Source organism: Bos grunniens, chromosome 3 (assembly GCF_055505025.1).
Source record: "Bos grunniens cultivar Pamir isolate PY7600 chromosome 3, Bosgru_T2T1.0, whole genome shotgun sequence".
NCBI classification, from domain to species: Eukaryota; Metazoa; Chordata; class Mammalia; order Artiodactyla; family Bovidae; genus Bos; species Bos grunniens.
This window is the reverse complement of record NC_141167.1, coordinates 98641084-98711750: the sequence shown is the minus strand read 5'-3', so window position 1 is coordinate 98711750 and position 70667 is coordinate 98641084. Positions and strand designations below refer to the sequence as shown.

General features: G+C 45.4%; 1 protein-coding gene, 1 long non-coding RNA gene, 6 other non-coding genes and 1 pseudogene across 9 annotated transcripts; 5 read left to right on the top strand and 4 right to left on the bottom strand.

Moving 5' to 3' along the window:
• Positions 1-2544: 2544 nt before the first annotated feature.
• Positions 2545-2711, top strand: LOC147376219 (U1 spliceosomal RNA). The gene has a single exon (XR_015161757.1). It is a non-coding gene; the product is annotated as a U1 spliceosomal RNA (small nuclear RNA).
• Positions 2712-3336: 625 nt separating this feature from the next.
• TRNAC-GCA (transfer RNA cysteine (anticodon GCA)) lies at positions 3337-3408 on the bottom strand. The gene has a single exon. It is a non-coding gene; the product is annotated as a tRNA-Cys (tRNA).
• A 1808-nt stretch (positions 3409-5216) lies between these two features.
• TRNAN-GUU (transfer RNA asparagine (anticodon GUU)) lies at positions 5217-5290 on the top strand. Its single transcript has one exon. It is a non-coding gene; the product is annotated as a tRNA-Asn (tRNA).
• A 13016-nt stretch (positions 5291-18306) lies between these two features.
• Positions 18307-19304, bottom strand: LOC147376216 (uncharacterized). Its single transcript, XR_015160861.1, has 2 exons — positions 19088-19304; positions 18307-18628 (listed from the first exon to the last, which is right to left on the bottom strand). It is a non-coding gene; the product is annotated as an uncharacterized LOC147376216 (long non-coding RNA).
• A 1261-nt stretch (positions 19305-20565) lies between these two features.
• On the top strand, positions 20566-20637 carry TRNAQ-CUG (transfer RNA glutamine (anticodon CUG)). The gene has a single exon. It is a non-coding gene; the product is annotated as a tRNA-Gln (tRNA).
• Positions 20638-22745: 2108 nt separating this feature from the next.
• On the bottom strand, positions 22746-22819 carry TRNAN-GUU (transfer RNA asparagine (anticodon GUU)). Its single transcript has one exon. It is a non-coding gene; the product is annotated as a tRNA-Asn (tRNA).
• A 7381-nt stretch (positions 22820-30200) lies between these two features.
• LOC147376213 (U1 spliceosomal RNA) lies at positions 30201-30364 on the bottom strand. Its single transcript, XR_015161716.1, has one exon. It is a non-coding gene; the product is annotated as a U1 spliceosomal RNA (small nuclear RNA).
• A 305-nt stretch (positions 30365-30669) lies between these two features.
• LOC147376212 (uncharacterized) lies at positions 30670-43641 on the top strand (annotated as a pseudogene). Its single transcript, XR_015161414.1, has 3 exons — positions 30670-30701; positions 39351-39525; positions 42952-43641. The product of XR_015161414.1 is annotated as an uncharacterized LOC147376212 (transcript).
• A 4638-nt stretch (positions 43642-48279) lies between these two features.
• On the top strand, positions 48280-70461 carry LOC147376211 (NBPF family member NBPF4-like). Its single transcript, XM_086392200.1, has 13 exons — positions 48280-48702; positions 50652-50766; positions 51829-52043; positions 53093-53144; positions 57441-57655; positions 58864-58915; positions 59795-60009; positions 60954-61005; positions 61679-61848; positions 62858-62909; positions 63702-63868; positions 67984-68211; positions 70208-70461. Exons 1-13 carry the CDS (start codon positions 48525-48527, stop codon positions 70396-70398), a joined length of 1902 nt encoding a protein of 633 aa, XP_086248326.1. The 5' UTR covers positions 48280-48524; the 3' UTR covers positions 70399-70461.
• Positions 70462-70667: the final 206 nt, after the last annotated feature.

Below are 70667 nucleotides of genomic sequence, written 5' to 3'. Positions count from 1 at the left end.
GCACCTTCTCCATACAATGCACAAATCTTTGTGTGTGTGTGTTTCAGTTGCATTTTGACCTTAACATAATAAAGCATAATATACTGAAAATGTTGCTTTTTTCCCTTCCATCTTCAATATTAAAATGGCTACACAAAAATTATCAACTTTGATCACATTTTTAACTGCATGCTGATATGACAGTGTGTGACAGCTGTCACATAATAATCTAACAAACTAGTTTTGAATGATGTTAAAGACACTAAGTGCTACTAGAGCTACCTTATGGCAAAAACCAAATGAACCATTTGGCCAACCCAGTAGCTCTTGAATAAAGCATATTTCAGATAAAATTAGCCACAATCTATTTCTGATGGCTGCAGAGGAAATAAAGCAAAAGAGGAAAGAAGGGAGGAAGGAAGGAAGGAAGGAAAGTTCTTTCTAGAAGTTAGCTAGCTGCTGTGCCGGTGCCAGCCGGCAAAGTCGATCAGGTCCCGAGAACGTGCACAACGCGGCTGAGAAACAAAACTATAGCAAAAGAATTCTACAACAAAGATGGGGTCGAGAGGTTCAGACATGTCTCCACAAAGGGAAGCGGTCTGACCACGACTTTATTCAGCATCTTATATTTATACAGGAGAGCATGAGAAAAACAAGACAGTTAACTTTTTTCTTGGTTGACCTATATATCTTACAAAAAGTCACAAGAAATCTTGAGAGCATGGGAATGGCACCCTGTTATTATTTCTTACACCAGATAACATTTCCCTGTTCGTGAGAAGTTTGTCCAGAACTCCAGGTGTCTGCAGTAAATAATCGCCTAATCTCTGTGGTGGCGGGACAGAGAGCTATGTTTGCAAGCAAACCCTCAAGGACTGAGGCAGCTCCCAGAGCTGTGTCCTTCAGACAAAGGACCCCATTCTCAGGGTGAGCTCCCCGCACTGCTGAATTTCTTTGTGTTTAACTCCAGGATTCTCTTCCTCCAAGCTAATCACCTTCCCCCTTAAGCCAAAGTCACCCTCAAAGATCAAGTTACTCCATTCCTTTCTCTCTAGTCTGAAACCACAAGTTGGCTGTCTTCTCCCTGCTCCCCTCTCCGGGCCCTGGAGTCTAACCGAATCATATCCAGTGAGAAAACAAACCAACCAACAAGTTAACCATACTCTTCAAGCAAACATGTCATCTTTCTAGCCCTTATTTTAGTCATTAACTTCTTTTTCAGAATCTTCATTTCTTGTATTCTATATGGTGAGTGAAGGAAAAGCTTGGTCCCTGGGATATCATGAGAATGAAGTAGGAAGAACCTGCGCAGTGAATACGCACACTGAGTATCACTTTGAGATGTAACTCTGAATCTGGCTGGAGAATACTTGAGAGTCCCTTGGACAGCAAGGAAATCAAATCAGTCAATCCTAAAGGAAATCAACCCTGAATATTCATTGGAAGGACTGATGCTGAAGCTGAAGTTCCAACACTTTGGCCACCTGATGTGAAGAGCTGACTCACTGGAAAAGGCCACCATGCTGGTAAAGACTGGGGGCAGGAGGAGAAGGAGACCGCACAGGTTGCCATGGTTGGATGGCATCAATGGACATGAGTTTGAGAAAACTCTGGGAGATAGTGAAGGACTGGGAAGTCTGGCCTGTTGCAGTCAATGAGGTCGCAAAGCCTCGGACACGACTGAGCAACTGAACAACAAATACACATGACACATACATATGCTTTTACTTTATACATGGTGGTGATTTGGTCACCAAGTCGTGTCTGACTTTTGCGAGTCCATGGACTGTAGCCTGCTTGGCTCCTCCGACAATGAAATTCTCCAGGCAAGAATACTGGAGTGGGTTGCTATTTCCTTCTCCAGGGGATCTTCCTGACCCAGGAATGGAACCCAGGTCTCCTGCATTGAAGCACTGAAGGCAGATTTTTTTACCGACTGAGCTACGAGGGAAGTTTTTTTTTTTTTTTGAATACTTGTATATATATACGTGGATACACTGTTTTACAGCTTCTTTATTACTTAAAGTCTTTTTGCATCACCATAACACACAATCTCAGAATTCCTGTTCTCCGCGTGTGAACCAGGACAAAAAGTTAGAATTTGAAGAGACTGGCAAAATTCGCGGTATCTCACCTAAGTGACAAGATGTTTCTTAGCATGGGATTGGTAGGGTCCACAAGGCGGCGGAAATAATGATGTCACTTCCCCTTCATTAGCCGACCCTCCATTGGTCATATTGGCAGTGGTGGGAGGGGAGATGAGGGCCGGGCGTGGGTTGGAGGGGAGGCGTGGCCTTAGAGGTCGTGAATGGGTTTGGATTATGTAAATCTTGCAGCGAAGTGGTACAGTGCCAGGCGAGCCACTTCCCAGTTATGGAAGTTTTTCTGTGATTTTGTTGGATTTTTTAGAAGAATTGTTTGGAGGGCCTCAGAGGCATGGAAAAGAGGTGGTGAGGAGGGTAGCGGAAGGGATGTGGGGAAATGGCAAAATGAGCATGTGTACACAGTGAACGTGTCTAAGGCTGTGTGGGGGCGGGGGTGGGGAGGCAGGCGAAAGATCAACTCATACTTATCTGGCAGAGGGGATACTATAATCTTGAAAGTGGGTCTCCCAGAGCAAGGCATATCCTTTGCACTTTGGGATTGTTGACCTCTATGATTTCCTCAAATGTGGGAAACCACACTGTAGTAACTTGTGGTAGTAGGGGGCAGCATGTGCGTTCTGCTTCCGTAACTAGTGATAAAAATGCAGTTTGTGACATGATGGTAAAAACTTACTTGGCCTCTCTATTTTCCCAATTATTAACTGGTTCTTTTTCTATTTTTGGCATTCTTTGACAGTGCCAGGCCTCTGTCAGTTCAGATCAGTCGCTCAGTTGTACCGGATTCTTTGAATTAGGCCTTATCCTGCTCAATTTATCCTTTTACATACCTTCTATCAGTTCAGTTAAGTCGCTCAGTTGTGTCTGAATCTTTGCGACCCGGTGGACTGCAGCACCGTCTGCAGGATGGCTTTCCTGTCCATCACCAATTTCTGGAGCTTGCTCAAACTCATGCCCATCAAGTTGGTGATGCCATCCAACCATCTCATGCTCTGTCATCCCTTTCTCCTCCTGCCTTCAATCTTTCCCAGCGTCAGGGTCTTTCCATTGAGTCAGTTCTCTGCATCAGGTGGCCAAAGCATTGGAGCATCAGCTTCAACATCGGTCCTTCCAATGAATATTCAGGACTGATTTTCTTTAGGATGGACTGGTTTGATCTCCTTGAAGTCCCAGTGAAGTTGCTCAGTTCTCCCACGTGGTAGGCAGAGGCTTTACTGTCTGAGCCACCAGGGAAGATCCAAAATCTAGGCCTTAGAGGGGGCACCCGGATTTGAACCAGGGACCTCTTGATCTGCAGTCAAATGCTCTACCACTGAGCTGTACCCCCGTACAGTCCAGTGAACTCTCAAAAGTCTTCTCCAGCACCAGAGTTCAAAAGCATCAATTCTTTGGTGCTCAGCTCTCTTTATAGTTCAAATGTCACATCCATACCTGACTACTGGAAAAACCATAGAGGGGCTTTTGACTAGATGGACCTTTGTTGGCAAAGTAATGTCTCTGCCTTTTATATGCTGTCTAGATTTGTTATAGTTTTTCTTCCAAGGATCATGCATCTTTGAATTTCATGGCTGCAGACACCATCTGAAGTGATTTTGGAGACCTAAAAATAAAGTCTGTCACAGTTTCCATTGTTTCTCCATCTATTTGCCATGAAGTGATGGGACCAAGTGCCATGAGCTTAGTTTTCTGAATGTTGAGTTTTAGGCCAAATTTTTCACTTTCATCAAGAGGCTCTTTAGTTCCTCTTTGCTATCTGCCCTAAGGGTGGTGTCATCTGCCTATCTGAAGTTATTGATATTTCTCCCAGCAATCTTGATTCCAGCTTGTGCTTCATCCAGCCTGTCATTTAGCATGATGTACTCTGCATATAAGTTAAATAAGCAGGGTGACAATCAGCCTTGATGTACTCCTTTCACAATTTGGAACAAGTCTGTTGTTTCAGGCACAGTTCTAACTGTTGCTTACTGACCTGCCTATAGATTTCTCAGGAGGGAGGTCAGGTTGTCTGGTATTCCCATCTCCTGAAGAATTTTCCACAGTTTGTTGTGATCCACACAGTCAAAGACTTTGGTATAGTCAATAAAGCAGAAGTAGATGTTTTTCTGGAACTCTCTTGCTTTTTTGATGATCCAATGGATGTTGGCAATTTGATCTCTGGTTTCTCCACTTTTCTAAATCCAGCTTGAACATCTGGAATTTCACGGTTCACATTCTGTTGAAGCCTGGCTTGGAGAATTTTGAGCCTTACTTTGCTATCATGTGAGATAAGTGCAATTGTGCAACAGACCAATCTAGAGAGCATATTAAAAAGCAGAGATACTACTTTGCCAACAAAGGTCTGTCTAGTCAAAGCTATGGCTTTTCCAGTAGTCATGTATGGATGTGACCATAAAGAAAGCTGAGTGCCGAAGAATTGATGCTTTTGAACTGTGGTGTTGGAGAAGACTCTTGAGAGTCCCTTGGGCTGCAAAAAGATCAAACCAGTCAATCCTAAAGGAAATCAGTCCTGAATATTCATCAGAAGGACTGATGCTGAAGCTGATGCTCCAATACTGTGGCCACCTGATGCGAAGAACTGACTCATTTGAAAAGAACCTGATGCTGGGAAAGATTGAAGGCGGAAGAAGGGGACGATAGAGGATGAGATGGCTGGATGACATCACCGACTCTATGGATCTGAGTTTGTGCAATCTCCGGGAGTTGGTGATGGACAGGGAAGCCTTGCATGCTACAGTCCATGGGGTCGAAAAGAGTTGGACTCGAATTGACTGTACCCTGCCATTATACAGCATTCTGTTGTTGACTCTGGTAGTTATTGGAAATTTTTCTATGTATAGGAGCGCAAAGAGTGTGGAAAGTGGAGAACGTGAGCCCAAGAGAAGCTGGAGTTGTCTTGTGTAGAAGGTCAGGAGAAGGCTTGAAGGGTCGTGGGCTCCGCGTTGTTTCGTCGGACCCCAAGCTCACTAGGGCTCGGTGTCCACAGCCTGGCGTGCCCGACAACAAGACTCAATGTCTCTGGTGCCAGCGAGGCTGGACCAAGATAGAGACATTTGAATCACTTTTCCACAGCAGTTGGAAGGGACGGGGAAATCCATTCGGATTCCAGGACATTACAATAAAACCTTGCAGCAGCTGGTCTCTGTGGTGCAATCGGTTAGCGCGTTCAGCTGTTAACTGAAAGGTTGGTGGTTCGAGCCCACCCAGGGACGGATTGGCTTGGACTCCAGCGATGTTATTAACTATTGTTTTTATGCATCTGCAGCGCCTGAAATCTCCACCTACTTCACCTCAGCATGTTCTTTCCTCCCTTCCGGTTTTTATCTGGTGTTCCTGGTCTCTCTGGACGCCTGCCCACACGAGTTCATCTGCCTTGTACATTCCAGGGCAGCTGCCAAAGGATGAAGGCACACGCACACAGGTGGGAATTGGGCGGAATCCCTTACTCAAGATGGGACATCGCAAATTAGGCTCTATGTCACCACCTGGGCTGGCACCCCACTGCCATGGGATCTCACCGACACCTCCACCCTTTCATTTGGGACTGTCACTTTCTTTTTTCTCTTTCTTTTTTTGTTTTCTTTTCTTCCCCACCACAAGTACCATCATCCAGTTTCAGAGCACTCCTTTCATCTTCATTTCCCTTCAGTTCAGCTGTAGATAATCCCCTTTCTTTCCTCTAGCCCCAATTAATGTTAATCTGCCTTCAGCCTCCATGAATGTCTTTTCGATACTTCAGATAAATCAAATAAATCAATATATAGTGCTTTCTGACAGGTTTCTTTCACTTAGTGCAATGTTTTTGAGGTTTATCCAGGCTCTGGCTTAAGTTTGCTTCTTATTACTGAGAATTTCATTGTGTAAATATACCACATTTCATGTACCAGCTGATGGGCATTTGAACTGTTTCCACTGTTTTTTTTTTTTTTTTTTGCTATTATAAATGCTGCTACAAATATTTGTATAATCTCATCTGCACCTATTTCATTTTTTTTTTCATTTCTCTTGAATAGATTTATAGAAGTGAAATTGCTGAGTTTATAGTAAGCTTGTTTGTAGTAATACTTCCTAAGGCCAACTTGACTTCACACTCCAGGATGTCTGGCTGTGGGTGAGTGAGCACACTACTGTCGTTATCTGGGTCATTAAGACATTTTTCATATAGTTCTTCTGTGAATTCTTGCCACCTTTTCTTAATCTCTTCTGCTTCTGTTAGGTTCAGGCTGTCTCTCTACTTTATTGTGCCCATCTTTGCATGAAATATTCTCTTGGTAGCTCTAATTTTCTTGAAGAGATCTCTAGTCTTTCTGATTCTATCGTTTTACTCTATTTCTTTGCACTGTTCACTTAATCATAATATTGCCTGAATTGCCTGGCCCAGTATCAATGAAGTGTAACTGTTATTATGACATTTTTAATGAAGGAATGTGATACGTATTTCTTTCTCCCACAAAATGTCAGGGCACACAGACACCAAAAATCAAATTTCTTAAATATCTTTGTTGGATCTCACATACCAGTATCATTAAGAAGGGGAGGAGGAAGATGGTGTGGGGTAAGGGGGAAGATTAACTTTTAAAAATGTTTATCTCCATTTCAAGTGGATGTGCTCTTATGCCATTCACAGATGTTTAAAACTTAAATATCAGTTTTAACTTTTTCAAAAGTCACTGTTGGTCAAAGTCAAACCAGGCTAATCAGTGTACAAATTGATTGGCAGAACATCGATTAAATATTCAATAGCCTTTATAACCACATATATGCTAATGTGTCTTCTAAAGTCACTGTTGCAGGTATCATTATCAACTCCAAAAGCCCAAAGCCATATTTCCCTGATACCTTGTGGTCACTGTCATCACCTTTAGTCAGTGTTTCCTATAAACTGAAGGTCTCTGTATTATTACATGATCTTAGAGGCAGAGATGTATGTCCAGTTGGTTTCAGTGCAGGAAGAGACCCTGTTTTTCTGTGAAACAATGGAGCTGAAGAGCACTCTATGTTCCCAATAAGCCATATCAAATTTTTTTTTCCTCAAGAATTGCTGATTATTCTATTGTGGTAACATTTTTATACAGACTATATACTACTTTGTGTGCATGATAAGTCGCTTCAGTCACGTCCAACTCTTTGTGATGCTATGGACTGTAGCCCACCAGGCTTCTCTGTCCATAGGATTCTCCAGTCAAGAATACTGGAATGGGTTGCCATATCCTTCTCCAGGGGATCTTCCTGACCCAGGGATTGAACCCACGTCTCCTGCATTGGCAGGTGGTTTCTTTACCACCAGTGCCACCTGGGACTATATACTACTTTGAGTCCTAGTAAGAGAATGGTTTCCATGATACAAGAAACTAGAAGCTAAAACATCACTCTGAAAACTAGCTTTTCCCCACTGAGCAAGTTCTCCCTAGGACTCCAGAAGTTTTTAATAAGCTTGGTGCTTAGTTGCTTACTGTATGGTATATGGGATTAAGGCTATTTTTTCACAGCACTTCAGATAAATTATTGCAATGTGACTTTAAGTCACATAAACCTAACTTTTATTAGGTTTCAATTTTTGAAGTTTAGGAAGAAGTTGGATGACAATTGCTTTTCTGATGTATTCTCGAGTTTCCTCACATAGCAGTGTCATCCCTCAGTTTGTATGGGGGGTTGTGAGGGAGGTGGAGCCCCAATGTTGAAAAGCAACCTGCACATTCCTTCCTTCACTTAGTCATGAATGCTTAGTGGAGCACTTGGTCATTGTGGCCATTTTCAACCTTGTGAAACCACCAGCCTAGCCAATCCCAGCAGAGTTATAGTGGCACACATATCAGGGGAATTTCCTATGGTTTGAACTTACAAACTGATAGGGTAGGATGTAGGTTAGAAGAAGACTGTCTTTCCCAGAGTAATCCATAAGCTTATTCACCTGTTACTTGAATCGTTGGTGGTCCGAGCCCCAAAATGATACTATCCTTGTGAGTTTTTGTTTTTTGACAGATCTCAGGTATTTTCATGTTATGTTTGTGATGCACAGTCTCTGTTAACTACTTCTCTGATCCTCAACCTCTCTCTTTCAATCAGATATGGAAAAATCTTGCTTACACTCCTAAAGGCTCACATTAATTACTAAAGGGTTTGGTGGAAAGAATTATTTTTTAGAAGGGTAAAAACAAGTTCTGGAGTTCCAAGCTCACTGACAATATAACCTTTCTGCCTGAGGCTGAGTCTCTGCAGCTGCTCATTCCTGGAAAGCTGGCGTCAATTCCCTGAAGCCAAATACCAGGGACACATCTCTCATTGAACAGCTTAGGTGTGTTTTTTTTTTTAATTCCTTGAAGCCAGAAGAACACACTTCATGGTCTAAGTAAGACAGTGGTAACAAGGCTCTATTATAAGATTTGGGCTTTGGCTGGGTGATAGGGGGAGGATGGGAGGAAGCAGGGTGTGTTCCATATTGAGGACTGTTAGCTCCAGCAACTCTATGATTGAACTAAAGAAGTAACATCATTTTGTTATGACGAGGATGTTTGGGATTTTGTAGTGCAAACATATCACAGTTGCTTGATGGATGCTGTTTCCTGCTGGGTTCATACATTGTTCAGGATTTTGAGAGTGAGGGATTGATTCATGGAAAAGATTTGATGTTGGGTTAATTTGACTTCCCTTGGCAAGACAGCCAGGCTGCTGCCAACTGGGAACTCACTCATCCTGAAGAGTGAGTCTCCATGATTGAGCTTGAACAAAATAAAAATTCGAAAACTGATACTTAAGTTTAAATGTTCATTCAGTTCAGTTCAGTCACTCAGTCATGTCCGACTCTTTGGAACCCTATAGAGTGCAGCACGCCATTCTTCCCTGTCCATCAGCAACTCCCAGAGTTTGCTCAAACTCATGTCCATTGAGTCAGCAATGCTACCCAACCATCTAATTCTCTGTCATCCCCTTCTCCTCCTGCCTTCAATCTTTCCCAGCATCAGGGTCTTTTCCTATGAGTCAGTTCTTCACATCAGGTGGCCGAAGTATTGGAGCTTCAGCTTCAGCATCAGTCCTTCCAATGAATATTCAGGACTGATTTCCTTTAGGATTGACTGGTTTGATCTCCTTGCAGTTCATGGGACTCTCAAGAGTCTTGTCTAACACCACAGTTCAAAAGCATCAATTCTTCGGCACTCAGCTTTCTTTATGGTCCAACACTCACATCCATACATGACTACTGGAAAAGCCATAGCTTTGACTAGACAGACCTTTGTTGGCAAAGTAATATCTCTGCTTTTTAATATGCTGTCTGGGTTTGTTATAGCTTTTCTTCAAGGAGCAAGTGTCTTTTAATTTCATGGCTGCAGTCACCATCTGCAGTGATTTTGGAGCCCAAGAAAATAAAGTCTGTCACTGTTTCCATTGTTTCCCCATCTATTTGCCATCAAGTGATGGGACTGGATGCCATGATCTTTGTTTTTTTTAATGTTGAGTTTTAAGTCAGCTTTTTCACTCTCCTCTTTCACTTTCATCAAGAGGTTTTTTAGTTCCTCTTCACTTTCTGCCATAAGGCCACGTGGTGTCATCTGCATATCTGAGGTTATTGATATTTTTCCTAGCAATCTTGATTCCAGCTTGTGCTTCATCCAGCCCATCATTTAGCATGATGTACTCTGCATGTAAGTTAAATAAGCAGGGTGACAATATACAGCCTTGACATACTCCTTTCCCAATTTGGAACCAGTCCTTTGTTCCATTTCCAGTTCTAACTGTTGCTTCTTGACCTGCATACAGATTTCTCAAGAGGCAGGTCAGGTGGTCTGGTATTCCCATCTCTTTCAGAATTTTCCACAGTTTGTTGTGATCCACACAAAGGCTTTAGCATAGTCCATGAAGCAGAAGTAGATAATTTTCTGGAATCTCTGGCTTTTTCTATGATCCAACAGATGTTGGCTAATTGATATCTGGTTCCTCTGCCTTTTCTAAATCCAGCTTGAACAAATGGAAGTTCTCGGTTCGCGTACTGCTGAAGCCTGGCTTGGAGAGTTTTGAGCATTACTTTACTAGCGTGTGAGATGAGTGCAATTGTGCGGTAGTTTGAGCATTCTTTGGCATTGCCTTTCTTAGGGATTGGAATGAAAACTGACCTTTTCCAGTCCTGTGGCCACTGCTGAGTTTTCCAAATTTGCTGGCATATTGAATGCAGCACTTTCACAACATCAACTTTTCAGATATGAAATAGCTCAGCTGGAATTCCATCACTTCCACTAGCTTTGTTTTTAATGATGCTTCTCAAGGCCCACTTGACTTTGCACTCCAGGATGTCTGGCTCTAGGTGAGTGATCACACTATCGTGGTTATCTAGGTCATTAAGATCTTTTTTTTGTATAGTTCTTCTGTGTATTCTTAGGACTTTAAATATTAGATTTTTTCTTCATTTGCAGTCAAAATAAAAGGAGAGGCTGTATTCAAAGGACTTAGTGACTTAGTTTGAGGAACTTAATAACACTAGCTGATCTACTGGTCTCCTCAAATTGCTTCACCAATGCTGGTAGAGGTTGTTTGGTAATATTAAAGACACATTCCTCCACACCAGAAATGCCCTTCATAGTGTCCTTCATGTTGTGTGTATTAGTGGCTCAGTCATGTCTGACTCTTTGCAATTCCATGGACTGTAACTTGCCAGGCTCCTCTGTCCATGGGATCCTCCAGGCAATAATACTGGAGTGGGTTGCCATTCCCTTCTCCAGAGGATCTTCCTTATCCAGGAATCAAACCTGGGTCTCCCACATTGCAGGCAGATTCTTTACTGACTAAGCTACCAGGGAAGTCCTCAACTGGTACTTTGCATAAACCTTGTCTGGAGAGCCCAGGAGAACAAGGATTTAAAAACAGATCTGCCACAGGAAACAGATATATGATAAATTCATGGATAAAATTATGTGCAGTTAAGTATTGTTCCCTCTTTATTCTTTTAGAGGTTGTTTGGTAACAGAGACATACCTCCACACGAGAATGCTCTTCATAGTGTCCTTCATGTTATAAGAGCTTAAAAACAGTAACATGAAGGTGAGCCCCAAATTTTTACTGTGACTCTTTTATTTTTTTGCATACAACATTAGTGTATCTTTTTTCTGAAAAGTCAGAAAATCAGGTGAGTAGAAATAAGCATCTGAATTAGTTCCCTATTACTTCCTATTAACAGGTTACAAAAACAATAGTTTTAAACCACCAGGCTCCTCTGTCCATGAAATTCTCCAGGCAAGGATACTGGAGTGGATAGAGATTCCCTTCTCTTGGGGAACTTCCCGACCCAGGGATCAAACCCTGGTCTCCTGCATTGCAGATGGATCCCTTACCATCTGAGCTACCAGTGAAGCCCAATATATTCATTATCAGAGTTTTGCTGATCAGAAGTTTGGAAAGATGTGACTGGCTTCTCTGCTCACAAAAGTGATCAGCATGTCCTCCCCACCTGAATAGGGTGATATTAACCACGTTGTGCTTCTGACCATTTCTGATGATGTGCTGCCCTCATGGTCTCATGCTCCTCTGGGATCATATTTATTGACCTGAATTCTATAACTCCTGATTTCTTTCAGCCCACCTGAAAGAAAGTAGCTTAGGATAAAGTCTAGAACTGTGGAGCCCTTGAACTGATCTCTGCCATATCTTTCTCCAAGAGGAGAATAGAATAGCAGAGGTCTTCATAAAGATATGACCCACATAAGGGCTGAGATGCTCCAGTGATTGGAGAAGAGGAGAAAACTTAAAAGACAATGGAGGCACTAAAAGCCCAGACTGGGAAAGCAAGGTCCTCTTTGTGTCCCACCTCAGGTGGGTACTCTTCTGGAAAAGAGGCATTTCCCCTGGCACAGCACCATGGACAACAAACTTGATCTAATACACTGACTTGTTCTTGTTTCTGCTAGGCTTTGGGGGTCTCCATTCTAGGGTGTTTGTTTAAAGGTAGGGCTTTTTCCTTGCATGAGAATCTTCTTGGAATTTTTATGAAATGCAGTTTCTTGGGCCTTCTCTCCAGATGTTTTTAACAAGCAGCACAATGACCGTGATGTAGGCATTCTTTAGCTGTGCAGCTAGTGCCCAGGGAATGGAACCCTATCTGCTGCATAGTATCTATCACACTTACTCATCCAAGTTTAATGCTGCCGTATCTGTTTTACATGATACATTCTTCTCTATTATACATAAGATCCATATGCTCAAAGAAGGTAATGAGATCACCATGTAAAGCAACTTGGTACACAGTGGAATGGGTATTTGCATCTTTGACGGCTGTTCCTAGGGCTGTGCTTTCATTGCGTTAGCACAGACCTAGGGTAGGATTTGATGGAAACAAGGTAGGGAGTAGAGGACATCGGCAAGAGTTAGTGATTCCTGGTAACTAGTATTGATCTATTCGACAAGTATTTACTGAATGTTGTATCTGTCAGGCTCTTGAAGAGCCACTGGGTGAACGAGGCACACAGAGCACCTGCTCTCAGGAAGATGACCTCTAGCACAAGAGCCAGAAGTCTTACAGAGAATCACATATATTTTTTAATGATGACTGTGATGTATTTAATACATCTATGTTCCTTGCTCCCATTTTGTCAGCAGGGATTGAAAACTGAGTGTATGTAAATAATCATACTCTGGAACTCTGATAAAAGAATTGTCACAGAAAAGGTATTCTAGATATTTTTAATAGTAGAAATACTGGTGTTGGATGTAATGTCCTCTGAAATTCAGCTGTAGTTGAAACTCAGCTGGACAGTGTATTTCATGCTTTGAACAGAGCAGCTTGTGTCGAAAACATGTGTGGTAGCTCCACAGTCAGTAAGTGGCTCCTGAATTTTTAAAAATTTCCTATGCTCTTTGGGAGTCAGTTTCCTCATCAGTAAGGAATTGTTGTTATTCAAATTCTCCAAAGTCCCTTCCTGTTGAGATTTCTCTGAATGCAGGAGAGACTGAGATGCATATTAAGTATGACCTGAGAACTACAGCCAAGACCAGGTCTTGTATCTTCTCTGTGTGTCTCCTGTAGGAGCCTAAGTTGAGCCCAAACACTGAAAACACATAAATGAGAGGGGAGATGGAAGAAAGGAAAGCAACAGGTTGGAAGAATGAGAATAACACAAAGAAGGGTATGGAAATGGTGGAGCAGTTGGATGCCAGGAGAGATGAAAAGAAGTACAAGTTGAGTTGAGAAAAATCAAGGGAAAGTGAACAATGTACACAGCATTATCCAAGTCCTCAAGGAGAATCCTGAGCTGAGCAGGGAGGACCGGGAGAGTAACTTCCTCCACAGTGAACTTGTGCACCTAGCGAGGAGATCCACAGATGGATCAGGATTCACTTACACTACTAGGAAGCACCGATTGCAAGAGAAGGAGGCATAGACCTTGAGGCTCTGTCCTGAACCCTGCTGCTTACACCTGGAACTGCCCCCACACTGGATGCCCAGGTAAGTGTGAGCTTAAATGGATAAAGAATATTTGGAAAAGGGCTGGAGATGCCCATTCTTTTCTTAACCAGTTCTTCCCTGAGGTATGGAGGGGCCAGGATAAGGAGACCCTTCCATCTGAAGCATGCTGCTGCTGCTGCTAAGTCACTTCAGTCGTGTCCGACTCTGTGTGACCCCATAGACGGCAGCCTACCAGGCTCCCCCATCCCTGGGATTCTCCAGGCAAGAACATGGAGTGGGTTGCCATTTCCTTCTCCAGTGCATGAAAGTGAAAAGTGAAAGTGAAGTTAGTCACGTCCGACTCTTCGAAACCCCTTGGACTGTAGCCCACCAGGCTCCTCCGCCCATGGGATTTTCCAGGTAAGAGTACTGGAGTGGGGTGCCATTGCCTTCTCCGCATCTGAAGCATAGATACTAATAATATTCTGCATGCATACTTTGAAAGGTTTTACACACAATATTTCTTAAATATTTATAAGAACCTATTTTTCCTTACGCTTTGTTAACAACTTGGAGTTCAGATTATCAATAAGGTTTATCTGAAGATATCAAAGTAGTGGGAAGAAGAATACAAGTGGAGCATTTCCACGTAATGTGGGGCTCTTCTCAATTACGGTGTTGAGGCAGCCCACAGGGTAGGAGGGTAAGCTAAGGACATCTCTTCCTAATGGCCTACTTATGACCTTCCTAATGAACCACTGAGAGGAATCACTGAGGAGAGCAGGGTCTTCATCAGAGTCATCAAAGTTCAGTGTCAAAAGGGAGCAGATGATGTAGGGTAGGCACCTCTTTAAGGAAGAAAATTTGCTGCATCCTGGGAGAAAACAGAGCATCTCTGATAGGATATTTGGATAAGTACGTAGCTGAAATGACTAAAGATTCTAAAGACCTATATACAGAAATACAACCACTTTTATTCAGTTAGTGAACAACCACCACTGAGACCCCCTCAGCGCTTGATTAAGTGCCTGGAGTCATGAATACAGAGATGATTAATAGTATTTCAACTTTCCTGGAGCTCTCAGTCCAGTAACCAAGAAGTCATGAGAAGTGTAATGGTGGTGGATTCACTGGGGGAAGTGGTCAGGGCTGCCTAGGGATGATGTCAGTGTTTGTCCAGTTCACCCTTCTTTCTTTTCCAACAACTGGTGACCTACCATGGCTCAACAACCCTGGTTCTCACCCAGGTTTCAGCCTCAGGATAACTAACACCTGGGATCCATGTTGGTTCAAAGTAGTCAGTCTTGCCAAGGTCTCCAGAGAAAATGCTGACATCTGTCTCTACTGTCTGTGTCTTGGTCAGCAAGAGAAATTAAGAGGCAACTTTAATAAGTCTTATAGATTTATCATTGTCATAACAATCAGGAACAATTTGTCTTCTCTCTGAAAAGGTAATGCCTTTTGGACTTAAAATTCTCACCCCGTTTCAAAGACAATGTAAATATCAGTCATAGTCCTAGAATTGTAGGACTTGGTATTTTATCCTTAAATTTTAGATCAAATAAGTAAAGTTAAAAAAGAGTAAAGCAACTTCACGTTTTTCAGTAAGAATGTATGGAGGTCTGGCACTTTGGTTGATATGTCTTTAGTGTTGTTAGAAACAGAATAGCCTAATGCTCCTTGATTCCCTCCTCTATCCCATCATGTTCTATAAAATATAATATCTCTGCTCATCTAGACAATATGAATCCTAAATTAGCTGAGTTCCATGAAGGCATTTATGGAACCCTGTGGGTAAAGCGTTGTGCAGTTTCCATGGCGGGATACAGAATGAGGATACACATTCCTTACTGAAGGCAGTTCAAGGAGGACTGTTCCCAGTTCAGCCTGGATATCTGTCTGTAGATAGAAAGGGAAGATAAGGATGGGGAACAATAACTCAGCTCAGTGTCCTCAACTCAACGAGGCCCACTGGGCTTCTTTTCAGTTGCCTCTTCCCAGCCACGCTTAGAAACTCTCTCCAAGTGGTGAACTGGAGCAACTGCAGGGCTTATCTGCTTGTTTTTCATTTCTCAGGTCTCACTCCCTGACCTTTACTGCCTGATGCCCAGTCTCTTGAAAATCTTTGTCTCATCTATTTTGTTCAGTTTGTTGCTGTTTTTTTGTTTTGCTGTTTCAGGTGGGAGAGTCAATCCAGTTTCTGTTAGTTTGTGTTTGTGTGGCATCCCTTTTATAAAATCAGTTGGAAAATATCTATCAAGATCCTGAAAAGACACTTTTACAAAATAAAGAACACAGTCACAAACATGGTGAAACTGTGAACTAAGGACCCTTAGTTCCTTAAGGAACTGTGAACCCTTAACACTTGACCAATAGGGTGTTAATATACAAATATATAAGCAGTTCATACAACTCAACATCAAAAACCCCCAAGCAACCCAATTTAAAAATGGGCAAAAGAACTGAACAGACATTTTCCCAAAGAGAACATGCAGATGGCCAATGGAAAGGAAGCTCAACATCATCTATCATCAGGGAAATGCTAATCAAAACCACAATGAGATATCACCTCATGCTACAGAATGGTTATCATCAAAAAGAACACAAATTACAAATGCTGGTGAGGATGTGGAGAAAAGGGAACCATGGTCACCGTTAGTGGGAACTACCATGCTGCTGCTGCTGCTGCTGCTGCGTCGCTTGAGTCATGTCCGACTCTGTGCGACCTGAGACAGCAGCCCACCAGGCTCCCCCGTCCTTGGGATTCTTAGGCAAGAACACTGGAGTGGGTTGCCATTTCCTTCTCCAATGCATGAAAGTGAAAAGTGAAAGTGAAGTCGCTCAGTCGTGTCCGACTCTTAGCGACCCCATGGCTCCTCAGTCCATGGGATTTTCCAGGCAAGAGTACTGGAGTGGAGTGCCATTGCCTTCTCCAGGGAACTACCATATAACTCAACAATCCCACTGCTGGGTATGTATTTGGAAAAAAAGTCAAAAAACCAAATAGAAACACTAATTTTAAAAGATACATGCAACCCAATGTTCATAGCAACATTATTTACAATTGTCAAGATATGGAGGCAATCTATGTCCATCAACAGAGGAATGGATAAAGAAGATGAGGTATATATAATAAATGGAATAGTTCTCAGCCATAAAAACAATGAAGTTTTGATGTTTCCAACAACATGGATGGACTTGGAGAGTATTATGCTAAGTGAAGTGAGTCAGACATCACTTATATGTGGAATCTACAAAAATATAACAAACTAGTGAATGAAACTAAAAAGAAACAGACTCACAGATATGGAGGACAAACTAGTGCTTCCCAGTGAGGAGAGGGAAGGGGGAGGGGCAAAATAGGGGTAGAGATTAAGAGGTACAAACTACTATGTATAAAATAAGCAACAAGGATATATAAAACAACACTGAAATTATACTCAATATTTTATAATAAGTGGAGTATACCCTTTAAATTCTGAATCACTATATTGTACATGTGTATGCTATGCTATGCTAAGTCACTTCAGTCGTGTCTGACTCTGTGCGACCCCATAGACGGCAGCCCACCAGGCTCCCCCGTCCCTGGGATTCTCCAGGCAAGAACACTGGAGTGGGTTGCCATTTCCTTCTCCAATCATGAAAGTGAAAAGTGAAAGTGAGGTCGCTCTTCGAGACCCCATGGACTGCAGCCTACCAGGCTCCTCCGTCCATGGGATTTTCCAGGCAAGAGTACTGGAGTGGGGTGCCACTGCCTTCTCCATACATGTGTAAATTATGTAATAATTTACATCAACTATACTTAAAAAAATACTTTTAATTTTAAATGCACCATACCAGTCCTAAGGACAATGTTTGCTTAACTATATGTTGGGGAATGCAGTCCTCACAGCCCCTTGCCCAAAGGCTGAGGGGATGTTCCTCTGAGGTTTGTTGTGAAAACTATTCCTTTGTGAGTCAACATGCCTCTTTATTTTTTAAAATTAATTTTTATTGGTGTATAGTTGCTTTAATGTGGTTTCTGCTGTATAGGAAAGTCAAATAGTTATACATATATCTCCTCTTTCATGGACTTCCTTCCTATTTAGGTCACCATAGAGCACTGAGTAGAGTTCTCTGTGCTACATAGTAGGTTCTCTTAGTTATCATTAGTTATGAATTCTCATTAATTATCAGTTATTTTATACATAGTAGTTATATAGGACATGCCTCTTTAAAAGCATGTCACCCTTGATTATTTCTAATCTCCAAAAGGTCCTTCAAAGGAAAGGGTGAACATGACTACAAAGTGGCCCGATGGAAAGTTCCAGCTTTGAAGCTTTTGTGGAGAGTCTCTCAGGAAACACTGCCCCCAGGCTGACTTATGTTCCCTGGAGAGCCAGAGAGAGAAGCCAGACATTTCAAATCCTTAGGTTACAAACCAGGCTCTGAAGGAGGAATAGAGATTCCCAAACCCTCTCTCAGGAACCTCATCTGTTGCTCCAAAAGAGATCCCAGAAATTCCTCCTCTTGGTGGTCTAAAATGGTCCTGTGACTTAGTTACTAAGCAGGGGACACAGCACTAGATACCACCATTTGTTGGTTGGGAGTATGGCCATGCCAGTTATAGAGAGAGAAGAAAGTAGGGAAAGTCAGGTGAGATGTTAGAAATATCTGTCCTTCCCAGGATGGAAGAGGCACAGGTCACACAGGTCTCCCTGAGTTAAAAATCTCTGGTGTTTCTGCAGTAAAGGAATAACGTGATCCACTCCCTTTCCAGGGGAAAATGGGAAATGCAACTGCTCTGAAATAAAGTATTCTGGTTGGCTGATTAGGGCCTTAATCCTCATGAACTATGATGGCTGTCAATTCACAGTCTGGCACTGGAAAGGAATACAGCATTTTTATTCCCCAAAGCAACGTAGAAGGGGAGCAGGAACGTTTGTCTTCCAGGAAAATTAATCTAGGAAATGCCCTCAAAAGTACACACAGACTACTGTATATATATTTAAATGGTCTGTTATTAACCATTAGGGCTTCCCAGGTGGCTTAGTCGATAAAGAATCTGCCTGCAATCCAGGATACCCAGGTTCAATCCCTGGTTCCGGAAAATCACCTGGAGAAAGAAAAGGCAATGCACTCCAGTATTCTTGGCTGGGAAATCCCACAGACAGAGGAGGCTGATGGGCTATAGTCCATGGGCCTGCAAGAGACGGACACAACTTAGCAAAACTAAACTACCACAATTAACCATTAACTGTCAGGGGAGAGTACAAACTCAGTCCCCCATTACCACAAATTGTGCGTTGGAGTTTCCCAAATTTGGGGAAATCAAAGCGTTCGGCACATCTGGAGCGCAATAGATAAAACTTCACTTTTTGGAAAACCACTTTCCTGATCATGAGATCTTTGACCACCCCCCGCCCCCCTATCCACCCGCCTCCCCTCCCCGCCATGACACTAATGCAAGAAATTGGGTTAGGAACAACAGAGTATGTGTGAAAACTCTCTACTATGTGCTCAATTTACCTGTAAACCTAAAGCTGTCCTGAAAAGTAATGTCATTAATTTTTTAAAAATGTAAGGATGCAACACCTCAAATCAAAGTGTTGATGGCATCCTGTAAGGGCATACTTAATACTAGCTGTTGATGTGCACCAACCTGGAGACTGACCGTGGTAAGTCCCATGCCTGTGCCTTCAGCCTCTGCAGCCTGGTAGTTCTCTGGAATCGGTGTGGAATCATGCAGGTCAGGGTAGTTGCAGGGCTGCAGATAGTGCAGAGACCAGTTGCACCTGATGAGGGCGGGGAGAAACCATCCTGGGGCCAAATAGTGAAGATCCAGGAACTACTGAGTTTCAGCAGCTGCCCGCCTGTGTCTACAGAGCAAAGGACAGTGAGAACGGGAACTGAGAGCTACCTCTTGAGGTTGCTGCCTGGAGGATACAGGCAGCAGGGGAGGCTTTGGTCAGTTTTGAGACTTGGAAGCAGGAAAATGAGTTGAAGTAAGACTAGAACGTTCCGTGGTGGCTTCAACCACCAGTTTTCCCAATTAACAGTCATGCTCGTGTACGGTACTCACAGAGCAGGATTATAAAATCTTATGCTGTTAACATGGGGTGAGAACGAGCTCCCCAAGCCCTCCCTCCTGTGCTGAAAACACAAACACAGCGCTGAGTCTTAACAAGCGGACGTCTGGGCGCTGACACCAGCGAGCAGCCCTCGACGTCCCAAAGCCGGGCGCACGGCCCTGGCTGCCTGCTTCTCGCCCAGGTGACAGGCGACGACACAGCCTCTCTGGCTGGAGTCAGCTACGTGCCCCTCTTACTCGTGCATCCCCCTCTGCAGAATGGGAGGATGTGAAAGGCTTTCAAGCGTGGCCTCTGTTCAAAACTGGCCGCTGAAGCATATAAACGTCGGGAGAATGGAAACGTCTAGAGGGCAGCCCGTGGGCGCTGAGCTCCCCTTTCAAAACCGAGAGGGTGCCGCCGTCTTGGGGACGCGGGTGGGCGGGGATGGGGTGAACCCTGAAAGCTGAGGAGAAGGAAGGTTAGGAAGGAAACAGCCCAGAAGAAACACTGTCAGCTGCTCACATCCGACCACACCCCACTGGGCGCCAGCGGCGTGGGTGCTCGCGGTGAGATGTGCGGGGCCGCTGTCGCTTTGGCTTCGATCGGGTTCCCAACACAGAGAGGACGTTCTGTCCCCGAACGAAGCTGGCAGTGCCCCCCGATTTTACTACCCTTGGACCTGGGGTCCCAGGAAGCGGACATCCCACGAAGTCCGAAGGGCTCTTCTGGGGATGTTTAGCGCTCCTAGGGCAGCGGGAAGAGGACAACTGCAAAAAGAAAAGGAACTTTTTTTCTGGCGAGAATTTTACTTCTGGATAGAAAACTCTAGAAATGCCGGCAGAGGAGGCCCAAAAAGCCCTTCCCTGTTGTTCCCCTCGAATAGGTTTCGTCTCATTCCACGAAGTCCAAACCTGAAGAGACGGCTGCGGGCCGGCGAGTCAGGCGCCCCCTGGCGTTGTGGAGGAAGCTGCTCGGGGCAGGGTGATGAGAGCGCCGGGCGGGAGGCGGGTCCTGGGCCGGCGCGGCTGCGCCAGGCCTGGCTCAGCGGCGGGAATAGAAGGCCGCTGGCGGTTCCATGGTGTAATGGTGAGCACTCTGGACTCTGAATCCAGCGATCCGAGTTCGAATCTCGGTGGGACCTTTCTCTTTAGGCTGAGCTAAGTGTCTTTTACGCGCTTAGCCCGAACTCAGTCTCCTAGTGAAAGCGAACTCGCGCCTCAGATGCGCGCTGAGTGAGTGGACCTACTCTCCCGCCCCAGCGTCCCCCTCCCTCCTGCTCTCGGGACCAGAACTTCTGGGTCCAGCGAAAGAGGCCACGTGTCCCCCGTGCTCTGCAGCCTCCCCCTCAGCAGCCGAGGTCCCGGAAACCTATTATTCGAGCTGTGTAGGTCCGTGATCCTCGGAGAGGTGGCGGGCAGGTGGGGGTTGAGCCCGGGGCGTTCCCGATGGACCTAAACGCTCTGCTCATCGCTGGCCATCGGAGGCCCGGCCCCGCCAAGAGGCGCAACGACCGAGCCATTGCCACCTCCACCCCATCGGGTCACCTTGGGTCTCCGGGGTGAAAGGCAGAAGCTGAGCCCACTAAGGGGGCTTCTCACCGCACGTCTTGTCCCTGTGAATAAATGGTCGCGGGGGCTGTTATGTCTTTGATCAGCCAGGTTGACAGCTTTCCGGTGAGAAGAACTGTATTTTAATCCATGTGCCCAATTCTATTTCGCGTTTTAATTGATCCTATAAGACTCTGATGCTGGGAGGGATTGGGGGCAAGAGGAGAAGGGGACGACAGAGGATGAGATGGCTGGATGGCATCACTGACTCGATGGACGTGAGTCTGAGTGAACTCCGGGAGTTGGTGTTGGACAGGGAGGCCTGGCGTGCTGCGATTCACGGGGTCGCAAGGAGTCGGACACGACTGAGCGACTGATCTGATCTGATCTGATTTCAATTTATTTCGATTTATTCGATTTTTTTTTCAGAATTTCTCTCCCCTAAGTCTCCGCTGGACACGAAAAGCCGCTGCCAGGCTAAGATTTGAACTGACTCCAGGAAATCTAGTCCTTTCCTCCCAAGTTCAGGCAGAAAGAAGAGCCAGGGCCGCGGATCCAGCGTCTCTGGAGACCAAGGGTCCCTTATCCAACTTCATCCTGGCCTTTATAGTCAAGGCTAGATTATAGTGAATATACCTTATTTAGTTAGATTTAAGTTGGAAGCTACATCCAATTATAGTTATAAAATTAAAATAAAGCAACAACTTATGTATACCTCAGGACAACAAACCCCAAAATTGCTTTCCCCAGTATCGTTGTTGAGGACGACAGAGGATGAGATGGTTGGATGGCATCACCGACTCGGTGGACATGAGTTTGAGCAAGCTCCGGGAGTTGGTGATGGACAGGGAAGCCTGGGGAGCTGCAGTCCATGGGGTCGCAAAGAGATACGACTGAGTGACTGACCGACAGGACTGAGCGGTATTCAGCGAATGAATACCGTTGATAGCGGTATTTTTGCTATTATGTATTGTTTTGTCTATGCAATGTGAAAAAAAGTGAAGGACTTTCTGGAATATCCTATTTCTATTACTCCCAGTAGTACCCTTAAAAACAAAAATACTTGGTGTTAGAGAAAGAGATTCACTTAAAAGATAGATATTCAATAAAAACCCTGTAGTTCCGAATTGGAATTGGGTGTTTGTGAATCTTTGTGAATTCATAAATACATACAAATACATTCAATACATACAAACACATTCCTTGGGGCTAGAGGAAAGAGCGGGAATTGTCTGCAGCGGGGCTGGAGGGAATGGAAGATGACAGTAGTGTTCTGAAACTGGATTATGGTACCTGCGATGGGGCAAGAAAAGAAAGAGAAGGAAGGAAGAAAGTGATAGTTCCACAAGAAAGGGTGGAGGCATCGTGAGACCTAGCATTGCTGTGCCCCTGCAGGTGGTGACATAGCGCCTAATCTGCGAAGTCATAGCTTGAGTAAGGTGTTCCCCCTCCCCCCACCCCCCAACCCCTGGTGCGTGTGTCTTCATCCACTGGCAACTGTCCTGGCAGGTTCAAGGCAGATGGCCTTAGTGAGGGCAGGCCTCAGGGTGGTGCAGAGAGATCAACGGCACCAGGTAAAAACCAGGAGGAAGGAGCACAAGAGGAAATCCACAGCCTGGGGATTGCAGGTGCTGGGGGACGAAGTCAAAGAGCAGATGCATAAAACTAACGGCTGAGACATCGCTAGATTCAAAGCCGAGTTCGTCCCTGGGTGGGCTCGAACCACCAACCTTTCGGTTAACAGCCGAACGCGCTAACCGATTGCGCCACAGAGACCAACTGCTACAAGAATCTCCTGTAACATCCTGCAATGAGAATGGATTTCCCCGGTCCCTTCCAACCGCCGCGAAAAAAAGATTCAAACGTCTCTATTTTGGCCCAACCTCGCCGGCACCAGAGACACTGAGTCTGGGCGCCGAGCATGCCAGGCGGCGGACCCGGAACCCGAGTGAGCTGGGGCTCGGACGAAACAACGCGGAGCCCACAGCAGTCCTCGCCTCCTCCTGGCCGCCTCCAAAGCTGCCCGCTACCCGATACAACTGGAGCTTCTCTCGGGCTCAAGTCCTCCACTTCCCACTCGTGATCGGCCTCACCGGTCGCACTCACGGCACTTGCCCCAGGGCCCTGGAGGTCGCAAGGGGCAAGAACAGCAACTGGCTGTGTCCCCACTGCACTGCCCCTTCTCGGCGCCTCCAGAGAATAAACCACGGGGCACGACCTGGAATTGGCTCACCATGCCCGGAACGGGGCCTGGCACCCAGCAGTCGCCCAAGAAATGCTGGGCGGTGGATGCATTCCGTCTCAGCGGCTGGGAGCGGTCGGTAGACCGAGAATTCTTATGACTCCTGCAAGTTTTCAGTACTAGAGAAACCTAGATTTTTCAGGTCAGTCGTTTTCAAAACCTTCTTTCTAGCACGTGATTTTAGGGACAGATTAAAGTTCTAGAAAGTCCAAGATGGCACCACCTGGACCGGCTCTGAGCTCCCCACCCAAGACGGTTCCGCGCCTCGTTGCTTGGGTCTGAATTCGTATCCTAACAAAGAACGGGCTTCTCTTGCCTGATCACCGCCAGCAACATCGTGTGGGTCCACCTTTTGGACTTGGTGGCTTGTCCCTTACTGCCCACCTAACAGGTGGGATGGCGAGGCGGACATCGCGCCAGAGAACTCAAGCTCTGAAGCAGCCCAGACCCCGCCCGAAGCCCCAAGACCTGGTCAGCTTACCCTTCAGCTTCGGCCTCGCTAGGGCTGCAGGTGCCCCCCGGAGGAGGATGCCTGCTGCTGCTGCTAAGTCGCTTCAGTCGTGTCCGACTCTGTGAGACCACATAGACGGCAGCCCATCAGGCTCCCCCGTCCCTGGGATTCTTCAGGCAAGAACACTGGAGTGGGTTGCCATTTCCTTCTCCAATGCATGAGAGTGAAAAGTGAAAGTGAAGTCGCTCAGTCGTGTCCGACTCTTCGCGACCCCAGGGACTGCAGCCTACCAGGCTCCTCCGCCCTTGGGATATTTCCAGGCAAGAATACTGGAGTGGGTTGTCATTTCCTTCTTCAATGCATGACAGTGAAAAGTGAAAGTGAAGTCGCTCAGTCGTGTCCGACTCTTCGCGACCCCATGGACTGCAGCCTACCAGGCTTCTCCGCCCATGGGATTCTCCAGGCAAGAGTACTGGAGTGGGGTGCCATTGCCTTCGCCTGCCGCACCGTAAATAACCTCCGCTGTCTAATGGAGGCATTTGGCTGAGCTGATAGGAATCCGCCCTTTTCTGGCCTCAAGGGTCCTGGAGGGGTCGCCCTAATCCTGCCGATTGAATTTGCTTGCAAAGAGAGAGGCTCCCCGCCTATCTCCATTTCTCTGGCCTAAGCTGTGCATACTGGTCCAAGACTCAGGGGTTACTGGTAACCCAAAACAGGTAACCTCCTGTCTGTCTTTCTCTTTGCAGATGGGTGCTCCTGTACATATAAAATTCCCCAATAACCCTGCACACAAGGAAACTACCACAGTCAACAACTGAATTCTGCATAATGGGTACACTACAGGCAAAAATCAGCTGTGTTTCTATGCAATAGGAGTGAACAATCTGGAAAGGAAATTAAGAAAACAATTCCACTTATAATATCACTTAATTATTTATTAAGGGAAGTGAAAGACTTGAACGCTGAAAACTGCGAAACATAGCTGCAAGAAATTAAAGAACCCCTAAGGAAATGGAAAGACAGCCTCCATGGATTGGAAGATTCAGTGTAGTTGAGATGCCAGTACTACTCGAAGTGATCTGCAGAGTCAGTGCAATTCCAATCAAAAATAATCCTCAAATGGGACCTAATTAAACTTAAAAGCTTCTGCACATCAAAGGAAACTATTAGCAAGGTGAAAAGACAGCCTTCAGAATGGGAGAAAATAATAGCAAATGAAGCAACCGACAAACAACTAATCTCAAAAATATACAAGCAACTCCTACAGCTCAACTCCAGAAAAATAAATGACCCAATCAAAAAATGGGCCAAAGATCTAAATAGACATTTCTCCAAAGAAGACATACAGATGGCTAACAAACACATGAAAAGATGCTCAGCATCACTCATTATCAGAGAAATGCAAATCAAAACCACTATGAGATACCATTTCACACCAGTCAGAATGGCTGCGATCCAAAAGTCTACAAATAATAAATGCTGGAGAGGGTGTGGAGAAAAGGGAACCCTCTTACACTGTTGGTGGGAATGCAAACTAGTACAGCCACTATGGAGAACAGTGTGGAGATTCCTTAAAAAACTGGAAATAGAACTGCCTTATGATCCAGCAATCCCACTGCTGGGCATACACACTGAGGAAACCAGAAGGGAAAGAGACACGTGTACCCCAATGTTCATCGCAGCACTGTTTATAATAGCCAGGACATGGAAGCAACCTAGATGTCCATCAGCAGATGAATGGATAAGAAAGCTGTGGTACATATACACAATGGAGTATTACTCAGCCATTAAAAAGAATACATTTGAATCAGTTCTAATGAGGTGGATGAAACTGGAGCCTATTATACAGAGTGAAGTAAGCCAGAAGGACAAACACCAATACAGTATACTAACGCATATATATGGAATTTAGAAAGATGGTAACGATAACCCTGTATACGAGACAGCAAAAAAGACACTGAAGTATAGAACAGGCTTATGGACTCTGTGGGAGAGGGAGAGGGTGGGAGGATTTGGGAGGATGGCATTGAAGCATGTGAAATGTCATGTGTGAGGCGAGATGCCAGTCTGGGTTCGATGCGCGGTGCTGGATGCTTGGGGCTGGTGCACTGGGACGGCCCGGAGGGGTGGTGTGGGGAGGGAGGAGGGAGGAGGGTTCAGGATGGGTTCTTAAATTTGTAAGGAATATATTAAATTTAAAAAAAAATAATAATAATCCTCTGCATTTTCTAAATGGTCCTTGATGGGCTCGATAAAGGACAGAAATGGTATGGACCTAACAGAAGCAGAAGATATTAAGAAGAGGTGGCAAGAATGCACAGAAGAACTGTACAAAACAGATCTTCATGACCCAGATAATCATAATGGTGTGATCACTCACCTAGAGCCAGACATCCTGGAATGTGAAGTCAAGTGGGCCTTAGAAAGCATCACTACGAACAAAGCCAGTGGAGGTGATGGAATTCCAGTGGAGCTCTTTCAAATCCTGAAAGATGATGCTGTGAAAGTGCTGCACTCAATATGCCAGCAAATTTGGAAAACTCAGCAGTGGCCACAGGACTGGAAAAGGTCAGCTTTCATTCCAATCCCAAAGAAAGGCAATGCCAAAGAATGTTCAAACTACCGTGCAATTGTACTCATCTCACACAGTAGTAAAGTAATGCTCAAAATTCTCCAAGCCAGGCTTCAGCAATACGTGAACCATGAACTTCCAGATGTTCAAGATGGTTTTAGAAAAGGCAGAGGAACCAGAGATCAACTTGCCAACATCCGCTGGATCATGGAAAAAGCAAGAGAGTTCCAGAAAAACATCTATTTCTGCTTAGTGACTATGCCAAAGCCTTTGACTGTGTGGATCACAAGAAACTGTGGAAAATTCTGAAAGAGATGGGAATACCAGACCACCTGATCTGCCTCTTGAGAAATCTGTATGCAGGTCAGGAAGCAAAAGTTAGAACTGGACATGGAACAACAGACTGGTTCCAAATAGGAAAAGGAGTATGTCAAGACTGTATATTGTCACTCTGCTTATTCAACTTCTATGCAGAGTACACCATGAGAAACGCTGGACTGGAAGAAGTACAAGCTGGAATCAAGATTGCCGGGAGAAATATCAATAACCTCAGACATGTAGATGACACCACCCTTATGGCAGAAAGTGAAGAGGAACTCAAAAGCCTCTTGATAAAAGTGAAAGAGAGTGAAAAAGTTGGCTTAAAGCTCAACATTCAGAAAACGAAGATCATGGCATCACTTCATGGGAAATAGATGGGGAAACAGTGGAAACAGTGTCAGACTCTATTTTTGGGGGCTCCAAAATCACTGCAGATGGTAACTGCAGCCATAAAATTAAAAGACACTTACTTCTTGGAAGGAAAGTTATGACTAACCTAGATAGCATATTGAAAAGCAGAGACATTACTTTGCCAACAAAGGTCCATCTAGTCAAGGCTATGGTTTTTCCAGTGGTCATGTATGGGTGTGAGAGTTGGACTGTGAAGAAGGCTGAGTGCTGAAAAATTGATGGGTTTGAACTGTGGTGTTGGAGAAGACTCTTGAGAGTCCCTTGGACTGCAGGGAGGTCCAACCAGTCCATCCTAAAGGAGATCAGTCCTGGGTATTCTTTGGAAGGAATGATGCTAAAGCTGAAACTCCAATACTTTGGCTACCTCATGTGAAGAGTTGACTCATTGGAAAAGACTCTGATGCTGGGAGGGATTGGGGGCAGGAGGAGAAGGGGACGACAGAAGATGAGATGGCTGGATGGCATCACCGACTCGATGGACGTGAGTCTGAGTGAACTCTGGGAGGTGGTGATGGACAGGGAGGCCTGGCATGCTACAATTCATGGGATCGCAAAGAGGTGGACACGACTGAGTGACTGAACTGAAGTGAATCCCCTGCAATACAGTTCATTTCAGACATTGTCGATTTCATCTCTTAAAGTTAGACTGGGTCTTTGTTTATGTTTGCATGTGTCTACTTAACTGTTTGAACTTATGTAATGTTGTTGTTGTTCAGTCCCTCAGGCATTGCCGACTCTTGGTGACCCCATGGGCTTCAGCTCATCAGGCTTCCCTACCCTTCATTAACTCCTGGAGTTTGCTCAAACTCATGTCCATTGAGTCAGTGATACCATCTCATCCTCTGTCGCCCCCTTCTCCTCCTGCCCTTAATCCTTCCCAGCATCAGGGTCTTTTCTAATGAGTCTGCTCTTCACATTAGGTGACCAAAATATTGCAACTTCAGCTTCAGCATCAGTCCTTCCAATGAATGTTCAGGGTTGATTTCCTTTAGGACTGACTGGTTTGATCTCCTTACAGTCCAAGGGATTCTCAAGAGTCTTCTCCAGCACTACAGTTCAAAAGCATCTTCAGCTCTCAATCTTCTTTATGGTCCAACCCTCACATCTGTATTTGACTACTGGAAAAAACAGGCTTCCCTGGTGGCTCAGATGGTAAAAAATCCACCTGCAACGTGGGAGACGTGGGTTCGATCCCTGAGTTGGGAAGATTCCCTGAAGGAGGGCATGGCAACCCACTCCAGTTTTCTTGCCTGGAGAATCCCCACGGACAGAAGAGCCTGGAGGACTATGCACAGTCCATGGGGTCTGTAGAGTCGGGGACAACTAAGCGCACAGCACAGGAAAAAACATAACTTTGACTAGAATATAGTTGGAATAAAAGTTTAAATGTCCTTCCCTGGTTATTCTGACATCTGTGTCAGCTCTTGGTCACTCATAAATGATCAATGTGTCCCTGCATTGTGAATCATTTCCCTTCCTCTTTGGATATCTAAAAATCTGATGGAATGTCAGACATTGTAAATGTTATCTTGTTGGGTGCTGGATAGTTTTGTGTTCCTATAAATGTTGAGTCTTGTTCAGGGTTGCTCTTAAGTTATTTGCAAACAGTTTGATGGTTTCCGGTCTTGCTTTTATGATTTGCTAAATGGTCTGGAGCAGCTGAACACTCAGTCTAAGGCTAACAAGTTCCTGCTACTGAGGTAAGACTTCCTTGAGTACTCCACTCCACGATTTCCTTAATTACAGGAGTATTATTATTATTTTCTAGTCTACCTGTGAGGCCAAGCATGACTGTGAGTGCCAGGCTCTCTGTTTTCTCTGACCCTATCAAAGATTTCCCCCTGACTTTGGGGAATTTTCTCCCAGGGCTGCACTGATCAGTACTTTGCTGCCCATTGGAGGAGTCTCCTTTGCAGGGCTCCCCTGCTTACCTTCAGCATCTCTCTCCTCCCTGGGAGTTTGTCCTATGCACTCTAGCTCCTTTGGCATCCAGGAACTTGTGTCCTGAGCTCAGCAAGGTCCTCTGAGCTAATTTTCAGTTTGCTCCTGGTGCCTCGCTTGGGAACTCTCCATGCAATAAGTTGGAGCCATTGTTTCCCATCTCTCAGGGATCACTCCCTGTCCTTCACCTGATGCCAAGTCTCCTGAAAAATCTTTGTTTAATGTCCCCAGTCTGACTTTGTTGTTTCAGCAGTTAAGTAAACTTAGTTTCTATTAATTGTATATGGGTGTGGGGACCCTATGAACTCAAGATGTGAGAAAACCATTAAGATTCTAAAAAGAGTTAGTTATACATGGTACAGAACACAGGTTCCCACTAAAATCTTTTGAGATCTGCTGCTGCTGCTAAGCTACTTCAGTCGTGTCCGACTCTGCGCGACCCCATAAACGGCAGCCCACCAGCCTCCCCCGTCCCTGGGATTCTCCAGGCAAGAACACTGGAGTGGGTTGCCATTTCCTTCTCCAATGCAGGAAAGTGAAAAGTGAAAGTGAAGTCGCTCAGTCGTGTGTGACTCCTAGCGACCCCATGGACTGCAGCCTCCCAGGCTCCTCTGTCCATGGGATTTTCCAGGCAAGAGTACTGTAATGGGGTGCCATTGCCTTCTCCTTTGAGGTTTGCATTGGTCAAACAACAAAAGACTTCACACAAAGGATCACGACTAGCAAACATCTTGCAAAGCAATCGGACATCATTGAGTGAGTGAACAATAACTCCAAGTATCTCAATAGAAGTTTTGTCTGAGGTGTCTCAAAAGTAATCACACCCCTTCATTCAATTTCTTAAAGATAACTTGCAACCTTTGGCACCAATGGGGAGAAAAATAGTTGCAATCTTACCTACTACAACAGAGAACCTTTTTTTTTTTTTAAACACACATTTTTGGAGTTTAATTTTATTCCCACCCTAGCCTACCCGTCTTTTCCAACTCTGCTGCTGCTAACTCACTTCACTTGTGTCCGACCACCGCGATCCCATAGATGTCAGCTCAACAGGTCCCCCCGTTTTTGCGGTTGCATATACTGAGGAAACCCGTGTGTCGTTTCTGGATCAAGAAAATTCTTCAGAAAAGAAAATAACGTATTTCAGGGTCCAGTATGATTTAGTAACTAAACCACCAACAAAAAAAGATAGTTAAATCTGCAGTTTTTACTTAGTTATCAGGGGAAAGCGCGCACGCAGTCCCCCACTACCACAAATTACGCAGTCGAGTTTCCCCTATTTGAGGAAATCGCAGAGGTCAACACACCCGGAGTGCAATGGGTGAGCCTCGCCCTGGGAGAACCACCTTCTTGATCATGGTATCTCCTCTGCCAGGTAAGTATGAGTTGGTTTTCCCACTGCTCCCCGCACAGCCTTAGACAGCTTCACTGTACACACACGCTGACTTTGCCGTTTTCCCGCAATTCTTCCATTATCCTCCGCACCCTCTCTTTTCCACACCTCTCAGGCCCTCCAAATAACTCTTGTAAAATAAATCCAACAAAATCTCAGGAAAATTTCCGTAACCGGGGAAGTGGCTCGCCTGGAACAGTACCACTTTGCTGCAAAATTTACATAAACCAACCCCATTCAAGACTTCTAAGGCGGCGCCTCTCCTTCAACCCAAGCCCCGCCTCACCCTGTCGCGATGACCAATGGCGAGTCCCCTGTGACGAGGAAGTGACGTCATGAGTTCATCTACCTTAGCAATCCACCTACTTAGAACGATAGACGAGACCTCGGACTTTGGTGGTTCAGACTGTAAAACGTCTGCCCACAGTACGGGAAACCCAAGTTCGATTCCTGGGTCGGGAAGATCCCCTGAAGAAGGAAATAGTAACCCCCTCCAGTACGCTTGCTTGGAAAATCCTATGGACGGAGGGTCCTGGTAGGCTACAGTCCATGGGGTTGCAAAGAGTCGGGCACGACAGAGCGGTATAAATTTCACCCTTTAAGTGAGACACAGACGGGTTTTATTTCTTTTCACTTTAAAATTTTTATTTTTTATTTGGGTATAGCCAGTTAACAATGTTGTGATAGTTTCAGGTGAATAGCGCAGGGACTCAGCCATACATGTACATGGAGATACAGACGGATTTTGCCAGCCTCCTCGGAGTCTGACTTTTCGTGCTGGATTGCACGCCGAGGAGAGAAATTTAGGGATCGTGTGTTACGCTGATGCAAAAGTTTTTAAGGAATAAATAAGTTGTAAAACAGTGAATAGAAATAGTATGCTATGCTATGCTAAGTCACTTCAGTCGTGTCCGACTCTGTGCGACCCCATAGAGGGCAGCCCACCAGGCTCCCCCGTCCCTGGGATTCTCCGGGCAAGAACACTGGAGTGGGTTGCCATTTCCTTCTCCAGTGCAGGAAAGTGAAAAGTGAAAGTGAAGTCGCTCAGTCGTGTCGGACTCTTCGCGACCCCATGGATTGCAGCCTAACAGGCTCCTCTGTCCATGGGATTTTCCAAGCAAGAGTACTGGAGTGGGGTGCCATTTCCTTCTCCGAGAAATAGTATAGAGACAAAATAAAAGCATATATATATATTTCATGTGTATAAACATACGGATTTAGGGTTACATCTCAAAGTGCTACTCAGTGAACTTATTTTCTGTGCAGATGCTTCCTGTTTCATTCTCACGATATCCCAAGGACCATGCTTTCCTTTGCTTACCATACAGAATACAAGAAATGAGGATTCTGAAATAGAAACTGATGACTAAAATAAGGGCAAGAAAGATGGCCTGTTTGCTTGGAGAGTGAGGTTTGTTTATTTGTTTTCTCTTACTGCATAAGACTGGGTTAGACCTGAGGGCGGAGAAGTGGGAGGCTGGAGAAGACAGCCAGCTTGTGTTTTCTGACCAGAGAGCAAGGGGAAATGGAGTAACTTGATCCTTGAGGTGCCTTTGGCTTAAGGGGGAAGGTGACTTCTGGAAAATCTTGGAGCAAACAGCAAAGGAACTCAGCACGAAGTTAGCTTCCAGGAAGAATCTTGCTTTCTTCCTCCCTTCCCCACCCCCACCCCCACCCCCCATTTCTCTCTCTGCAACCATCAGAAATAGATTCTGGCTCTTTTCATCTGACATAAGTTTTAATCCAGGGCTAGTAATACCTTAGAGAATCTCCAGAAAAGTGGAGAATGAATTTATACAAAGTGGGAGGAATAAAAAAGGCTGATGAAAGCGAGCCCACAAACCAAATGGAAAGGACACTGGTGAGTGGCAAACCCTATGGCTTTGCAGCGCTGACCCTGTTGGGCCTGGGCATAGACACCACCCGTGGGTCCATGCCTTCTGCTGCACCTGGCTGCTGTTAAACTGAAGATTTTGTGGTGGGGGGATTCTTCTGTGGCCGTGGCCAGAAAGAATTTTCCCAGGGCCTACTCCTTGTGTCTCTCACCTGTTAAATGCTGGAGTAGTTGTTACTTATAGGGAGTGGCCAGTTCCTGGTAATAGATCCACATCTTAGCCCCTCGGAAAACTAAGTAAGTGTGTGATCCTCAGAAGTTGCAGAATATGGAAAATTCCTCATCAAGGGAAAGGGGAGTTCAGATAGTAGTTGCTCAAGATATAACAAAGATATAGCCCTGTAGCTAGCCCAGTGAAGAACATTATAAATTCAGTGCCCCAGCCCCTGCAACCCTGTGTCAAATAGACCAGGCATGCACCATCCTGTCTTGGAGCATGCTAGACGTTTATCCCTGAGTGCAAGCGAGGTTTCAGCCTCTTATATGGGGATGGTTGGTACCTCATCCAGTATTATTTACATTTTCCACACTGAGAATTAAGCAGTTTGACAGTTTGCATTTCTGGGGATAGAGTACTTGGTCTAAAGCTATGGTAACAAATTCCCACCATAACTGGTTTTAAATATTCTTTATTCACCGAGGTCCACTGTAGGAGTTTCCTATTGCTACTGTGAGTTGTTCCTACATATTTAGTGGCTTAAAACAGCACATATTTCTTATCTTACGATTCTGGAGATCAGAAGTTCAAGATGCATCTCCCTGGGCTACAATCAACATGACAGTTGGGTTGTGGTTCTTCTTGGAGATGCTAGGGGAGAATCTGTTTGCCTTGTCCAGCCTCTAGAAGATGCCCACATTCTACTCTCATAGGCCACTTTCATCTTCAAAGCTAGTTACAACTGATCAAGTTATTCTCACAACACATTATTCTGACACCAGCTCTCTTTCTTCCCTCTATATGGACCTTAGTGATTCCATGGGGTGCCCATCTCAAGATCTTTAATTTAATCACACTGCAAAGTCTCTTTTGCCATGTGAAGTAACATAATCACAGATTCCAGGGACCCAGATGTGACATCTTTGGGGAAGCATTAGCCTGCCACCACAGCCAGCCTCCTCAGTGACCACATTTCTGCTCCCTTCTGAAAGTCATCCAGGTGAAAGCAAGTCAGTCCACTGCTTCTTAGTGTCAGCCAGTCAACAGCTGTGCCCTGAGCTCAGGCACTAGAGTCAGAGAGAGAGAAGGAGAAAGTCTATGGGGAGAGGAATCTGAGTAGCCAGTGCCTGGGAAGTTCCTAGGGACTAGAGCTGGGAGCTGCAAATTCCTTCATGGGAGGAGAAGGCTGGGGAGGGTGTTAGGAACTGAATGTATATCACCACCACCCCCACCCCCACCTAATTCATATGTTGAACCCTAATCCCTGTGGGGCTGTATTTGGAGAAAGCATTTTAAGGAAGATGTTGTTCAGTCATGTCCAACTCTTTGCGACCCACCGTGGTCTTCAGCATGCCATGCTTCCCTGTCCTTCACATCTCCTGGAGATTGCTCAAACTCATGTCCATTGTGTTGGTGATGCCAACCGACCATCTTGTCCTCTGTTGTCCCCTTCTCCTCCTGCCTTCTGTCTTTAAGGAAGGAAGTAAGATTAAATGAGGCCATAGCCTTGGGGTTCTGATCTGATAGGATTAGTGTCCTTGTGAGAAAAGAAACCAGAGAGCTTGGGCTCCTACCTTACCCCAGCTCAACCACAGAGAAGAAGGCTGGAGAGGACCCAGTGAGAAATCTTCTATAACATTGGCAAGCCAGGAAGAGTGTTCGCATCATAAATTGAATTGACATGACATGACATGAACATGACAAGAATCTTTATCTTGGACAACCAGCCTCCAGAATGTGTGAAAACAGACTGATGGTTAAGCCACCCGATCTATGGTAATTTTGTATGGCTTGCCTGAGCTGACTAATCCAGGAGGTTACTTAGCCGTTGGCCTAAGCATCTTCTCCTACCTGGGCCTTTGTGGGATCTGCCCCAGTTTTGTTCATTTCCTGTAATTAGTACTCACAGCCTGCTTTAGAATGAGAATTGATCAACTGGTTTAGGATTTTACAGTGTAAGTTATTCCATGTAACAATAACCTGCACAAAGGAGTTGGTTTTTTGGTTTTGTTTCTTTTTTTTTTTGTAAACAGTTTTTGCTATGCTATGCTATGCTAAGTCACTTCAGTCGTGTCCGACTCTCTTCGACCCCTTAGACGGCAGCCCACCAGGCTCCCCCGTCCCTGGGATACTCCAGGCAAGAACACTGGTGTGGATTGCCATTTCCTTCTCCAATGCATGAAAGTGAAAAGTGAAAGTGAAGTTGCTCAGTTGTGTCCGACTCTTAGCGACCCCATGGACTGCAGCCTACCAGACTCCTCCATCCATGGGATTTTTCAGGCAAGAGTACTGGAGTGGGGTGCCATTGCCTTCTCCGTTTTTACATATTCCCAAATATCAACCTGGCGTGTCTTGAGCAGCCAGATTGAGATTTTTGCAGAGTGACCCCATGAGCCCATGTGGCCTGTGTTTCCTCTTCTCCTGGGAGATTTCTGTGGTGTGGACTCTCCAGAGCCACAGACCAGGGTTTGGGTGCTGGTGAGGAATCTGTGGCTAGCTCTAGAGAGACCTAGGCAAAAAAGAAAGAACCCCTAGAATCAGAGCATGTAAGGGGGCTGGGAGGGCGATGTGATAAGAGGCTGCTCTTATGGGAATCAAGGGGGTTGGAGGATGAAAGAAGTGGATGGGCGTGTGTAACTGTCCACCATGAGGTCAGAAGAAGTTCAAGAGAGAGCAGCTGCCATTCTGGGACCAGAGACTAGAACCTTCTTTGCCATTCAACCTCTGGTCATCCTCCTCCTTACTCTGCCTCTGTTTTCCCCTCCTCCTACTTTAGACAAGGAAACATATTATCCCTTAGAGCCTTCAGAAGGTAAGGCAGTCCTGTCTACATTTTGATTTTAGTCTAATGAGAACTTTGTTGGCCTCCAACAAAGTTGGAGATAATAAAAGTGTGTTCTTTTAAGATAATAAAAGTGTGTTCTTTTAAGAGGCTAAACTCATGGTCACTTATTACAGCAGACATAGAACATCAATTCAATGTGTGTGTTACATTCACTTTAGAAGTTATAAGATGGGGACATAATGAACTGTATGGATCTGCAGGTTGTCTGCTGACAGGTCCAGCAATACTGGTACATGTTTGAAGCATTTCATTAGGTGTCTTTTTTCTTTTCCATTTTTTTCCCCTCAAGGACTCTCACCCTATTTCCTGCACAGTTGTACCCAACATGGTTCTCATTTACAGCCAGTTGGAAGACATTGGTGATGACACAGGTGGATTTCATTTGTTTTAGAATGGGTTCTAACATGTAGAGGGAAATAATATAGTTTATGAAAAGTTAAATATTGTAGAATACTCCAACTTAAAGATACACTTTTTTTGCAACTTTTTTTTTTTAATTAGGATGAAGAACTACATTTCAAAGGGTGAAGCACAAAATAGCTTTTAGGAATTTTCCCCAAAAGTAATTTGTGATTTGATCCTGAACAGGTCTGAAATTTACATGATTCATATGCTGTTGTTTTCGTAAAGGCTTTGTCTACAAAATGAGGATTTTCAAAAGCATTACTTGAGTCCTCCATTAATTACTGATTATATGATGAATTCCTAGAAGCCCCAGCAACACTGGGATGAAGGAAAAATTTCCGGGATGCTTGAATCACCACACAGCAAAAGATACTCAGATTTTACTACTTTATCCTAAAGTAATAGTTCATAGCTTGGCTCACTTTTCACCCATTCTGCTGATTCTGCCAGTGAGTTCCTCTATAGTGACAGCCAGAGGTGCTGATGGAAAATACGTAACTAGCCAAGTGTAAAAAGCAGAAGTTGAGGTCATTCCATCTATCAAAAAGGGGACATGTCTCTCTACCTCAGGGCTGAGTCTTTTGAAGGATCGTTTTGTAATTGGTGGTAGTGGTGGTGAGTCTTTTTGTTCATGTTGTTGCTTGTTTTTTTTTCAACTGTTACTAGGTAATAATTGTGGAATGAGAGCTTGATTTTAATTCTCGAAGGCAAAAGAATGTAACTAAGGACATTTTCCAAGGAATGTTTGAAGACCTTCATGTTAATCTGTGGTTCAACTAATCTACTTTTTAATGAAAGATTTTTAATTAAAAGAGAACAAATATATACATATATATATATATATATATGCTTGAATCAGTGTTATAGAACAATGAGTCTTAAACTGTGATCTACAGCTTATCCACATCAGATATATGGTTGTGCTTATGTGAAAAAGTCAGACTCGAGGACTCCACACCAACTAAATCTCTGGGAAATGGAAGCCAGGAAGTAGCTTTTTAAATCACAATAGCTCATTCTAAGATTCTTTAAATTTAAGAACCACTTTTTAATATTTTAAAATAGGAGATAAAAAGGCAAGACAGTAAATCATTCTTTTAAACTTAGATGTTAAGTGTTAGTGAGGTGAGCTCTTGGTGACAATTTGTCTTCCCTATTCTTCCCCACTCAGCCCTGGGACTGGTGCTGAAATTAGAAATGAAGTAGGGGAAGAAAACTTATTTCTTTATATATATATTTTGCTTTAATGGCCATCAAAAAGACTATTTCATTTCCTCTCACCAACCCTGTCCACCAGTTATGTTAGTCTTCAACATACCCTTAGAGCAATGTGTATGAGTAAATATCCTACATTTGTTTACATATGCACACTTTCTAAAGCACTGTGAAGATACAAGGCTTTAACACAGCTGGGGGCTGCTTACATATCACTTTAAATGATCACAGGTTTGCTTTACACAGGACTTTCAATAGGCTTGCTGTGGCCTGTAGTTCCCAAATCCCAAAGTGAAGTTAGGATGACCAAATAGGAAAGCATATTTAAGAGTGATGTCAGTACACTTTTTGGAGATCTTAATAGACATAGAAATAGGAGGAGAAGGGGATGAAAGAGGACGAAATGGTTGGATAGCATCACCAACTCAATGGACATGAGTTTGAGCAAGCTCCAGGAGATGGCGAAGGACAGGGAAGCCTGGCGTGCTGCAGTCCGTGGGGCCACAAAGAGTCGGACACGACTGAGCGACTGAACAGCAATAGAAACAGGAGGTCTAGGCTAAACATGAGATGACATCTGGGAGTCACCACTCCCACCACATGAATTCAAAGAACTCAGGTGCTGCAGTGTAGACTGATGCCCAGCCTGACGGTGAGCCAGCTGTGCCGACCCCAAGTCAGACAGTCGGGCCCCCATGCCCACCCTGACCTGCAGGGCACTGCTGCTTAGTCTTGTGCTCTTAGGTCTGCCAAGGAGCGCCAATGTGGGGACCACATACTGCATTGTGGGGAAGCAGGTCCTGCTTCCCCTGAGCTGACCCTCTGAGGACACGTGATGAGGCAAGAAATGTCTGTTGCTGGCTCCCACGACCCAGCGTGTTCAGAAGCAGTGTCACAAGGTCCTCTACGAACTAGGCATGTTTTCCTTAGTGCTGAGCCACGGGCACCCTGTCTTGTTATTCCTCAACTGCAGGAAAGGCCCTCTGCCTTTCACCCTGCCCACGAGGCCATCTCTCTGACTCCTTCCAGACCCTCCAGTAGGTGTGGAGGAGGGCCCAGATCCTCCTCAGCAGACAGGGAGCTGTGAAGAAGGGGCACAGGCCCATCCTTTCTGCTGTTTTAAGGACCTCTGGTGGCTTTGCTTCTTGCATCTTCTTGCCATTCCGTCTCCTGAAAGGCAAGGGGCACAGGACTGGAGTGCATGGCAGGGCCCTTAGGGATTTCACCTGGAGACCAAAGTAACACAGAGTCCATTATCAGGTCCTGCTGGTGGCTAACAGGCTGGAGAGGGCTGAGTGGTGACAGAATCCAGGATTGTGGTATGAGCCTGTCAAGAGGATGAGCTGAAGGGAGGCGCTGAGGTCTGGAGGAGCAGCAGGTGCCACCAGATTAGAGTGAAACCTTCCCACACCACCTGTGGTCAGATCTCTGCTCACAGCCACTGCACACCAGGTGGCCAGACCCTACGGCTCCCTCTTCAGGGGCCAGCTCACTCTCCAGTTCACTTGAGAGCAAGAGGATGGCTTTTGTCTTCCCTAGGGAAAAGTGCTTAGTATGAAACATGTGCATCCAGACAGGATCTTCCGTAGGAAGTAGAGGATGTTTTCTAGACTGAGAATAGCTATAGAAGTTTGGGTTGGTGGGTCTGATTAGCTCTGTTCTCTCCACCTTCTCTCTTTGCTTCTGTAATTGGTGAATGGTGTGGTCAGGGAGGAAAGGGGCCTGGGAGTGCCCGCCCACCCCTGGAAATGTGACTGAACTGTGCCTGAAGCCTCTGGTGTTGTTCTCTAAGAAGAACTTGATTCTCATTGCAGAGCTGAGGTGTGGACTCCAGGCCCGGACTGTAGAAGTAAAAGGTGGAGCCTGTTGCAGGCAGGCAAGTCACACATTTGAGTAACAGAGGCTCTCTGCTCATTCTGTATCTCCAAGCATCTTGCCCAACCCAGCAGAAGACCATGAGGACCTCAACTCCTGAATGTAGAGCCTTGTGGGCCCTGTGTCTTCTCCGTGTGGGTTCTTTGTGTGCATTTCGCATGCCCTGGGTGAGTTGTTCAGGAGGCTCTATTCCCGAAATAGCTGCTGCTTCTGTGGTGTGGGTAGGACAAGGGCGTGGGGAAGGCTGACCCCCTAGTGTCAGCAGCCTGGGGGAGAGTGTGGGCAGGAAGGCCACCACGGTGAGTGGCTGGGAGTGGCCCTACAGACCTGGTTCTACCACTTGCCAATCACAGGACCAGGGCACAGAAGTTAGCAGGCAGCAAATGAGCGGGTTTAGGATGGATGAGAAGTCAGGATTCTGGGGACCAGACCTGATTAGGTCTGCAGTGAGGAGAGTTACTCTCCGAGTTCAGATACAGCAACAAAGAGAGGGGAATGGTCCTTGCCCCCTGCCTTGCTGACTATAAAAAGCCAGGAGCGGAAAGCCTACCACAGTGTTTTGAAATCTGCAAAGTTCTTCCCAAGGACAACCTTCAGATTCTCCCTAAATAGGCCAGAAATAGGAGGCTCTGGGCCTCTCCTACTGCTTCAGTGGACTGAGCCTGTGTTCCAGCTGCTCCCGCAGGCGATCGTTAATGCAGATGGACTCCTCCAGGCGCTGGCGCAGGTTCCAGATTTCACCAAGATGCTCCTCTAGCAGGTCAGCCCCTGCAGCCACCTAGTAGGACAGGAGGAGGTGGGGATGGAGCACCCTGGTCACTAATGGGGCCCACATTGGGGTGGGGCTCGGCCAGCCAAATCCCTAACTATCACCATCCTCTCTCCCACAGATATCCAGAAGTTTACGTGAGCTTGCCTGAAGAGCATACTGGCTTCAAACACAGGACCGGTGATGCTAAGCAAGCCCCAGTGGCCTCCTCCCATACAGGGGTCTGTGTCAGGGAGTTGTAATACATGTACAGTGACCTGGGCAACTGGTAGGTGTAAGGGGTTCCCCATTGTCTAGAAAAATAACTGAAGCTTGTGGAACTCGGTGTAGACCCTAGACAGGTGTGACCTTTGCCTGAGTTGACTTGAGGGTACTAGGGAGGAGCTCAATTAACCTTAACACCTCTCCTTGCACTGACCCTTGACTGAACATTGCTTAGCAAGGAACACTGCCCTTCCTCCACCCTTAGAGAGAAGGCCCAAAGTAAAAGTGGGTATCTCATGGACTTCCCTGGTGGCCCAGTGATTAAGAACATGCCTGCCAATGCAGGGGACAGGAGTTTGATACCCAGACCAGGAAGATTCCACAGGCTGCAGGGCAACAAAGCCCGTGCGTTCACCACAGCTAGTGACGCTCGTGTGCTCTAGGGTCCTGGCTCCGTAACGAAAGAGGCCCCACAGTGAGAAGCCTGCGCACGGTAACCAGAGGGGAACCTCCACGTGCTGCAACTAGAGAAAGATCCTGCACAGCAGTGAAGACCCAGCACAGTGAAAAATAAAAAATAAATAAATACATTTAAAAAAGTTAGTACCTCATGTCAACTCATCCTGTGTGGTTCATGATTGGGACTCAACAATTCCCTCAAATCACTTTTATTATGGAAGGAAGAAAGCTCACTCAACTTTTCCAAAGAGATCTGTGATGTGGTCTTTGTTTGAGAGGAGCAAAAATGATTGTACTCATGTCTGCTGTTTAATGTTTCAACTAACCATCCCTTGCCTCATCAAGGCCATTGCCTTTGGTTGCTAAAGTTTTGAATAGTTGCCATCTCCAGTCCTTCCAGCAGGTAATCCAGGTGAATCTGCTTTTCCAAAGGAGATTGGCCTAGTCTATGTCCTGTTATTTGCAAACAGACCTTAAAATGCCTTTTCTTGCTCTTCTTCCCCCAACATCCTAACTTACCGTGATTTGGAAATGCCAGTTCAGTCTCAGTCACAGTTACCTACTACTCCATAAATGGCTGCCCCTGGGTTTGCATAAAAACATCTCTAGTGTGACATTATCTTTGTCTGTATGGCACTGAAGTAGGAATCTGACAGCTGATTACAGAGTTGGAAAAAGCACCCCAAAGGAAAGAAAAACAGATGCAGGAAAGAGCAGTGGGTGGGGTGCTGATGACCGACTCCGTCAAATGCCTCATTTTGCCTGGACACAGCCTTCTGAGAATCCCAGTTCTCTCCTGTTGGAACTGGGCTGCATCCCAGCATTCACCTGTGTGGCTGCACCTCTCCACCAGGTGGAGACCAGGGAGCTAGGAGTGTGAGTTGGGTTTGTACTCAGGGCACATTTAAAGGGTGAGGATCTGTGTAGCGACAACCCCACTTTCTGTAATTACTCTGGATGATGGAAGAATGTTCTGCAAATGTTGGCACCTGGCATTCGGGAAGGTTCTGAGAGTGGGCTGTGAGGGGACCAGGGAGCAGGGACTGAGAAGGATGTGACTGTGAGAGCACAGAGGCAGTCACTGACTCTCACAGCCCTGCTCCGCCCCGAGGCCCAGGGTGGGGAGGATGAGGCGTGCACTCGGAAGGACTTGGCACTGCTGGGGCCTTCGCTTTACCTCACTCTGTGAGCAGGGGCTAGAGGAGAAATGGAAGAGGAGGCCCTGGTAGAAAAGAGGGGGGTCCTAAATGAGACTTCATTTCACAGGCTGACCTACTCGGCTTTGTGTTTACCTGTGGGTTTGGAGTGAAGCTGGCACATGGAGGAGCCTGAGGATAGGTCTCCAGTTATGCTCACTTCCTGAGGTCTCATCACGTACCACTGGCCACTGCTGCCCAGTTCTGTCCTGGAAGAGAGTGGGGCTGGGCAGGGTTGGGCACCATCCTGCAAAGGAGACATTTCCCTTGAGAAGCCACCTTGACAAGGGACTTGCTTTACTTAAGCGGAGTCATGCTTGTTGCTGCTAGGGTTTCAAGGTCTTCATTCTAGGCCCTTTGTTTAATGTTGGGGCTTTTTCCTTCATGAAAATCTCCCTGGAATTTTTGTCTGAAATGCAGTTTCTCGAGTCTTATCCCCAAGTTTATAACAGGCCCTGTTGTGTCTCTGGTGTAGATTTTCTATACTGTGCAGCCAGCACCCAGGGATTGGGGCCTGTCTCTGGTATGATATCACAGTCAATCATCCAAGGTTAGTACTATTTCTCTATTTTACATGCTACATTCTTCTCCACTATACACGAGATCCATGTGCTCAAAGAGGGCAATGAAATCACCATGGAAAGCAGACTTGGTATTTTGGTGGAGTTGAAATGTGCACCTTGGACTTCTGTCACCAGGGCTGTGCTTTCATTGTTTTCACATGGACACAGGGTAGGATTGATGGAGACAGGGTAAGGAGTAGAAGACTTCAGTAAGAGCCAGTGATTCCTGGTAACCAGTGTTGATCTGCTTGACAAGTACTTACTGAATGTTCCCTGTGGCAGGCTTTGAAGAGGCTCTGGGGAGGAGGGCTGACTAAGGCACAGAGGGCGCCTGGCTCTCAGGAATATGGCCTCTAGCACAGGAGCCAGATGTTTTACAGAGAATCACATCTAATTTTTAAATAAAGACTGTGATGTATTTAATATTCATGCATTTCTTGGTCCCATTGTGTCCACCAAGGGGGAAAACAGAGTATAAATATAGGATTATTGGAAAGAGATTGGGCTTCCCTGGTGACTCAGATGGTAAAGAATCCACCTGCAATGCAGGAGACCTGAGTTCAGTCCCTGGGTCAGGAAGATACGCTGGAGAAGGGAATGCCGAGTCTAAATATAGGACTATTGACAGAGATAAAATTTGGGGGGGGGAGATGTCTGTCATGTGTTTTTATTTTAGGAAGGGAAATAAGAAGTAAGTTTGATCAAATGTCCCCTGAAATTTAGCCGTGGGTTCCTGGTGCTTCTGGATACAAACGCTTGTAGTCAAGGTTTGTGTGGCAGCTCTGCTGCATAAGGGCATGGGAATTTCGGCAAAATCTCCATGTCTCTCTGGGCCTCAGTTTCCTCATCTGTAAGATAAGGTTATTCAAAATCTCCAAATTCCTTTCCTGCTGACTTTTTCCTGAGTGCAGGAGAGACTGAGATGCATGGTAAGTGTGCACTGGGATCTGCAGCCAAGACCTCACCTTGGTTCCTTCTCTGTGTGTCTCCCATAGGAGCCTCAACTGGGCCCACACACTGGAAACACAGAGAGAGGGGATGGAAGAAAGGAAATCAGCAGGTTCGGAGGATGAGAAAACCCAAAGAAAAGCGAGGTAATGGTCGAGGAGCTGTTTGCCAAGGGAGGTGAGGACAAGGACAAGTGGAGCTTGGAAAGTTCAGTAGGAAGTGAGGAACGCACAGCATCATCTAAGTTCTCAAGGAGCAACCTGAGCTGAGCAGGAAGGACCAGGAGAGTAATTTAGTCCCCAGCGAACTTGTGCACCTGCCGAGGAGATCCACACGACGGATCCAGTTGGTTTATCCTGCTGGGAGCACCAATCCCAGGAGGAGGATGAGGTTTATACTGCTGGGAGCACCGATCCCAGCAGGAAGATGATGGGACCTTGAGGCTCTGCACGAGACCCCCAGCTTGAAACTTGGACGTGCCCACATGTGGATGTCCTCCAAGTAAGGGTGTATGTAATAAGGTGGATAAATGGTGTTTGGAGAAACATTAGAGATCTTCATTCTTATCAGGGGCCAGGATAATGGGACTCATTTCTGAAGCAGAGATGGTAATAATATTCTTCTCCATTTACAATTTTGAGGCTTTACACACATCCTCTCTTAACTATGTGTTGAGTGCTTAATATGCAGACAAGGAAGAGCATGTACACTGTTCCATTTTATAAATTTGTTAAAAAGACAAATTCATGTAAACTGGCTGCTTGGGGCTAAGCCCTGAGGGAGTGATGCACTGCAGAGGGGAACAAGGAGAGTTGTGACCGATGGAAACACACTGCGTCGTGATGGTAGCTGTGGTTTCCATAGTGTATACATCTATCAAACGCATGTAGTTCTATAGTTTTAAATAGTGCCGTCAAGAGGAGTCATATAAAAATCTACCACATTTCTCCATACCAGCAGGATTAGGGAAATGAAATTCAATAAAACATAATAGAGATAAACATCCGTGATCATTTAATGCTCAAGAATACAGACGATGACTCCTGAAAACTACTGCTGAGAGAATTAAAGAAGACCTAAATAAATAGAAATATCTGTTATATTCGTAGATTGGAAGACAATATTTTTAGAATGTCAAATCCTTGTTATTCTCAATAGTATTGCACCTGGCATTGGGGGGGGTATATTTTGCAGGGTAATTATAACATGTAAATGGAAATCAAAGTATCTCAATTAGCCAAGACACACTGAAGGAGAATTAAGTTGGAGGATTTACTCTACTAGATTTCAAAACTCAGGTTAAAACACAGTGATTAAGACAATATACTGGTTTAAGTAAGCAGAACACAAATTGATGAATGAAAGAGGAGAGAGTAAGTAAGTGACCATATCCAGTTTTTTAATAAAGTCACCAATATGCATCACGGGGTAATGATAGACTTTTCTGCAAAATATCTGTTGTGAAAAACAGTATCAAGTGAGAAATTATTACTACATTTGGGAAGTTTTTGGTAGAAATGCAGTATAGGTGAAGGAAACAGCTACTGGGAAGAATCTGACACAAGAGTGAACTGCAAAATGTGGGATGGGGTTTTGCAGGAGAAGGGATGCTACCCAGGGGTGGCTCCAGCCCTTACAGCAAGGGGGTCTTTGCCTGTTAGAGACCCTCTCTGTGCCTCCGTTTCTTCACCTGCAAAGCAGCAGAGAGTTATGTTTTTGGCACCAGTCCATTGTGAACACTAGAAGTACCATAAAGGAAATAATCATCCCCTCGAATCATGAGGGAGGTCAAAGAAATCAGTAGGTAACAATAAGTGCACACCTGAGGACCTTTAACAAATAGATTCCAGGTCCCACCTCAACTCGCTGAATCACAGTTGCTACAGTGAGGACTGTGCACTTGTTTGGGTACTAACTCTCCCAGGTGATTCTTACAGTGATCAGCTTGGGGACAGAACAACTGAGCTGCATACCTTTTTCCCCAAACACAGAAGGAGGACAGAGCAGAAGCACAAGGGTGTTTCCAATCCCATGACTAAAGCAGAGAACTATTGGAAGACTCTAGCATTGAAGGACTAGGCCCATCTGACCCCATTTTACTCTTGTCCAGTGTACAGCAGAGACACAAGTCCTTGGGGACACATGTCTGTGGCACCTGACTATCCACCTTGAGGAAAGTGAGAGCCCTAATTTTAAATTCAGTCTGGTTTGAGTGAAAGCTAAATTCACCCTTGTTTGCTCATTGATGGGACCAATCTTCTCCAAGCTGCCACTTTCTAAAAAATAAATCGTATTGCTATAAATGCAAACTTCAGCAAAGATGTTTGTTAGAAAATTTTATTAACACTCAAGCCACCTAACAAGAAACCAGAAAGTTAGCAAGAGCATTCAGTTTCAGGAGAGTTTGGCCCAATAGAGCACAGTCACTGAGAGAAAAGATCCTTGAGCTGAAGGAAAGTGATCCTTTCTGTCCTGGGTCGTCTTGCTAACTTCAGTGGGCTGGGCAAGCAGCTGCCCATTCTAACAGATGGGATTCTCAGGGGGTGCTAGTGGTAAAGAACCCGCCTGCTAATGTAGGACACGCAAGGGACAGGGTTTTGATCCCTGGCTCAGGAAGATTCCCTGGAGGAAGAAATGGCAACCCACTCCAGTATTCTTGCCTGGGAAATCCCATGAACAGAGGAGGCTGGAGGGCTACAGTCCATAGGATCACAAAGAGTGGGACATGACTGAAGCGACTTAGCACAGCTCGCATTCTAACAGACGGGCTGCTCTTGCCTCCAGATGGCGACTGGTGTCCTGAAACACACAAGCACTCAGGAAGCCTTTAGAAGGGCCCAGCCATCACTTCTGCTATTGCTCAGTGCACAAAAATGGTTTAGTTGAAAAAAGGTAGGGCTCTAGGAATAAAGTCAGGTCACAGAGAAAAAGAAGAGAATGAAATGGGACAAAGGCAGGATGAAAACAATAGGTTTCTCCTACCTACAAAATGCAAAGCACTAGCTGACTTGCCTTGATAAAGTGGTTTTTTTTTTTTTTTTAAATTTTAACTTTGGTCAAATAAATTTTTTTATGTACTTCTTCTACAATGATGTTACCTTGAATGGTTATGATTAAAGAAAGTATCATAATATGTGTGAAATGCCTGGCATGGTATCAGTCAATGAACTATACCTGTTATGTACTTCTGTTAGCATGGCAAAATTCATTCCTGTTTGACCTCAAGCCAGATACCTCTTGTGAGGTTTTTTGGTTTCATCACATTAAAAATGAAGAAATTTGACACATGTTTCTTTCCCCCACAGAATGTCAGGCCCCACAGGGCCGGAAAATAGATTTCGTTAGAGCCTTTGCTGAATCTCACACACCAACTGTCATTAAGCATTGTAGTTGGAGGACTGTGTGGGGATGTGGGGAAGACAAGCTTTCAGAAGTAGTTGTTCCAGTTTTGTATCTTTTCCCTTAACCTGAACAAATGCTCAGTGGCCTGTTGTCACACCCATTTCACCCTCCATCCAGGTTAGACCAACAGCTAAACTGAAGAGACGGACGCTATAGGGGTTCCCCAAGTCTCAGACTCACAAGACCGGGGCAGGGAGAGATGCTGAGGAAGGGAGGAGGTGCTTCAGACCATCACTATCCGAGGGCCTGCCTGTCTGTCTTTCCTCAAACTCAGTTTCTATGTCACTGAACACAATGTTTATGTTCACTTTGGATCATCATGATCCCTGACCTATGACCTTGAACTTAACCATGCTCTGTTTTTGGAATACAACCACAGGTCAATGGCATGAGGAAAACTCAAAGAGATGGATCAAACTGTGTGCCACGAACACTGCTCTGGAAGCCTGGTCTGTTCAGTACGTGGGTGAACTGGATGGACACAGAACAAGAGCACGAGGCTGTCACATCTTTCCTAAACAGACAGGCACCCCATGTACTCAGTGGCTCAGTGGTAAAGAATCAGCCTGCAGTACAGGAGACACAGGAGATGCAAGTTCGATCCCTGGGTCAGGAAGATCCCCTGGAAGAGGGCATGGCAACCCACTCCAGTATTCTTGCCTGGAGAATCCCCATAAACAGAGCAGCCTGATGGGCTACCATCCTGGGATCACAAAGAGTCAGACAAGAATGAAGTGACTGAGCTCAAGCACACCATGTTTTCAAGGATGTACACGTGAACTCTCTTAGTCACTTTGACAGCTTGGAAAGAGCTCTTGTGAGGCTATAATGAAATACATAAGTGAAAGTATGAAATGTGGTGTTTAGTAACATTTAAAAAAAATCAAATAGAACAACCCAGACCCAGAGGAAGAATTTAGAAAGTAGGGATGTCGAATTTAAGTTTATTCTGAAGCCAACATGCTGCCCAGTAAAGAGAAGACATTGACATAACAATGGGATGCAGCAAAAGAATACTGAGATGGGACAGAAAATATTTTTAAAACTTATTTAACCACTTAATATTGTACTCTGATTTTTATCCTACAGTTTTTAGGACACAGACTAAACTGGAGAAGACCCAGAGAAGAAATTCATGACAGTTTACAAGTTTGATGTCCTTCACTTGTGAAAAGCCTTAAGATCTGTTTAAAGAGAAGATGAGGTGATATGGTTTTTCCGGTAGTCATGTATGCATGTGAGAGTTGGACTATGAAGAAAGCGAGTGTCAAAGAATTAATACTTTTGAACTGTGGTGTTGGAGAAGACTCTTGAGAGTGCCCTGGAATACAAGCAGATCCAACCAGTCCATCCTAAAGGAAATCAATCCTGAATATTCATTGGGAGGACTGATGCTGGGGCTGAAACTCCAATACTTTGGCCACCTGATGCAAAGAACTGACTCATTGGAAAAGACCCTGATGCTGGGAAAGATTGAAGGTGGGAGGAGAAGGGGACGTCAGAGGATGAGATGGTGAATGGCATCACCAACTCAATGGATGTGAATTTGAGTGAACTCCAGGAGTTGGTGATGGACAGGGAGGCCTGGTGTGCTGCAGTCCATGGAGCTGCAAATAGTCGCACATGACTGAGCGACTGAAATGAACTGAACTGAACTGAGGTGACTTTATGACAGCCCGACAGAAATTAAGACCTGCTGGCAAAGTATTTCTCCCATGAATATTTTTATACACAGAAGAATGAACAATGAGAACTCAGCTTCAATAATTTTTGTTAGGAGATAGATCAGTGGTATCTGGACATGTGCAGTGAACATCAGAGTGACTGCTGAGGGCTTGGGTGCTATCAGTGGTGATGTTCACAAAGGGTCATGGCCTAGGCACCTGGAAGGCAGGGGCCCCCAAGATTCCATGAACCCCTCCCCCTACCAGTTCTGTTATGGCAACTCCAGACGGTTGCCTAGCACGCTGGGTCCCCCTCCTTCACTGCTGTCTGAGTCTGAGCCCCACACAGCACCTTTGGCTCTGAGCTCTGGCATCTTCAACTTCTCTTTGTGGTTGAGAACCCTCTAGTTGTTCCCAACAGTAAGTCAGGAATTCCAGTTTTTGTCATCCCTCAGTGCTGATTAAACCTATGTGATTTTGCTCGTCTTTAATCCCCCATATATTGGGTGTCTCCTCCCCACCCTTGGCTTCTACCCCTTCTACCACATGTCACCATGGCTGTGTGTCTTCCCTCTTTATCGGATCTGAGGGCAGAACGTACCCTCACGGAAATCAACCAGGAGCTTCGGTTGCAGCTGGCAAAGTACAAGCAGGACTTCAGGGACCTCACAGAGAAATTCCTCATATCCCAAGCTACTTCTTACTCCCTGGCCAACCAGCTGCAGAAATACAGTAAGTCTTCGAGGTCATGATCACCAAAGCAATGAACGATCACTGTCTTCCCTCTAAGACACTGTAAGTCTCCAGGATTGGTCTCCTTTTCCCTTTGTCCTTCTGAGTTCCATTCTGACCACAATCCAGGAAAGGTAGTAGTGGCTCTTTTGCCTTCAGTTTCCTGAGGCTGGGAAAACTGAGGCACAAGGACTGGAGGCCTTTTCCAAGTTTGCAGTGATGTGTAGGGTGAGATTAGAGTTAAAATCCCAGACAGTGATTCCTGGTGCAGGCACAGGAGTGCCTGTGTCTCTCAGGAGCAAGCTAAGCTGTGTGGACTGGAATCTTTTCTGTTCTGTATCGGATCCTGCATGCCTCTTGGCTGAACCTCTGGGACTAATGAACTCCATCAGATCGAGGTTCCCTGAGGTTCCATTGGCAAAGCCCTGTGCCAGTTACCCTGGGGTAACGTGTGGTTAGACCCTGTAAGAAGGAGGGGATAGGATTTAAAGGAGCTTAAGGATGAGTCTGCTTCTCATTGAAACCATGGTTTCTGTGATGCCATCAAGACAGAGACTCCCTGGTGAGAAGGAAGCTGTGCTTTCTGAGTGTGCAGGTTCTCCTTCCTGAGTCCAAGAAAGCCATATGACTCTGTGGCAAGATTGAAGGTGTTTCTGGTGAAATCAGACAATCTGCCCTTTCCTCCCTCTCCCAACTTGAGCTGGGGAATCTTTGGTGATACAGGTTGACCAGGCGTCCAGGGGAACCTGAGTCTGTGCTATAAGATGTGTGACCAACATGAAGATGATGGTAAGTGGGGGAGATCACCAGCCCCAGTAAAAACCCAGGCAGAATGTGAGGAGCCCTTTGCACTCACAGGCAGCCTGGCAATTGGAATCATTTTTGCGTGTTCAGTAAGCGCGGCCCGGCGTAAGGACGGAAGTCAAGACCAGGGTACATGCACAACAAGGGCATGAGAGGAATCTTGACAACGTGTGTGTGTGTCACTTTCCTACAGTCATTTTCAATGAAGCGATGAGGGAGTCAATGACAAATGACAGACACAGAGACAAGTAAGGGGTAAAGCCTCCTATTTAAGAAAGTGAAAGGATGAGCTTTGGGGAAAGGAAAAACTAAGTTTTATTTGCACCGCTCCTTATGATAGTAACAAAATTCTAGGAAAGAAACTGTGAGGCTGGTGAAGAAGAAATGTCTCACCAGGACCCTGGTGTGGAAGTCACCAGAGCACAGTGGAAAGATGTGGACTCCGGGCCAGGCTTCCTGGGCTCACCTCCCTCCTGGGAACCTTCCTGTGTCTCTGTTTCCTCCTGTGTCTGTGTGGTGCTGTAGTAGTAAGTATTGTTTGAGTTGTAGCGAGTGCTGAGTAAATCTGACAAAGCCCTGACAGTCGTGCCCGGCTCAGTGTAAATACACTTAGTTCATAGCTCTACTGTTCCTAATAACACAGACTTTCTCAGTGTTTGGCGTATCTCTTTAGGTCCTTATGGATTCATGTATTCTATTTCACACAAGTGTGTCCAGGTGAGTTTTATACCTTAAGACACTTGTTCATTCCTGAATCCCAGCATGAGGGAACCAGCGGTCCTATAGTCCTAGGGGCCTTCCTGACCTCACAGCAATCGCCACCCCAGGCCCTGCTCAGGGTCTCACCTAAGAGGCTGCAGGTCTTGGTTCAGTGGCCAGGATTCAGGGTCCATCTCAGGGGATGTGAATTCTGACTTTGTCAAAAGGCAGTTCATCCTGTCTGTGCCTAGGAGCTTCTCTTTCCTCACCTCTACAATGGGGACTAACCTCGGTTCAGACGCTGAGGAATCAGATGTGGAAACCTCTCCGTAGAGACTGGAGAAGGCGTTACATCCAGCACTGAGGTGGCCCGTCCTCCTCCCTTGAAGGCAGTGACCACAGCAGCAAGGCCAGCTTTCCCTGAGGCAGTGTCTCTCTTTCCTCAGAGTGTGAAGCATGTAAGGACATCGTTGAATCCGTGCTGGGGGAGAAGCTGCTGTTTGAGGTGCGGAGGCCAGCAGAGAAGCTGGCAGAGAAGCCACCGCTTGATGAAAGGCTGAGGTAAGGAGGGCAGGGATGATCACGGCGAGCACAGGGCACAATATTATAAAATAAGTGGAGAACACCAGTTGGTGAACCATGGATTCTAGTTGTATTCAGGAAGTAATTCACTTTGCTTTTACATAAACTACTGACTTGAATCTCATTGTGAATTCACTACATCCAAGTGAACCGGGGGCACTCGGCTCATTCACAGTGTTGTGCAATCAATACCTTATTTGCCTTTAAACTGCACCCCCTCCTGACTGACCACATCCTGGAATCCTTCCTTGAGTCTGTCGTTCCTACGTTCTTTCCAATTCACACCAGCTTCACGTGCCCACACTCTATATCTGGCTGTGTGCCATTCACTGGACAGTACTTTGTGTTGCCACATTAAAAATACAGAAAATACTCTGTGTATTCTTTGATGAAAATGGGCATGACCGAGTGGCTGAGTGAGAAACCAAAGAGACATCTTCATGGTGCAGGTTTCGGAAGACGTTGATGAGCATTCAGTAGTGTCTGACTCTTTATGATCCCATGGACTTAGCCCACCAGGCTCCTCTGTCCATAAAGTTTCCAGGCAAGAATACTGGGATGGGTTGCCATTTCCTTCTCCAGGGAATGTTCCCGACTCAGGGATCAAAGCTGCCTCTCTTGTGTTTCCTGAATTGTCAGTCAGATTCTTTACCAGATGAGCCACCAGGAAAGACATTAGGTTATTTTTACAGAAGCACAAGATGAATGAAATGTCACGAAATCTTACAGGAGTACTTTCTAATACAGAAGAAACCTTTGTTTACCTTCTTTCTCTTTGACACAGGCAAGTCATCAGATACAGGGTAGGAAATGGCAACCCACTCCAGTATTCTTGCCAGGATAACCCAATGGGCTGAGGAGACTGGTGCACTATAGTCCATGGGGTCGCAAGAGCCGGACACGACTGAGTGACTGAGCCAGTCATCAGATATGTGCCAGAATTCTGTTTCGAGGTCTCCTTGGGGATGTTCTCACAGAAATCCCTAACCGTCTTTCATCTAAGTCTTTGCCTTTTACACTTGCATCTTCTGTTCCACCTAGGACGTGTGCCACACTAATTCAAAGTCAGGCAAGAGAGCTGACCCAGTTACGGCAGACACTACGGGATGGGAAAGATGACTCTGTCCTGCTCAAGCAGCACCTCGAGGACCTCCTCACCCGCAATGACCCGGACAGCCACCAGGGGCAGGGCTTCCGAGAGAGCCTGTCTGAGGGGTACCAGCTGGCCAAGCGCCTTGCCTGCAAGCTCAGCCCAGGTGAGGGGGCCACAGACCCTGATAGCACTGATCCTCTCCTAGGTCCCCAGTTGATAAGGTGAACACCTCCACTAGGAATGTTTATCAGATTTCCTGTTTCGTGTCCTATTTGGGGCTATGTAGGAGCAGGATTGTCTAAGAGGACAGAGGAGAAATGCACAGGGTGGAGGTCATCGTGTCCCAATGGTCTGCTTCCTTCCTGATGGACCATGGCCACTGGGGCAGGAGGCAACATCCAGCCAGCATTAAAGCACAGAAAGGAGGAGGTGACAAGAGGCAGCTTGTTAGAGTCAATAGCGCCCTAGACAAAGCTTGAAGTTCCCAGGTTCCAGGCTGAGTGCTGTGTTCATAACTATGTGAGAATGATTACTTTTCCTTATGTTAGTAACTGTTCACATCTGTAAAATGGATGAAATGATCTGTTGATGGTAGCTATAGTGATGAAATTTTGGAATATTTACAAATACACTGCAGAAAAAAGAAAGCCCTTCACTTTGTGGTGCTGGATAAGGTACTTGATGGAGTTGGACTGGCATTGGGAAAATAGTTTAGACTGGAGCACTCACTTTCCCTAGAGAGACTTTTCCAGATAACATGCAAAAGCCACCTTGAAGAGCCAGGATGTTCCCAGACGGATGGATGTGGGACATTGTTGTTCTCCTTAGAGAAAGGAGGGCATCTTGTGAGACCTGAGAAGGTTTATAGAGCCTGTGTCTTTGGCAGAATTCGTGGCAGGATGGATGACACATTTGTAGAAGTAGAAATGGAAGGTGGGCAATGTGACGTGATATAAGGAAGAAAAGACAATTTAAATGTTTGCCCAATTTCAAGCAGAGGGTGTCCTGAGGATGATCTACCAGTTTAGAAACAGACTGCCTGATGGACCAGAAATCCATGCTTGGGCAGTTGTTTAAAGACAATGCATTAACACTTCCATAGAGTACTAACTCATACATAGATATTTATGACTCTGTGACCATATGAGTCCCTGTGATTGTAGTGGGTGAGGTGACTAGAAGCTGACTGGACACTACTGATTTTGTTTGCAGAAATGTATGAAGATGAAGACGATGAACAAGCACAAGAAAAACTAACCCCCAGGTAACAATTAACTATCAGTTCAGTTCAGTCACTCAGTCATGCCCGACTCTTTGTGACCCCATGGACTACAGCACACCAGGCCACCCTGCCCATCACCAACTCCTGGAGTTTACTCAAACTCATGTCCATTGAGTTGGTGATGCTATCCAGCCATCTCATCCTCTGTCGTCCCTTTCTCCTCCCTCCTTCAGTCTTTTGTAGCGTCAGAGTCTTTTCAAATGAGTCAGCTCTTCACATCAGGTGGCCAAAGTATTGGAGTTTCAGCTTCAACATCAGTCTTTCCAATGACTATTCAGGACTGATTTCCTTTGGGATGGATTGATTGGATCTCCTTGCAGACCAAGGGACTCTCAAGAGTCTTCTCCAACACCACAGTTCAAAAGCATCAGTTCTTTGGTGCTCAGCTCTCTTTATAGTGCAACTCTCACATCCATACATAACTACTGGAAAACCATAGCCTTGACTACATGGAACTTTGTTGGCAAAGCAATGTCTCTCGCTTTTCAATATGTTGTCTGTGGTCGTAACTTTTCTTCCAAGGAGTAAGTGTCTTTTAATTTCATGGCTGCAGTCACCATCTGCAATGATTTTGGAGCCCAGAAAAATAAGTCTGCCACTGGTTGCGCTGTCTCTCGATCTATTTGCCATGAAGTGATGGGACCAGATGCCATGGTCTTAGTTTTCTGAATGTTGACCTTTAGCCAACTTTTTCACTCTCCTCTTTCACTTTCTTCAAGAGGCACTTCAGTTCTTCTTCACTTTCTGCCACAAGGGTGGTGTCATCTGCATATCTGAGGTTATTGATATTTCTCCTGGCAATCTTGATTCCAGCTTGTGCTTCATCCAGCCCAGCGTTTCTCATGATGTACACTGCATGTAAGTTAAAGAAGCAGGGTGACAATATACAGCCTTGACCTACTACTTTTCCTATTTGGAACTAGTCCATTCCATATCCAGTTCTCTAACTATTACTTCCTGACTTGCATACAGACTTTTCAAGAGGCAAGTCCGGTGGTCTGGTATTCCCATCTCTTTCAATATTTTCCACAGTTTGTGGTGATGCACACAAAGTCTTTGGCATAGTCAATAAAGCAGAAATAGATGTTTTTCTGGAACACTCTTCCTTTTTCCATGATCCAGCAGATGTTTGCAATTTGACCCCTGGTTCCTCTGCTTTTTCCAAATCCAGCTTGAACATCAGGAAGTTCACAGTTCATGTATAGCTGCAGCCTGGCTTGGAGAATTTTGAGCATTTCTTTACTAGCGTGTGAGATGAGTGCAATTGTGGAGTAGTTTGAGAATTCTTTGGCATTGCCTATCTTTGGGATTGGAATGAAAACTGAACTTTTCCAGTCCTGTGGCCACTGCTGAGTTTTCCAAAATGTTGGAATATTGAGTGCAGCACTTTCACCGCATTATCTTTTAGGATTTGAAAGAGCTCACCTGGAATTCCATCACCTCCACCAGCTTTGTTTATAGTGATGCTTCCTAAGGCCCACTTGACTTCACATTCCAGGATGTCTGGCTCTAGGTGAGTGATCACACCATCGTGGTTATCTGGATTGTGAAACTCTTTTGTATAGTTCTTCTGTGTATTCTTGCCACCTGTTCTTAATATCTTCTGCTCTGTGAGGTCCATACAATTTCCGTCCTTTATTGAGCCCATCTTTGCATGAAATATTCCCTTGGTATCTCTCATTTTCTTGAAGAGATCTCTAGTCTTTCCCATTCTATTGTTTTCCTCTGTTTCTTTGCATGGATCACTGAGGAAGGCTTTCTTATCTCTCCTTGCTATTCTTTGGAACTCTGCATTCAAATGGGAATATCTTTCCTTTTCTCCTTTGCATTTCCCTTCTCTTCTTTTCACAGTGATTTGTAATGCCTCCTCAGACAGCCATTTTGGTTTTTTGCATTTGTTTTTCTTGGGGATGGTGTTGATCCCTGTCTCCTGTGCAATGTCACAAACCTCTGTCCATAGTTCATCAGGCAGTCTATCAGATCTAGTCCCTTAAATCTATTTTTCACCTCCACTGTATAATCATAAGGGATTTGATTTAGGTCATACCTGAATGATCAAGTGGTTTTCCCTACTTGCTTCAATTTAAGTCTGAACTTGGCAATAAGGAGTTCATGATCTGAGCCACAGTCAACTTCCGGTCTTTTTCTTGCTGACTGTATAGAACATCTCCACCTTTGGCTGCAAAGAATATATTCAATCTGATTTTGGTTTGACCATCTGGTGATGTCCATGTGTAGAGTCTTCTCTTGTGTTGTTAGAAGAGGGTGTTTGTTATGACCAGTGCGTTCTCTTGGAAAAATTCTATTAGCCTTTGCCCTGCTTCATTCTGTACTCCAAGGCCAAATTTGCCTATTACGCCAGATGTTTCTTGACTTCCTACTTTTGCATTCCAGTCCCCTATAATGAAAAGGACATCTTTTATGGGTGTTAGTTCTAGAAGGTCTTGTAGGTCTTCCTAAAATTTTTCAACTCAGCTTCTTCAGTATTACTGGCCGGGGCATAGACTTGGATTCTGGGATATTGAATGCCTTGGAAATGAACAGAGATCATTCTTTCATTTTTGAGACTGCATCCAAGTACTGCATTTCGGACTCTTTTGGTAACTATCATGGCTATTCCGTTTCTTCTAAAGGATTCTTGCCCACAGTAGTAGATATAATAGTCATCTGAGTTAAATTCACCTATTGCAGTCCATTTTAGGTCGCTGACTCCTAAAATGTGGTTCACTCTTGCCACCTCCTGTTGGACCACTTCCAATTTGCCTTGAAACACAAACCTAACATTCCAGGTTCCTATGCAATATTGTTCTTTACAGCATCAGACCTTGCTTCCCATCACCAGTACATCCACAACTGGGTATTGTTTTTGCTTTGAATCCGTCTCTGCATTCTTTCTGGAGTTATTTGTCCACTGATCTCCAGGAGCATATTGGGCACCTACCCACCTGGGGAGTTCATCTTTCAGTGTCCTATCTTTTTGCCTTTTCATTCTGTTCATGGGGTTCTCAAGGCAAGAATACTGAAGTGGCTTGCTATTCCCTTCTGCAGTGGACCACATTTTGTGAGAACTCTCACCATGACCCTACACGGCATGGCTCACAGTGAAAGCTGTGAGCTTTCACAATGAAAGCTCACAGGCTTTCACTGAGTTAGACAAGGCTGTGGACCATGTGATTAGATTGGGTAGTTTTCTGTGATTGTGGTTTTCCATCTGTCTATCAGGAGCTGGTAATGCGTAGGGAAAATATGGACAGGGTCACAAAAGATCAATAAGTACCTCAAGAGAGTCACATGCTGGAAGTGCTTATGGTGTAATTGACTTCACTCAACCCACATGGAAATGTCCCTGTAACTTGGTTGTCTGCTGTCTCTGTGCTACTTGTATGTGTGACCCAAGGCGAATGCAGCACCCTTAGGATTTCATATACACACAGAGAGCGTCTGTTCTCTTCTAAAGCAAGTCCAAGTGAGATAAATATTTGTACACAGTTGTCTTAGATCCTTGGAAGGAAGGTAACTAGCAACAGAATTAGTAAAGAAGCAACTAGAAAAATTAAACACCAGGACAACTGTCCAAAAAAAAAAAAAAAAAAATTGGTAGTCTGTGACAATAGTAAGTGAAAGAGGCCTTGGAGGACTTTCAGTTCCTAAAGTGAAGGTAGAACATCTCAGAGAGTCTATAAGCTTTAATATCTGCATTCACTTCACTGTGAATACTCAGTTGCTCAGTTGTTTCTGAATCTCTGTGACATCCACGGAGTGGAGCATGCCAGGCTCCTCTGTCCATTGCATTTTCCCATAGAGAATACTGGATGGAGATTGCCATTTCCTTCTCCAAGGGATCTTCCTGATCCAGGGTTCAATGCCACATCTCTGCATTGTCAGGCAGATTCTTTACCACTGAGCCACCGGGGAAGCCCTTATTCACTTGGCTACTTCATCTTAAATTCAACATGGCTTAGGACCCGGGGGAAGCACTTGGTGTGGAAGTTCATTTGTGCTTCCTGTTCCTGAAAGGACCACCCTGGGATGGTTGAGTCTCCTTCCTCATCAGAGGTTTGTGGCCGGTATGTAGGGTACCTGCTTGTCCCCCTCACCCATCCCCAGACAGACACACTCTGCTTCATATAAGAGAGGACAGTTCCTTCTCTCTTTAAGGGGCCTGCTCCTTTCCTCTCTGTGACCACTCCCCATGCCTCCTGTCAAAACCAGCCAGAATGGCTTGGGGTCAGATCTTCTTCATTGAATTTTCTGTCATTCCTTTCGCATCTGACACAGCATGGAGCTGCAGGAGGTTGAAAAGAGGGAAGTGCCTGAAGAATCCAAGGATGAATGTGGTTTGATGCCTTCAAGTCTCCAAGGAAGTTCTGACAGCCACCAGCCTTACAGTGATGACAAATTTAAATTTAATGAACTGGAAGTAGACCTTGGTCAGGATGGAGCCTGTGGTTGCTCTCATGCTAAAGAAGATGAAATTCCAACCAAAATCTCAGGTAGCCCCCATATTATTTCCCCTCACAAGCTCTGTAGACCAAAGAAGGTCGTCTCTGAGGACAGGTTGCATAGACACATCTCAGTTGAAACCAGGAAAAAGGGTCTATTCTGGAACACAGACATCAGGAGGGTCAGGGAGCTTGCATTCTTCCTTTTGCTCCAGGCTTGTCTGTCATGCTGACCCCAGTGTCAGGCATTTGACCCAGATCACTTGTGACAACTCTCAACCACCTCAGCTGGAAATCCACAGGAGGGGTCTGTCAGAACTAGTTTGGAGCCAGTGTGTTGTTCCCTGCAGTGATCTAATTTTTGTACATGTTCCTGGCCTCTCCAGAAATGATGACAGACCTGCCTCTTTATAAGGAGAGGGGATTTCCAGGTTTTGTTTTACTGCTCTCAGCCCCAGTCTCCCTTTTCTCGATGTTGGCAGGTCTTAGCTAAGATGTCATCTGACACCAAGACAGAGACAACTGTACCACTGCCTTGCTTGGATGTTTCCATGAAGCAAGGCTGGGCTCTGGCAGTTTCTCCAGTTTCAAATGCCATGGTTTTTGTGTAGCACCAAAGATTCCTTTTGATTTGAGGGTTCATACAATTCACTGGGCTTCCCTGCTGGCTCAGATGGGAAAGAATCTGCCCGCAGTGCGGGAGACCCAGGTTCAATCCCTGCATCATGAAGATCCTCTGGAGACGAGAATGGCAGCCACTCTAGTATTCTTGTGTGGAGAATTCCATGGACAGAGGAGCCTGGTGGGCTGTAGTCCATGCGGTCACAAAGAGACGGACACTACTGAGTGGCTAACGCTTTCACAATTCCCCTGTCACTCTAGTCTCAAGTATAAATTCCTCTAAACCATCAACAACCACATAATCTGATGGGACTAAGCAGTACTATAGAAACAATCCAGAAAATAACTCAGCTCATTTTCTAGCATCTCTGTGGAAAATACATTTTTAAGTGCTTATACAGACTCAGAACAAAGGATGTTGGGAGAGATACCAAATCAAGCAGCAAATTTCCTCAATGGGTCTGGACGCAGTCCAGTCTAATTCTCATAAGACTTAAGTGTCCTAGAATATCTTTGCTAAAGAATTATGTTCTTACAATGAGAATATTAATGTCCTTGTTGTATATGTGTTTACTGAGTAGATATGTGTGAGGTCTGATTTGCTTATTATGACCTGCTTTCTCTGAATTTCCTACTAGACAATGAAAATGATCACAAGCAAGGGAGTGGACAAGAGCTCACATTGCCCAGGTAATTTGAAGATCTGTGGGCTGTGAATGTCAGTGGTGACCGCAGGAGACCTCAGATCCAGAGAAAAGTAGAAAGTTCTCTGTGTAACTCTTTCATCTATTCATTCAACTGCAATTATCTCGTTCACAGGGTTGTCATTTATGTTTCTCAAGTTTGTGCATTTCAGTTTTTTAATCCTTCAAGTTTACCAATTGACAGTGAGCTTACCCAGGTGGAATAACTAAACCTGGGAGTTCCCGTGCTCATGAGTTTTCTCCTGAGTGGTTAAAGGAGGGGGAGATCCTATGGGTCTTACACTGGTTTGGCATCAGTATGTTGGTAAATCCTGGATTTCAAGGGAAGAAAATATAATGGTATTCACATTAGAATAAAATATTGAAAAAATAGTTCTTAAAGGCAGAATGTCTAGTCTATAACTCCTTTTTCTCCAACTTGGAAAAACTGATTTTGAAGCTGTATTTGTTCAAATAAAACTTTTAATTGTATGGGATAGTGTCCAAACTCAAACAAATCTTTAACTTCTTAAAAGCTGTGTTCACTTGGACACAGGATATCCAGATCAACACAATGTGTGCAGAAAAGTCTGAACCACTGTCCCGGTCCTCTGTGAGTGCTGGGGGTCAGGACGTCAGCGTGCAGGGAAAATCCGTCTCCTCCTTCAACCTCTGGTTGTGTGCCCAGTGCCCAGAGTACCTGCTGGCTCTCTCCCACCCCATGGCAGCCACCCTCCACTCCACATCAGGAGGAGTTACTTCCCTCCTTAAGGGGACTGCGCTTTTGCTTTCTGTGACCACTCCCAATGCCTGTCATCAAAACCAGCCAGATAGCGTGGGGTCGAATCCTCTTAACCTTCTGTCATCCCTTCTCCATCTGGCACAGCGTGGACTTGCAGGATGATGAGGAGAAGGTGGTGTTCCAGCAATCCCAGGATGAGTGTGTTTCAGTACCTTCAACTCTGCGGGAAGGTTCTGCCTGCAACCAGCCTTCCAGTGATGGGGAATTTGCATTTGATGAAGAGAATGTGGCGTCTGCCGTGGATGGAGCCTGTGGCTGCTCTCAAGCTGAAGAGGATGAAATTCCAACTGGTCTCCCAGGTAGTCTTCAATGTGTCTGCTAGTCTACTCTGGGAGAATTATCCCCTTTGATAGACCCTGGGCTTACATACTGAAGCCTGATTTGAACCAGACTCTACATCTGCATTTAAAATAAGACATTCTATGAACGAACTTTTCTAAGTTTCCTGTCATAGTGGTCCCTGTGGTAAACCACTCTGCCCAAGGCGGTCCTGCCAGACGCACGTGTACCTCGGCAGTCGTGGCACAGGAGGTGCCTCTCAGGCTTCCTAATTTTGAATGAACCTCTTATCTCACGTGAAATGCTCTAATTTTCATTTCTGGGTAACGTCCCTGAGTTCCTACACCTGTCCAAGGCTGTTGGCAGTCTTGTTTATACCTTTGGAGATCTCACTACTTTGGTTCACTTCTATCAACCCATGGTCTCTCTCTTTTCCTTTGACTTACCTTGTTCGAAGTCTTCTGAAACCAGAAGGTAAGCCACACTGTCTTCTTTGGGTATGTTTCTCTGAGGTAAGGCAGGGCTGGAACTTCCAACCTGATGAATGGCCGCTGTTTGCAGCTTTGAGATTCATTTGACTTGATGGTGTGTGGGTTCCACTCCCATTATATCTCAGTGTGTAATCACTTATCCCATTAATAAACAACATTTCAGATGAAAAAAGCCTGAGTGTTATAGCAGGCTGAGGATGTAGCTAAGTTGTTCCCCAGGAACTGTGGGGAAAAGGATGTATTTAGCTGTTTGCACAGACTCAGGACCAGGATACTCTGCCAATGGCATATCATATCAAGGACATTCGTCCAATGGCTCAAGAAGGAAACCCAGTGCCTTCTTATGAGGCTCTTTAGGGCCTCCTGTATTATTTCTGTCTCAATAGCCTGTTACCACATTGTGAAGACAGGCACAGGATTGGGTTTTTGAAAAGTATTTGCCTGATATAACTCTTCTGTTAATTTATTTGCAGAAAACCAGAATGATCACGATGACCTGAAAGGCCCAGAGGTGGTTGCCCCAAGGTAAGTTTGCATATCTGTGGGCTCCTATACAGTGATGACATCTGCAGACCTCTGATCCAGGGAAAAACAAAGTGCTGAATATATTGTGAATATACAAAGTGCTGAATATATATATATATTTTGCCCACCACTATTATCCTATTTCATAATGTTCTCTGCTTTCACTGTGGTACTTCTATTGTTTCCCATTTCTTATTTACTTGTCAAGTTTAAATCCCAAGTCCGTTGACCCAGGTGAACTAAGTCAGAGTGCTGTTTTTGCACTCAATTTTTATATCAGGTGTGGTTTACAGAGTGAGATGCATATCTGCTTTCTGTTTGGTGTTAGCATGCTGGCATGCGTGCCATAGTGATGTCAATGCAATGTGAATGGAAGTGTGAGAGCCAGTGTTCTCTGTCCCTGTATGTGAGGCGTGACTGTACCATCAGAGGGAATTCAGTCTGTTCATCAGCCTGTTATTTGGCCAGAGCACTGAGCACCTGCTGCTCTTTCTCTCTTCTGCCCTGTAAAATGTCGCTGTGTCTCACGCACATAACAGAGTTTTCTCTCTCTAATGGATCAGACCCTTGACGTGTTTCACCACTCAAACATTCCATCAAATCCAGATAGGATTCTACAGTTTCTCCTCAGTCTTGGCTTAATCTTTTGCCCTCCCTCCCCCACCACGTTCAGCAGACCGCTGCCACAGATGAGAGAGAATGGTGTCCCACAGGACTCTCTGGATGCATACTATCTGACTTACTCGGTTCTTCCTGACCTGTCAGACTCCTTCTGGCCTTATAGGAGCAATGCCATCTTCTCACCTGAGGACGTGGATGTCTCTTATGCCCGGGATGTAACCAGTGAGTATTTTCTTGTGATAGACCTCCACCTGGATGCCCAGGTAGACTCTGTATTCTTTGTACTCCTTGCCTCTGGGGTGCTGAGATTTGTCATCCCTGTTGGAAGCTCTGTAGACGTGATTTGAATCAGACTCTGTGGTAGAGTTTTAAGTACAGACATCAGGTGGGTCTGGGAGCTGTGCTGTCTTCTTCATTCAGGTGAAGCCTATGGGTCAGGCCCCAAGTTAGATCATGGACCCACGGCTGGTGCAACACACTGACTCACTTGTATGTGTGCAGGGGTCCGGAGATGACTGTATTTTTCCTGATTCCTATGCAATGTCTCCACTTGCCCACAATGCTCCCACTTCCATACCCAGTTGTCCCTTGAACTTCCGTGCCTTTCAGAGGTGCTCACAGCCGTAGTTATTTGTTGCTTCCCTGGTGTCACTGCTGTCATCCCCAGGGTTTGTCTCCTCTAAATTGCTCGTTTAGCAATAGCAAGCCAATCATCTGGACCCCAGAATGCAAAGAACCTCCCATCACCTTGCTTGTATGTTTCCATGAAGCAAGGCAGAGCCCTGGCATTTTCCCACCCCATGAATGACTGCAGGTTCCGTGTAACAACTAGGATTCATGTGATTCGAGGTTTTCTTCATTCCACTCATCATTCTGCTAAGGCAGTCAGCATATGATGAGAAAAGCCTGAGTATTACAGTATTCTGCCAGAATGCAGGTGGGCTATTCCCCAGACTCCGTGGGGAAGATGAATCTTTAACTTTTTACTCAGTCTTGGAAGAGAATTCTGTGGTGAGGATATACCAGGGCATGGAGATCTTGCCTGATGGCACAGGAAAGCAAACCAAGGAGAGTCTGAGATCCAACTTGAGGCATCTGGAATATCCTTCTTAAATAGCCTATCATCTCACTGCTGATATTGTTGTCCCTGTGGCAGTATTGGACACTGGATTATTAATTTTCACAGTGAGATCTGCTTAGTGTTTCTTGACTTCTCTGAATTTATCCTTAGAAAATCTCGCTGAACTTGAGGATGAGGAAGATCAAGACACCATCTCTTCTAGGTAACTATGGAGAAACACGGGGCTAACATCAGTGGTGACATCTGGTCATCTCACATGCAGGGGAATCGGAAAGTGCTGAACATGCCTATTTCGTCCATTCAGACAACCACAAGTTGTCCCTGTAACAAGGTTGTCTGTTTTCACCCTTTATGAATCCCTCTCAATTATAGTAACTCGCAGTCAGTTGAAGCAGGGCTACTGATCAGCCACAGGATTTCTTGTACTCCTCTGTTTGCTCCTTTTTATTAAAACCAGCATGCAATACTTAGCTGCCTCTGTCACTCTGGGTTACGACCTTGGCAGGTATTTCATGGCAAAGAAAGTAACTAGGAAAAAAAGTCATGTCACATTGCATATTTGAAAAATTGGTCTTGCAAATGCAAGATTTCTAGGAGTCTATTATGCTGCCAGAGCTGGTATTCCCTTGTATGCAGCATGTAAATTTCAACAAAACTTATGTTGTATTTGAAGTCTCCTTGATGTTCTAAGGACGTGTGTGACACGACTATGTGTCCTGGGGTGGCTCATCTCCTTCCTTCTGAACTCATTTCTTCTCTGTGCTCAGAGCATCTCATGCTCACTCTCCCTCACTCTCTCTCTTTCCCTTTGCAAGCGCCCTCAGGCCCCAGATGGGAGTTGTAGGGGGTGGGGATTGTTATACCTCCCTCTAAGGGGACTCCCATTTGTGTTTTGCAACCTATCCCTTAACCCTCCCATCAAAACCAGCTATGGCTCCAGGTTGACTAATCCCTCTTGTTTAACCATCTGCTCTCCCAACCCCACAACTCTCAGTGTGGAGCAGCTGGTGGTAGAAGAGAATGAAGTCCAGCCGGACTCACTGGATGAATGTTATCTGGCTGCTTCTGTTGGCCATCATCTGGCAGGCTCCTGTCATCCTTATAGAAGTGCCTCCTTCCCAACACAGAGAAGAGAAGTTTTCTTGGCTCTAGATGTAAACGGTGAGTACTCCCAGGCAGGTTCTTAGGCTCAGGTTGATTAGAACTATGTTCTCAGTTTTAATTTTTAGAAGGCATCACGAGCCTTTGCATTCTTCTTGCCCCAGACTGCCCTCTGTCACCTGAACTCATCTCATCAGCACAGCCTTGTGGTAGCAAATCAGACCAGAGAGGGCAAGTGGAGGGATAAGGGCAGAATCTCAGCTACCACTGTCTCACCTGCAGGAATTTGTATAACAGAGCTCTTTTTATCAAGATAAGAATCCTTATAGTCATGAAATTTTGTTGCTAATTTTATTTCTTGAATAGTTTCTGGCAAGCTCTCTGGCTTTGCATTCATGATTGCAGTCTGCTCCATATTTGTAATGCATGTTATATTGTTCCCCACTCCAGATTCTTACCCCTGGGCTGCCTACCTCCCTCTGAAGCATTTAGATACGTGATTGTGAACATCAAATCTGCCGATACCCTGTAATTTCCATGAAGCCAAATATCTGTCTCTGTTGTTCCATCCTCTAGAAACTCCCGTGTGTTTCATCCTTTGTGCAGCAAAAAGGAGTCTTCCATGTGTGGGTTATAGTTTCAATGTTTTACACAATCTCAGCGGTATAATCTCACAGAAACTATCCATAAGCTGTGTATATGATAGGGCTATTGACCTAACTTATGAGCCAGGTCTCCTTGGGTAGCAGTTCATAGGGTGTGGAAATTAAAACCTAGTATGAAATCCTTTTGGGCTATTTTTTTTTTTTTTTTACTTTTTCTTTAGGAGATGCATTTTTATTGTTAGGACTTTGACTCATAAGATCATCTTGATAAACGAGGAGAAACTCCATTATGTATCAGACTATATCTGACTTCTTTAAAAATGATATTGGGCATATACATGCTGTCCGTCAGTCAGTTGGTGCCTTTTCACATTGGAAGCAGTTTCTTTCTTATTTCCCATTCTTCCCTGAGGAGCAGAGAAGCAAAGGTTTTCTCAGGATCACAGTAGTTCACAAACCAGAAAGGGAACACACGGTTATTGTGTGCCTGTTGTCTGCCAGCCTCCTTACTAAGCGAGCTCCAAGTGCACCACAACCCCTTCAGCCTCCCAGGTACCCTCTCAGGGAGCTGTGGTGTCTCATGGTGGAGCCAAGGGCACTGAGGCTCAGCGAGGTGCCTTCACTTGCCCCGGCTTCCTGGCCACTGGCAGGTGGGACACTGATCTCTCCTGGGCCTGACTCCCTGGCTCTGGCTGTGTCCTCTCCTCTTAGCAGTTGGACCATCAGTGACTAAGAGAGGATGTTGCTCACCTTTTCCTCTTTGCCCTGAACCAAATCATTTGCAACTATCTTAATCTTCAACAGAAGTTGCCAGAGGGTTGCAGAGAACCCTGTGGTCCCTCACGCAGATCTGCCAGCTCCCAAACCCTCTGTGCACTCTGTCCCAGGACCAGAGCCAGTGGCTTCTGCAGCCCCTTCAGGTGGAGCCACAGCTCCTCAGGGCTCTCTGGAGAATCAGCCAGGATGAGAGTCCACGCCTCTCCCCACCTCCTGCCCCCAGGTCACCTGCTGTCATGACGGGTCCAGGTAGACTTTGAATTTGGCTGTGCTGAAGCCATTAAAAAACTGTGGAGCTCTATCTCAGAAGCACTGACAGCCGGGTGTGGGTTCCTGTGAAGAGGATGAGTGAGGCTCAGCCATGTGTCTCAGATGTGTGTTTGGGATGTGTGTGATATGGCCCAGGCCTGGAAGTCCATTGTTCACGATGGGCCAGGAAAGGCCACATCCCCACAGATGGATTGAGATGAGTGAATAGAATATCTAATCTATGCAGGGATCCATCCTGTGTCTTGATTCTCATGATAACCCGAGGACAGTGTGGATAGCTATTATGCAGCCATGTGGGTACAAGTCATCAGCTCTACCCCGTCCTCTCTGAACAAGGAGAAACCTGCAGAAACAACAAAACACTTGATTTTTAAATTACAAGTTGATCTTCTATGGAGGCTTTTTCCCACACTAACAATAATGGGCAGTATTATTGATGTTTGATAAAATGTTTGGTTATTTTATATTCTGTCAATGCAGAGAATATTCAAAGCATAGCTTTAATAAAACCCCATTCTCAAGAAAAGACAAATAAAATTAGATGATGAAATTACACAATGACAATTAAAAACAATCCTAGACATTGATTCAAAATAACATTGGAGAATAAGAGGATATGTAGTTTTGACAGTTCTTTCAACCACCAAACATTGTACAAGGATTTGCCCTTCAGCCCAAATGAATTATCATAAAATCTGATTAAGTGTCCTAAAATATGATGATTAGTGATTAATGAACTTTGCCTAGTGGAAATATGAAGGGCACACCAGACTGAGAGAAGTGCTTCTAGAAAAAGCCCTGGAAGCTCACAGAGGCTCCTGGTACAGGCCTGGGGTCAGAAGGGGGCCAGCCTGAGTCCTGGGAGGATTTGCAGTGGGAGTTGTGGGAAGTGATGTTGCAGAAGAAAGAGGGACTAGAAGACAGGAGCACTGGAAAGGCGGGTGAGGAGGTTAGATTTGTGTAGCAGGGAAGGGAGGACGAATTTCCGTAAACTGAGGAGCATGTGATGAACCAGGATTGGGGGGTGATAAGACAGGTGAGCTTTGAGAGTGTGGAGAGGACTGAATCAGAGAAAGCAGTTAGAAGGAGGTTGGATGAATCTTTGATGAGAGTCAGACACAGATGCTCTCTGGAAGACTAAGAGATAACAGGCACATGAGAGACAGTTACAGAAACACACCTTGTGAGGGTGTGGATGCATAAGCAGGTGAGAGGAGAGCCCCCTGCAGTGTAGAGCAGCCCTGGGGGCTGTGACCTCACATGAGCCTGACCTGGACCGGATGAGGGTACTTCACGTCTTTGATTAGCCCACGTTCTGAGGATATGTACTCATTTCACAGGAGAAACATAAGCAGATTTCATTAGCAGCACTGTCCAGGCACCAGTGGAGGGACGTGTATTGAAGGAGTATACGTATATTATCTCTCTAAAGAGACACATTCCTTTGAACTGTATCCTGAAAAACTGGGATATATTTGATCCCCAGGGCTTAAAGGAAACACACCTGGTCTCCCTATGTGATGCTGCATGGCCACGGTATCCATTGGAGGAGGGTGAACTGTGGCCAGTTGGAGGGTCTGTTAAGTATAATACTGTTCTACAATTAGACCAGTTCTGTAAGGAACAAGGGAAATGGGTAGAAGCAATGGCAACCCACTCCAGTACTCTTTCCTGGAAAATCCCATGGACGGAGGAGCCTGGTAGGCTGCTGTCCATGGGGTCGCTAAGAGTCGGGCATAATGAGCGACTTCACTTTCATTTTTCACTTTCATGCACTGGAGAAGGAAATGGCAACCCACTCCAGTGTTCTTGCCTGGAGAATCCCAGGGACAGAGGAGCCTACTGGGCTGCCGTCTATGGGGTCGCATAGAGTCAGACACGACTGAAGCGACTTAGCATAGCATCAAAGAGACACAACGGTGTTCCCAACAGGGTCTCAGCCCTCTCCTCTACTAGTTCTAGTTGCTAATACCATCCATCCCCACTCTGCCCCATGTGGGAATAGAGTTTATTCTGTATATACAAGTACGGGTAAGTGGAAGGGTAGACAAAATTTTAAGCAAGGAAGTTCAAAAGGGTCTGGAATGTACTGTATTTTCTCAGCTCAACTTCTAGTGGTACCTGAAGCCTTCAGGCCAAATGTCTCTCCCTGTTCTTTTATTCCTGTGGGTATATATTAACAACTCTTTCTCCCCCATGCCTAGAGGCCTGTCTAGAACCTTCTCTCTAGGCTACAAGACTAAGGCTAATAACAGAACAAGAGGCTTGACCCCCTGTGTCACCCAAACCCTCTAGACTCAAGTGGGTGATTTCTCATTTCAAAAAATTGCAGCCTAGCCCCTGCCTTCTCAGCACCCCAGTCACAGCCATAAATATGGCATCTTCTTCACACTGACGTCTGCCTTTGCTGTCTGGGGTATTGGGTGGTTTCACTCATGGGCTGGGACAGCAGAAATGGGAGTCTGGGAGGGCTTAGCAAGGAAAAGCTTCCACTGGTCCTACTGAACCCTCTTTTACTTTCAGGGGACACCTGGGAGGACTGTCACCGGGGACCTGTGAGTTTCCCAGGGTCAGAGGTGCCAACTTCACAGGCACAGCTTCAGGAAAGCACCCACGTGACTGACTGTCTGCAGGGGCAGCTGGACCAGCATTTCGACTGTGGTGACAGCAAAGCCGTGCTTGGTCTTTCTTCCACCAACTGGGGCTTTACCTCCAACCCTGATTCTGGAAACCAAGGACCACTCTTTCTAGGTAAGAAAGAAAAGGGGATTAGGAAGCTCTGGTCCATGTGCTGGTCGTCACAAAGCTGTGGATGGAGGAGGCAGTGGGCCTCTCCCATGCCCGCTGTCGGCCCAGTTGAAACCTCTGACGCTCTAACAGCGTCAGGTGATCAAGAGCCTGGGACTTAGGACCAGCTCAGCCTCAGGCCCTGGTTCTGAAAATTCTTGCTTGTTTAACTGAGCCAAGTTATTTATCTTCCTAGGTCTTTGCCTCTCTGTCCCTCATCTGAACTCTTGAAAAATTCTATCTCCTTTGCATATTGTTGGGAATCTTAAACAATATAATGTCCAGGGCATCTGATTCGCTAAAATTTGTTTGATAACCACTATGAATATACAATATCTAAGAATTGTGTCTTTCTGGTGCTTTAACACTTATAAAACGATTGCACAATCATTGTTTCCTCTACAGTAGCATGAGCTTTATAATCTCCACTTTCTCTACACCCCATCTTCCCTTGCTTTCTGAGAAAGGTAGCCTGGCCAATATTTTCCTCTCCTTTCAACATCCGTCATCAAGGCAATTTACTCCTGTTGGGTGCGCTCAGTAACAGTGTATTAGCAACATTCAACAGGAGTGTAAACATTGGCCCTGCAACTCAGTCCCATGTTTGCTTTTCATATCCAGTTTCTTTTCCTTATTTTTCCCTCATTTTAAAATAAAGGGCTACCCTCATTCTTGAAGTGCACCCATCAGTCTCTTTTATGACACTCCATTTAATTCATTCTTTCCACTCATCTCCATGTCCGTCTCCTAGTTTTCCTCTCCTCTGGGTCCACCTCTGTTCAAATTTCCTTAAAAGAGCTTCCAGACCCTCACATCCATTTCATCTGGGACGTATTCATCCTTACCCTGCATCGCTCTCCACATCCTCCACTGGAGCCTGGCGCTACCTGGCGCTCATCCCTCAGGCTGTGGCCTCATCTGAGGAATGAGGAGAGACCCACGTCCTCAGGTGAAGCTGAGATGAGAAGGAGCCCCCTTGTGGCAGCATGGAGAGTCTCAAGGGAAGTGCTCAGGGAGGGCAGGGATGCAGAGCCTGACAAGAGCCACTAGGTCTCATGGTGTTTGTTGTCTTCTCTTCCCTCTCGTCTCTCCTTGTGCTTGGCCTCCCACATTCCCAGCCAGGACTGAACCCCACTGGCTCAGTCACTGTTTCCTGCTCACCTTCCATGGAGACCTGAGCAGGAATCCAGGCTTCACAGCAGATTTTGAAGCCAAGGGTAGTTTTAATGCCCTTTACTTTCACACCCCTTCACACTGTGACTCCCACCCGCCCCCCGCCATATCTCCTAGTTCCTGTCACCAAACAGAGTTTCTTTCTCATTCTTCTTATTTTTCTATTTTCTTTTCCAAAGTCAACTCATCAGGAAGCCAACAGAATGATCCATTCAATAGCTCGAATCCTTCATTCATTTATTCCATCACAAACACACTCACTTGTGAGGTTTCTTCCATTTTATCATATTGTCTATGCCTTATTTAAATGATGTATAATATCATATGTAGTGTGTTTACATTATATGAAGTGTATATTGATGCACATTTAAAAGTTTTCCAATTTAGACTTCCCCACTTCTTTTCTCTCATGAGGTTTTCCTTCAGCTTTGACTTTGCTTCATCTCTTCCCTCCAACAGTACAAACTGCATCCTGTACGTGTTTCTTGCCTCTGTCTTTTCTACCTAGGAATTTTTTGTTGTCATCCATTTCATTTTTCTTGCTCATTTATGGCATTTGGAAAGATGTTTGCCCTGTGGCACACTTAACAATACTGGGTAGTATAAGGAAAGTCAGCAAAAAAGAAAACACAAAAATGTCTCCATGTCTTCACCTACCCATGGGCTTTCAGATGGCCTTTCATGTTCCTGCACACTTTCTGTACCTGATGTCCTTCTTGGGTGGAGGAGTGAGTCTTTGTAAATCATGAATAACAATGGATCCTGTTGGCTGTGGTTTTATCTTCAGAGCTGGGTGCTTCCATCAGCATGAAGAAGCCTCCCAAGCTGCAAGGTGAGGGCTCCACAGCAAGCACACACGAGCATCCAGTCTGCAACAGGATTAAGGGCTTAAGTGTCCTGAAACAGAAGAGCATCAGAAGAAAACTGCTGTTTGGCAAGTGGAGACTAGCCTGCAGATTCCCTGGCCTTCAAGCATAGGGTACAGAGGTAATCCCATGCACTTCTTCCTTATGCTCTTGATCTGTTATGGCTCAATCTCCCACTAATTTTTCTCTTCCTCGTTTGTTCACTCATCAGCTGACACTACCTCTGTGTGGTCTTTCCTCTCTTTTGGGGGCTGCCACCCTGCAGGGCCCTTCCATCTCAGTGTCCTGTTTCCACTCTGACCTCTACTGTTTCCCCACTGCTACCGTCCTCACATTCCCTCTGACCTTTCGTATTAGCCACAAGGAAGCCCAGATCCATGG

Coding starts and splice junctions, on each gene's coding strand:
- LOC147376211 (XM_086392200.1), top strand. CDS start 48,525: ATGGCTGTGTGTCTTCCCTCTTTATCGGATCTGAGGGCAGAACGTACC. Junction 57,656..58,863: donor AATTCCAACCAAAATCTCAG/GTAGCCCCCATA, acceptor ATTTCCTACTAG/ACAATGAAAATGATCACAAG. Junction 62,910..63,701: donor CAAGACACCATCTCTTCTAG/GTAACTATGGAG, acceptor CACAACTCTCAG/TGTGGAGCAGCTGGTGGTAG.